The sequence below is a fragment of the Rhinoderma darwinii genome, chromosome 11 (assembly GCF_050947455.1).
Source record: "Rhinoderma darwinii isolate aRhiDar2 chromosome 11, aRhiDar2.hap1, whole genome shotgun sequence".
Classification (NCBI taxonomy): Eukaryota; Metazoa; Chordata; class Amphibia; order Anura; family Rhinodermatidae; genus Rhinoderma; species Rhinoderma darwinii.
Genome location: NC_134697.1, coordinates 53,411,903 through 53,483,991, shown reverse-complemented (window position 1 = coordinate 53,483,991; position 72,089 = coordinate 53,411,903). Strand labels below are relative to the sequence as shown.

Below are 72,089 nucleotides of genomic sequence, written 5' to 3'. Positions count from 1 at the left end.
CATGGTCGTGTGAACCCAGCCTAACATTGTTTTCTCATCACATGTTGTGCTTTATTTTAGTGGTAAAAGTAGACTGATACGATTTGCGTAAATTAATAAAAAAATATAAAAATGTATGACATTTTGTAAAAATTAACATTTTTCCCTATTTGGAACTGCAATATGTCACATATGTACATACATACTGTACATTTTTTTTCATTAAATATATATTTCCACCTCTTTACTCTATTTTGGCAGCACTTTTGAAAAAATAAAATAAATTTTTGAGCAATTTAGAAGACTTACAAATGTAATAATAATTGTATAAATTTTAAGTACATTTTGTTTTCCTGCACCAAGCCAGGTTTTCAGGGCCTCATAGGTGTCGGAATGATGGAACCCCCCCCCCCCCACAAATGACCCCATCTTGAAAACTACACCTCTTAAGGTATCTATCTAGGGGTGTAGTGAGTATTTTGACCCCACAGTTTTTTTGTAAGAATTCAAGCAAAGCAGGTGATAAAATTCCACTTTTTCCACAAATGTGTCATTGTAAAGACAGATTTCTTTATAAAGCAAGCATGAGAATCAAGAAACACACCCCAAAATCTATCACCCTGCTTCTCCTGTTTTCCAGAATACCCCCATTGTAGCCCTAATACGCTGCCTGGACACATGGCATGGTCCAAAAGGAAGGGAGCACCCGGAGGCTTTCAGGTCACATTTTGCTTAAAAATGTTTTAGGCCCCACTGCACATTTAGAGAGACTTTGAGCTGCCAGAACAATAGAAACTCCTGATAAATGACCCCATTTAGAAAACTAGACCCCTTAAGGTATTTATCTAGGGGGTGTAGTGAGTATTTTGACCCCACAGTTGTTTGCTAAATTTAATGCAAAGCAGGTGTAAAAAATAAAATTCCACTTTTTTCACAAATGTGTCATTGTAAAGACAGATTTCTTTGGAAAGCGAACATGAGAATGAAGAAACACACCCCAATATCTATTACCCTGTTTCTCTTTTGTTCAAAAACACCCCCATCGTGGCCTCGATCTGCTTACTAGGCGAGTGGCTGGACCAAAAAGAGAGGGAGCACCTTTGGCTTTTGGGGCACAAGTGAATAAATTCTAGGCCCCATACAATGCGTTTAGAGGCATTGAGCTGCCTGAACAAACAAAAAAAAACACCCAGAAATTACCCCATTTTAAATACTAGACCCCTAAAGGTATTCATCTAGTGGTGTAGTGAACATGCTGACCCAAAAAAATTTAAAGGAGGAAATAATGGGTATTATTTCAGACACTATGGTATATGTTTTCTTCAAATTCTTATTACATTTCCACATAAACTAGGGGACACATGTGGTAGAAGGTTATTTTGTTAGAAATATGCCACATTAATAAATTTGTGCGGCATACAGAAGAGAAGTGAAGTGGTGTATTCGTAATGGATGCATCTCGCTATAGACATATTTGCCTGTACTTATCACTATGTCTTGCTAAAGAAGCAATTGTCCCGCATCTGTGCCATTACGATGTCATTGTGGACAGAATTCTGTCCCAAAATAAAATCAGTCAGAGAGGAAAAAATGAACTGTACTGGAGTGACGGGAACAAAATGGAGGAAAATGTATCCAACTATGTTGCAAACTCGAGTCTGTTCACTAGATAGAAGAACACTGAAATATTTTTTTTTACATTTTTACCTACATTTACCAATGTAAAAGGAATATGGAGTCTTAAAATTGATATGATTTTCAGAATTTTGTAAACTGTTAAATATTGTTACTCCTTTTTCCTGTTATTGAGGTTTAGAGGTCTCTGTTGCAATCAGAATTTTTTGTTTCAATTTTGTAAATTTTCTAGGAAGTTCAATGAGAACACAAAATTGCACAGGGCAGTAATAACCCTACATCTTCTGCTTTCTTTCTAATGTTCCTTCATGATTTCCTTTTTGGACACTATATTCCTTAACCACTTGTATCATTGAATGCCTTCAGTCTACAGGACATTTATTGTATTTATTTTCATCACTAACCACTTCTGGATTTACCAGTGTAAGGGTTTAATGGAATAACTAGAAAATATCTACAGTTACAAAGAAGAAACTGCAGGAGAAAGATCAAAGCATTACAATCTGGTCGCAAAAAAACGTAAGTTTAATAGAAAATTGTTTTAATATAAAATAGCTAGAAATGAAAAGTAATGTTACTAAATGATTGTGTTACTTTATGTGTATATAGTAAATGTAACTGCCGGAAACTTGCCACTTTAAGGGTATGTTCACACGGCGGGGGTCCATAACGGCTGAAATTACGGGGATGTTTCAGCCTGAAAACATCCCCGTAATTTCAGCCGTACCGGCATGTGCAGGCGCTTGAACGCCGCGTCAATTACGGCCGTAATTAGCGCTGCTATTCATTGGAGTCAATGAATAGCGGCTCCAATTACGGCCAAAGAAGTGACAGGTCACTTCTTCTACGCGGGCGTCTATTTACGCGCCGTCATTTGACAGCGGCGCGTAAATATACGCCTCGTGTGAACAGACAAACGTCTGCCCATTGCTTTCAATGGGCAGATGTTTGTCAGCGCTATTGAGGCGCTATTTTCGGGCGTAATTCGGGGCAAAAACGCCCGATTTACGTCCGTAAATAGGCCGTGTGAACATACCCTAACAAATCCCGACAAGTTCCTCTACCGATTCCTCTAGGGAATCAGTAGTTTTAATTAAAAATTTTGTGGTATTATTAACTGATGATTTGCAAGATACTTTACCTCAAATTTAATTACCTGAAATGAATTGTCTCATTTTACATTGTTTTAGCCTTTAATCATTTCTAAACTATGTATACATTTTTGTGATTTTTCTTTTCTTACGTTCTGGAAACCATTTCCTCTTTTTTTTCCACTAATGTTATTTTTTATGTACAAATAACTTTTACAAATTATGCTTTTTACTATCCTTTAAAGCACATTTACATGTGCGTTTTTTTAACCTGACGTTTTTCAATGTATGTAGGATTAAATAAATAATATAAATCTCAATGTAAACTCAGCTATTTTATAAAATGTCATTAATTTCAAACAAATTGATATTAACAGAATTCATTTAGGGGTCCATTGCTTTACAAGATTCGTGTTAAAAGGTCCATAGATGTCCTGAATTTTACTGTTTTTAAATATAGAAATTCTCCAACATTTTGTAGGATTTAAGCCACTGTATAGTACAGTATGGCAGGTGGTGTTTTGTCCCATTCAATATTAAAGCAGAAAAAGCCTATTTATATGACTAATGAATGGAAAGGAATGTGTTAATTGCTAGTTTTATGGTTTTGACAAAGTACCAGTAATGTTATGACTTTTTTGGTGCCACAAGTGTACAATAGTATAAAGATCTGTAAAGTACCGCAGAACCACATTCAGGGAGTCCGATAGACACACAAAAGTGTTAGACTATTGAAGAGGAATTTTATATTTTGTTAAAATGTTTCTATTAAAAAAATATACTTGTCTGGCAAAAAACTAGCCCACATACGGCTACATGGATGGAAAAATGTAAACGTTAGGGCTCTTGCAATGCAGCGATATAAAAACTATTTTTTTCTATGCAATCTGCTATTATTGTGCATAAGTAGTAAAAAATTATCGCCCTTCTCTGTAATTGTACTGATCCATAGGTAACATGTTAATTATTCCGAATGGTATTCCGTATGGTGTTGCTGTTTAAAATGCAAACAACAAATGGCAGAATTGCTCGTTTTTGTCAACTCTCATAGCTACAGCAATGAAAAAATAAAAAAGTTATGGCTCCCGGTATGCGACAACTTAAAAAAAAAATACCTGTGGCCCCAACGGCAAAATAGGCTTAGTCCGTAAAAGGTTAAAGATTGTTCCCAGAACTGCTTCAATTGAGAACAAGTACCACGGTTGCGTTCCATGAATGGGGCAGTTTTTTCTTGCTGCATTATTCCCTATTTAACTCATTAGAGAAAGACTTCCAATATCAGGGCTAGTGCAGCATGCATAGTATCAATAGGATTTTTCTAATGTCCAATTCTGCACAATGTTTCATCTATGCACCGCTGTAATAAATCAATAATACTGCATTAAACATGTGAGCCCTGATATTGAGACTCTGGACTCTAAGGCTGGGTTCACACGAGCATGTTACGTTCGTAATGGACGGAACGTATTTTGGCCGCAAGTCCCGGACCGAACACACTGCAGGTAGCCGGGCTCCTAGCATCATAGTTATGTACGACGCTAGGAGTCCCTGCCTCTCCATGGAACTACTGTCCTGTACTGAAAACATGATTACAGAACGGGACAGTTGTCCGGCAGCGAGGCAGGGACTCCTAGCATCGTATATAACTATGATGCTAGGAGCCCGGCTCCCTGGAGTGTGTTCGGTCCGGGACTTGCGGCCAAAATACGTTCCGTCCATTACGAACGTAACATGCTTGTGTGAACCCAGCCTCAAACTCAGTGTTTCTGCTCATGAAGTTAAGATAACTTTCGGCCAAAATGCTCCTTCAGACTACAGCTATTCCTCTCGACCCCCACATACACATACACACTCCCCTCGGTTGAGCATGCATGTATTCAATGGTGATAGGGGAATAAACTGCTGCCAGGCACCTCTGGGTATGTTAAAATCCAAAATTCTCCATACTTCTTTCCCTTATACACATCAGATTGTACAGCCAAAAATCGCCAGACTATCGTCTTATGTGTATGGGCGTGTTAAGTTCTAGCGCTTGCTAAACTCTATGTTTTAGTTTTCTGATTGTGTTGTTTTGGTTTTTTTAAATACATACTTGGGGAGCTTGACCACAGGCATCTATTTTCTTCTTGATTTTCTTCTATAGCTGACTGTTTTCTTCTGTTTTAACTTTTTTTTGTGCCGGATTACATCAGATAATCAAAGTCCGACATGAATGAAGATGTATGTGATTGTTGTGAACAAAGCAAATTGGGTATGTATAAAGCTATATGTGTACATATTGATCACATTGTTCTTTCCTACTAAAAATGTACCTTGCATTTAAAGAAAACAAAAAACATGGCTGCCCATTAGCAGCTGTCAGCGATGTCATGGTTTAGCTGCTACTGTATTACTCCATTAAATATGTCACATGGCCACCATGTAATACCGGAACGCCTGGCTGGCCACATATTTGGCAATCAGTTGATTGCCACGTCAGCTCTGTTCTTAAAGGGGATGTCTCTGATTAGACAACTTCTTTAATATTCTGTAGTCAAAAAAATCTGATTTGTTCTTAAAGGGGATGTCTCTGATGAGACAACCCCTTTAATATTCTGGAGTCAAAAGATCAGATAAAGGCAATTATTGCAAGCAATTACGTTAGACAGTATCATCAACAAGGAAATAATTATTTAATACCAATCAAAGCAGTGCCTTAAACTTATCTTTAATAAAAAATCTTTACAAAAAATCTTTCATGTTTTTATTTGCATGATTTGTATCACAACTTTTATCTTATGGTATGCTTAGACTTAACTCATGCATGCTAAGAAAAAACACTTTTCTGCAGACAATTAACTTTATCTGACCTGTTGTCTTCAGAAAATATTAACATACAAGGCCTGCTTAAAGTTAAATTTACACGTAGCAATAATTTCATTTGCTTGCCTAATAAACTTGCTGTACCACCGTTTGTTCTTCCTGTGGGGGGCACCAGTGATCCCTTCTGTTGTGATGCGATACTTTGTTCTGCCTGCGGGTGGGGGGCACCAGTGATCCCTTCTGTTGTGATGCGATACTTTGTTCTGCCTGTGGGTGGGAGGGGGGCACAGGTGATCCCTTCTATAGTGATTCGATGCTTTTTTCTGACTGTGTGGGGGGGGGGCACCGGTGATCCCTTTTGTTGTGATGCGATGCTTTGCTCTGCCTGCGGGTGGGGGGCACCGGTGATCCCTTCTGTTGTTTTGCGATGCTTTGTTCTGCCTGCGGGTGGGGGGGGGGCAGCGGTGATCCCTTCCATTGTGATTTGATGCTTTTTTTCTGACTGCGGGTGTGGGGGGCACCGGTGATCCCTTCTATTGTGATGTGATGCTTTGTTCTGCCTGCGTCTGGGGGCACCAGTGATGTCTTCTGTTGTGGTGCTTTATTCTTCCTGTGGGGGTAGAAGTGATACCTTCTATTTGGAAGCAGTTATATCAGTTCTGACCATATCTTTCCATGCTTAAGTTAGGTTGTTTTTGACAATATGTTTGCTATAGCCTTTGGAGTTGCACCTGACTGACTAATCTTGACTGATAATGATGTTAGAAAGCAAAAAAAGACCATTATTGCTTTGGGCAATGACTTGGTCCATTATAGTTATTCTACCTCCGTTCCACCTAAGCTACCCAGAAGATCAATTGCTGGATAACCAAAACAGACTTAAAGGGAATGTGTTGCCAGAAAAACATGTTTTTTTTAAAAAAATTAAACATTTAGTGTGTGGGTGATTAAACATTGTTCAAATTTTTTTTATTTTTTTCGCGAGTCAGGAAATATTATACATTTTTTCTAATTTATAATACTACCCATTTTTGGTCACTAGATGGAGCTAGTTCCCAAAATTGCAGCATTGCAACATTGGGTTAAAAGCCCTCGCTCTAGTGAGCTCTCAGCATCCCCCCCTCCTTTATCCTGGCTAGTGCCGGGATAAACGAGGGGTTTGAAAGGTTTAACCTCCTACACTGTGTGTCGCCATTTTTTGAGGTAACCCACAGTGTAGTAGGTTTACATACAGTAGTAAACACACACAAACACTAACATACATTGAAATCTCTTACCTGCTCCTGCCGCCGCGGCTCCCTCCGGCCCGTCCGCTCCGTTTGCTGCCGCTGTTCCATGTGCACAAGTCCGGAAGCCGCGACCGGAAGTAGTAATATTACTGTCCGGCCGCGACTTCCGTTCCACAGGAAAATGGCGCCGGACGGCGCCAATTTCGAATAGGACTGTGTGGGAGCGGCGCATGCGCAGCTCCCACACAGACGCCGTACACGGCAGTCAATGGGACGGGAGCCGTTCGCAGTCCCTATGGGACTGGGGCTGCCGTATTCCATGTCTGTGTGTGTCGTTAATCGACACACACAGAAATGGAACAAAAAATGGCAGCCCCATAGGGAAGAAAAAGTGTAAAAATAAGAAACAGTAAAACACAAACACACAAATGAATATAAACGTTTTTATTAAAGCACTAACATCTTTAACATATAAAAAAATTATTTGTGATGACACTGTTCCTTTAAAGACATTTTAGATATTTATGCCATAAACATATCAGAGATGCGGGTCCCGGTTCTGGGACCAGCACCTGTATTGAGATTGGGGGTCACCAGCGCTGCTCGTCTGTTTCCGTAACTCTCATAGAACATAATGGGGAGAGCTGCACGCATGTGTGGCCACTTTTCCACATTGTCACCGCCTGGAATCGGTGGCAAGCGGTCGCCTCACCAAGCGAAACGGAGCTAGGGGGACCCACGTTCTTGATATAGATGCGGGTCCTTGTGCTTTGACCAGCATTTATCAGTTATTATATGGCATATCCACATATCTGAGTCTGGAATAACTCTTTAAGTTCTGGGGTCAGCAGAATACCAAGACCTATAACAAAGTCACTGGAGAAGGGAGTCCTATAGGTGAAATGTGCAGTCCAGTTTAGCGGGGTTTTCTGGGTCTTAAAGATTGATGGTCTATCTTTTCAAACCTGTCTGTCTCCACCGATTAAACATTGATGGACTAACTTAATTTCTGTATTTGTGTATAGAAAGACCCTTGTCAATCAAAGTAAGGTGGGGGAAGTCAGAGGGGAGCCATCCAGAAGACACTTCTCCCTGAGCCTGGCATGTAACGCTGGTCAGGACTTAATGTTGAGGTTATGTTTTTTCCAAACCATGACAACACTTTTGAGTTAGAAAGTTTGTTGTATCCTGGGACCTGTCATTAGGCTATACTGCCCAGAGTTAGGAGAGCATAATCTTGGTGACAGTTTCTCTTTAGCAAATACTTTGTCACTGCTGTCATATGAAGACATGAAACACCATGATTTTATAAGTATATTGCTGAATATTTCATGACTCCAAAATATAAATCACATAAAAACCTAAACATTTTAATGATTACATTGGGAATTGTTTATGTTGTTAGAATTACTGTTATTACTCTTATGTCACTATATTCTTCTCATGTTCTCACATAACAATCCAAATTCCTTTTAACAGGTGACTTGACTTTCCATCTGTTATACTGCTATGATGTCTACATCGTATCACCTCCTTGCCCGCAAAGTTCCAGACAGAAAGCAATAGATATTTTTCTAAGTGAGAGCATTGTGAAGCCTCTTGAACAGAAAGAATTTAATTGCTACTATGGATCCAGAAACATGACTGGAGGTCAAAATATTATTCAGGCTATGAGTCACCCTATTACCATAATCCCAACCACCATTGTACCAGTATTCAAAGATAAGAAGTTCTCAAGCCTACGAAATTTACTCCTGAGACCAGATTATTTGGAACGAATTGTGTTTCTGTTATTTGATACCTCAGAAATTTATCCTGATGTAGTATCAAGGAACAGCTATTCATTGTCTGTTCATGATGCTTATCTAGTACCGAAACTGATCCAAACAATTGAAAAAAATAGGAGAGAGATTACACTACTTCAAAGGAAAGAGAAGTATGAAAAGGGGCCATATCCTGGTGAGTATAAATTATGGAAATATTCTGGAAGTGTGGGTAGGAATCCCCATAAGGTTACAAGAGCAATTAAAAATATAAGCTCGAGTAGAAAATAAGTAAACATTGAACGAAGATATTCTGGTTGTAATATATCAATCTACGGGATACAGATAAACAGTAGAAGGCAGTCTTCTTGGCTTGAGAGGAATCAACGCCAGGTTAGGCACACTAGTTTTTCCCTGTTCATATTAGCTTTAAGTATACAATGTTGACTGACATAACTGATATTTTTTATGCATTCATTTCTTTAATTCTGTTGCTTAGGCTTCGTTCACATCTGCGTCACGGCTCCGTTCCGACGTTCCGTCTGAGCTTTCTGTCGGAACAAAGCCCAGAGTGACACAAACGGTGTGGAAATGGAAACCTATGGTTTCCGTTTGTGTCAGTCACTGCTCCGTTCCGACAGAGAGCTCCGACGGAACATCGGAACGGAGCCCTGATGCAGATGTGAACATAGCCTTATATACACCAAAATATTCTGAAGCGCCATTCAGAGATCATCATCAGTCACTGCCCCCCATTGGGCTCACAATTTAATTTTCGTATTTTAGACAAACAATTTGGCCAATTTCATAGGAAGCCAATAAACCAATCAGAATGCTTTTGGCGTGTGGGAGCAAACCCACAGAAATATGGGAAAAAACTCTATGCAGATGTTGGAATGAAACTTAAGACCTTTGTCTCAAAGGCAACAGTACAAAACACTGAGCCACCGCGCTCCATGGTTATCTGTCCTAAATGGGGTTGCCCCAAAACAATATTTTTTTTATTATATATATCCTTTCACGCTCTGCCAATTGTAACAGGTCATAAATGTAATATAAGGGTTGAAACCCTTTATATTGATTTCCTGATGGGAGAGGATTAGCAAAATCTGAAATGCATGGTGACAATACTGAAAATGCAACCAAGAAAAATAAGTGAGACATGCTCTCTGTTCTCGCCACCTCCAATCTTCTACATGCCCACAGATTAGATGTACCCAAGCTTTAGGCCCCATGCACACGACCGTGTTTTTGCGTCCGCAATTCCCCCGCAAATCCACGGGAGAATTGCGGACCCATTCATTTCTATGGGCCCATACACACTATCCGTGTTTTCACGGGTCTCCGCATGTCCGCAAATCCGTGCCGCAGAAACTCAGGACATGTCTTATTACGGGCCGCAAATTTGATGCGGACATGCCAATAGAAGTCAATGGGCCCGTGGAAATTGCGGATACACCTCCGTGTGTCATCCGCAGTTTTGCGGATTTGCGGAAGTGTTGCTAGGCGACGACCGGGAATGAGTTCTGTCGTCATCCTGTTTTACCTAGGCTTTTTTTTTTTCATCCGCATTTTGCGGATTACATACGGATGAACTGCGGATTACATACGGATGAACTGCGGATGACATTTCACGGAACACGGTCCTGGAATTTGCGGACCAGAAAAACACTACGGTCGTGTGCATGAGGCCTTAGTTTGAGTAGAATTACCTTATAATCATATAATGGGCTACATGGTGCAACTGCTGGGTGCACAGGAGATGTTAACAAAAATGTATGGTGCACATAAAACCTATAATCCAGATAAAGTGTGTAGGGTATAATGAAGATAGACAGGGAAATAAATCCACGCAACAAACCGGATTCAAAGTATTATACCTCACTTTCTATAAAGTATAAAGCAGACTATTAATAATAATATTAATAAATTATAAACTATAAAACATTTATAATAACATTTTTGGTTTATCATGTTCTGATTCAGCTTCTTCAGTAACCTCCATTCCATCAGAAACCAGAGAGAGTGAGTATGTTGTTACAATTTTACAATAATGTTATTAAAGTGATGCAAATAAAGAGTTTTGGGAATATAAACATGGCTGCTTTCTTCTCAAAACAGCGCCATTCTTATCCATGGGCTGTATTTGGTATTACAGCTCAGTCGTATTTAAAGCGTACCACCAATTATGAACTTAAAAATATCTTAAAATATGCACCCCAGTGTGTAAATTCAAGATTCTAATCTAGAATTAAAAAGTTAGGGCTATATGCTGTTTGCAAGCTTCATTCACTTGCGGGTTGCACTTTTATTTCAGTATATGCAGGTGACTTGAATCTTTGCAACCAATTACTTTCTCCATGGGTAGAGAGGTAGCTAGATGTATAGATAAGGAATAAGAGAAATATAGCAAAAATAACGTGAATATTTTAGGCTAAATTCACACCTGCGTTGTATAATCCGTTACTCTGATTCGTTTTTAGATCAGAATAACGGATAAAAACTTATCTGTTAAAAATCCCATTGAAATCAATGGGATTTTTAATTGCATCCAATGGCATCCGTTCGCGTTTAATATGTCAGTCATCCGTTTGTTTTTTTGAAGATACAGTACAGGACTTTTCTCTATGTTCAAAACAACGGATAGCTAACAGATGGGTTATTTTTATCATTGGTGTCAATGTAAAACAGATACAAACGGATTGTAATCCGTTTGTATCCTTTTCCATCAGTTAAAAGAAGCCCTTTTTTTGCTCTGCACATTTGCAGACCGCATTTTGCATATAAAAAATAAATAAAAATACCTTAATGTATCATCCGAAAGGATGCATCTCCTTAAAGAGTCTCTGTCACCAGATTTTGTAACCCCTATCTCCTATTGCAGCAGATCGGCGCTGCAATGTAGATAAGAGTAACGTTTTTTTTATTTTTTAAAAACGAGAATTTTTGGCCAAGTTATGACCATTTTTATATTTATGTAAATGAGGCTTTCTAAAGTACAACTGGGCGTGTTTAAAGTTAAAGTACAACTGGGCGTGTATTATGTATGTACATCTGGGCGTTTTTTCTTCTTTTACTAGCTGGGCGTTGGGAATGGGAGTGTATGATGCTGACGAATCAGCATCATCCACTTCTCTTCACAACGCCCAGCTTCTGGCAGTGCACAGACACACAGCGTGTTCTCGAGAGATCACGCTGTGACGTCACTCACTTCCTGCCCCAGGTCCTGCATCTTGTCGGACGAGCGAGGACACATCGGCACCAGAGGCTACAGTTGATTCTGCAGCAGCATCGGCGTTTGCAGGTAAGTAGCTACATCGACTTACCTGCAAACGCCGATGCTGCTGCAGAATCAACGGTAGCCTCTGGTGCCGATGTGTCCTTGCTCGTCCGACACGATGCAGGACCTGGGGCAGGAAGTGAGTGACGTCACAGCGTGATCTCTCGAGAACACGCTGTGTGTCTGTGCACTGCCAGAAGCTGGGCGTTGTGAAGAGAAGTGGATGATGCTGATTCGTCAGCATCATACACTCCCATTCCCAACGCCCAGCTAGTAAAAGAAGTAAAAACGCCCAGATGTAACAAACACAATACATGCCCAGTTGTACTTTAACTTTAAACACGCACAGTTGTACTTTAGAAAGCCTAATTTACATAAATATAAAAATGGTCATAACTTGGCCAAAAATGCTCGTTTTTAAAAAAAAAAACGTTACTCTTATCTACATTGCAGCGCCGATCTGCTGCAATAGGAGATAGGGGTTGCTAAATCTGGTGACAGAGCCTCTTTAAGTACAACTGGGCGTGTTTAAAGTTATGTCCAAGTGGGCGTGTATTGTGTGTGTACATCTGGGCGTTTTTACTTGTTTTACTAGCTGGGCGTTGTGAATGGAAGTGTATGATGCTGACGAATCAGCATCATCCACTTCTCTTCACAACGCCCAGCTTCTGGCAGTTCACAGACAAACAGCGTGTCCTCGCTCATCCGACGTGATGAAGTTCCTGTGGGAGGAAGTGAGTGACGTCACAGCGTGATCTCGCGAGGACACGCTGTGTGTCTGTGCACTGCCAGAAGCTGGGCGTTGTGAAGAGAAGTGGATGATGCTGATTCGTCAGCATCATACACTTCCATTCACAACGCCCAGCTAGTAAAACAAGTAAAAACGCCCAGATGTACATACACAATACACGCCCACTTGGACATAACTTTAAACACGCCCAGTTGTACTTAAGAAAGGCTCATTTGCATAAATATAAAAATGGTCATAACTTGGCCAAAAATGCTCGTTTTTTGAAAAAAACAAACGTTACTGTTATCTACATTGCAGCGCCGATCTGCTGCAATAGGAGATAGGGGTTTGAAAATCTGGTGACAGAAAAGGGGGGAAGGTGCAATACCAGAAACAGGCCATGGACAAGACTAGTGCTGTTTCTGAAAAAACATAGCCCTGTTTTTTTAAAATATTTTCTTGTGTTTATTCGATTTTGTTACATATTTTTCTCCCAAAATGCTTAATCAGTTTGGTCCATATTGAACAAGGACTATTTTGGTACAGTGTAGTTTAAATATATTGTATTATTTCTTAAATGACTTCATGGTGGATCTCTGAAAAACAATTGAGAAAGGATAGTAGTGCAATATCTGTTATATACATTTTATCTTCAATTTATTGCAGGGAATTCAAGTTCATCTTTCCTTGACATTTTCAGAATAGGTAATTGAGTTTTGCTGATTATTATCTATCTATTTATATCTATTACTATTACTATATTTATTTTGGTCTTTCTTACTTCAGGGTCAATACCCACAGTCTACAGTAAGTGAATTTGAGATACTCTTTTTTTTTTGTTTATGCAATAATCCAGAATAACTGGTCTCATTGATGCTGGATTAAAGGAATGTTACAAGATATCTTTAATTTATGTGCTTGTTTGTTTGTTTGTTTGTTTGTTTGTTTGTTTGTTTGTTTGTTTGTTTGTTTGTTTGTTTATTAGATCGTTTCTTTCATGGTGTAAACAGAAAGGACAGTCATGACTTTAGAAGTTTCCATGAAGAAGGTATGTTTTCTCTCTTCAAACATCCACATAAAATCTAGGGGAACGTCATTAATACATGTTAGCGTTTATGTACATTTTTGTGTGAGTACTCTGCTATTCACAATGGCAAGTAGAAATGCCTAGAAAATCATACTTGCCAAAATTTGTAACCCAAATCATGTGACGTTTTAAGTTCCGTATCAACATAACCCCACATCCAAACTCCCTCCTCATTTTATATTTACAGATTGTAGAGACACTCTTATGTATTGACAAGGAGTTTATCCTTTTACAAATAGTCTTTGCCTTACTTATTAAAACAATCTAACAGAAAAACTGGCATTGTTGCCTATAGTATCCAATCACAGCGCAGATTTAATTTTTAAGTTTAAGACAAGAAACCTAGCTTTAATTGTTTGCTATGGGCAACAAGGACAGTTTTAATAAAAGAGGCCCAATACTGAGTAATGACTATTTGGCCATAAAGTGTTTATCTCCTGATGAGTTGAATTCTCCTATTCTGATTTTATTGAATTTGCAGGATTCACACCAATGCTGGGAATGTGAGAGTGTAGGGCTTCATTCACATCTGTGTCATGGTTCCGTTCTGACGTTCCATCGGAGCTTCCCATCAGAACGGAACCCTGACTCAAACAAATGGAAACCATAGGCTTCCGTTTGCATCACCATTGATTTCAATGGTGACGGATCCGGTGCAAATGGTTTGCGTTGGTCTCAGTTGTGCAAGGGTTCCATCGTTTTGACAGAATCAATGCCAAAGTCAACTGTGCTATTCATTCCAGCAAAACAACCGAACCCTTGCGTAACCGAGACAAACGCAAACCATTTGCATCGGATCCGTCACCATTGAAATCAATGGTGATACAAATGGAAACCTATGATTTCCGTTAGTTTCAGTCAGGGTACCGTTCTGGCGGGAAGTACTGACAGAACGTCAGAATGCAACCCTGACGCAGATGTGAACGAAGCCTAATCCAGGTAATATTTTCACATCTGTCTTTCTTTGTTTATTTTGGCAGAAACACCTGAGAACATATCACCAGAAAATCAAGAATTGCAAAAATCAAGATGTTTTTCAACAGACCTTACGATGGGTTTGTAGTTATACTGTAACACATTTTAATGAATAATGAATGTGCAAATTAAGTGTGCCCCCATATGTTTTCCACCTTGGAATTTGGTGGTCTGGGTTGTAAAGTAATTTAAAAAATTTTTTTGTATTGGGTGGAAAAGGTTCAATGCATTTTTTAATTAACCAATTATTTGGTGGGGTTGAAGCACTGGGAACCCCACTGTTCTGTAGCATGTGTCTGCACTTGTAAGTGAGGGCAATTTGCAGTTTCTGTGTCTCATAAACTTTAATAGAGTGTACTCATGCCCCCCCCCCCCCCGTATTCTCAGGAATGATGGAGTTTCAAGCAGTAGGTTGGAACAATCCCCTATATAGGGCCTCACTATACCTATGTATGCCCTTGATTTTTTTTTTTTTCTACATGAATATCACTGAAAATAATGTCTTGTACCATCTGGTGCCATATTGTTTCACAGGGAGAATAGCCCCATAATACAGCATCATAAGGAGGCACCATATGGTGGCATGCAGGGTGTCTATGGCTCCATAGAACAAAGCTGCAGGTATTCTGTGTACCTCCGTACAGGCTCCGTGCAGACATTGGACAGTTAGAGCCTATGTGAGAAAAGTCTATGGGTCCTAGTGCTTTCAGACAAAATATATGATAGAAGCTTGACCGGCTGTTGTGTGACCTGTCGCATAGGGTGCATCACATGTCATTGCTGTAGAGGGATGCTGCTGGCTCTGATAGCCTGGGCATCCAAACCTTGCATCCCTAATCCCACACTTAGTGCGGAAACCTATGGAATTGGAGCTGCCCGTGATGCAACTACATTCCCTAGTTTAATGATTAGAGAGTGTTATTTAGGTACCTGTCTGGCAGTGTTATTTGGGCATCTTACGGCAATGTCATTTGTACACTGTATGATTGAAATATTTTAGTATTATATGATACACCAGATGAGGGGCGTTAATAGAAGGTACTGCTCAGAGCACCACCCAAACTGCGGCTGGCCCTGAAAAGAAGGTTGTGTCTGGAGAAATATTTGGAGTTTAGTGAATTCTAGTTGTTTTATTTTTATTAATCTTTTAAGAAATTGATTATTTTTAGTAAAATGTTCCTTTTTGTTTTTAAACAGATGATGGTTTACACCTTGAAGACCTTAAGTCTACAACATCTCCAGATGTACTCCTGAGTCATTGTCACCACTACGAAAAGAAGATCAGTCATTTTGCTGCCAGAACACTGACCAAAATAATCCAGAAGGGTATTAAACATTTTTATAGAGATTTCAGCTTGCTGAGGTTTGAAACTGAAGTCAGAATACTGCTAGAAAAGGATTACATGAAGAATGGTGAAATAAACAGCTACTATGAAAAGCTGTACTTCTGGATATTAGCCGCCATTTACATCAGGCTCTATAAATGCAACGATAGTGACTTAAAGTACCATGTTAAGGCTCTGACCCTAAAATGGTACAAAACCAGCCCAAAACCATTTCAACAACTCTACCAAAATAATTATCTCAAACTCACCATTTCCATGATTGCAAGAATCAAGACTTGGCCAAAACGATTGGAAAAAAATGACGCACATGTACAAATGCTGGAAAACTGCATATCTTTGCTGGATCAAAATGATTTTCGAGACATTAGAAAGTCGACAGGCATGAATACAGTGGTTAAATATTTAATCAATCTGCCTTGGGATATAAAGCACATCTTTGTTGTGATCATTACTGAAAAGGTAAGGCCACAAAATGTTATATGCGCTGTAAGTCATCTTGATGAAGAACCGTGTCGCATTACTGGATTGGAGAGAGCAGGAGGCAGGGACTTGCTTGGCACATCAGGGGAGAGAAGCTGCTAGCATTGCACTGCCTCATTGGGGCAGAGAGAACAGGAGGAAGAGCGTTGGCACCACGGAGCATCATAGGAAAGGAGGGAGTAGGAGGGAGGTTGTCAGAGAAGGGTGCAGCCCACGTCAAGCTGCACTGTATACTGGACTAGAAATGTGAGGGCGAGCCCTAATGGAGACATGGAATGGGAGGGGAGTAATACTGGGGACCAAGAGAGAAACCATGCTGGGGAACAAAATTTAGAGGGGTGCCATGCTGGGGATTAGGAATGACAGTATTGCCCTAATGGAGACCAGCAATAAGAGGGGAGCCATGCTGGGGAGTAAGAATGAGAGTGGAGCCCTAATGGGGACCAGCAATGAGAGGGGAGCTATGCTGGGGACCAAGAGGGGAACAAGATTTTGAGGGGTGCCATGCTGGAGACTTAGAATTAGACTAGGGACTAGGAATGAGAGGGGAGACATCCTGGGGACTAGGAATAGGATGGGAGCCATGCTGGGGACTAAGAACGTGAGGGGTATTATTTTTTGTGCTGTATATGTTTGCTGTACATGTTTGCTGACTGCATTACACACTTTAACCTGCATTCTGAGTACTTTTTTCTTAGAGAGGACCATACCCATAAAACACAATTTTTCTGTGCAATTTTGGGTGGTCATCTCAAAGAGGTTTCATTGTATAGGTATGTGGTCATTTTTATATTTTTAATGATTGTATAAAATGTAGACACATAAAAACAAACTGTACCTGACCACTTTAAGGGAAAAAAAATAGGGGTTAAAGTGGTAACACAGTTTCTGTAAGTAAAAGTTATTCTTAGTATAATAAAAAAGTAATGCAATTTTGCAATGTACCAAAGTATCCTCACAGTTTTCAAAATAATGAAAAGTTGCCCATTTACAGGATTTTCTGCATGTCCCTGAAACAGTCTTTTAGAAATCTTGCAGAGGATAAAGGTGTTACTTTTCTTCTGATCTTTTCAATCTTCAGATAGCAGATGGGTGAAGGGTAGGGCTTAACTAATGGGTTGTTCTTAAAGGCTATGGAAACCTATACTATCATTTTTTAATTATTATTTATTTTAAATGAATGTATTTTGGGCTAAACATCAATTTTCATATTTTTTTAAATTAATTTTGCATAGTCTTTGAGATGTAACTTCTGTGCATCCACTTTGCATAGAATCTGCATTTCTGCGCTTTAACATGAATCTGTCAGTCCAGCTGACTGACGGCTGGGCTCAGAGCGGATTGTGTGTGCATGTGACACACATGAGCACCCTATTAATAATTAAATCTAAGTTATTACCGTCAGAGGCTCATTTACTTTGCTGGCAATGTATTACACTGCAGATTTCTGTAGGAATATGTACGTGACAAATCTGCACATAATACACATCGTGTGCCGGGGGTCTTTGGCTGTCCAGAAGTCCGTGTCAAATCCGTTGGCGATTTTCCTGTTTATTCACTGCAGATTTCATCCTATACATTGAAAGGGTGAAATGCGTGTTGGAAATCAGTGAGATTTCCACAAAAGATTGAGCATACTTATATTTCCTTAAGGAAAAACTCCATAATGTGTGGATGGGGTTTTGAAAATCCCATACACATGTGTTGTACTGTACATTGCCGGGGATTTGTGAAATTTGAGGCAATTCTGCAATGTTTACGGGACTTAAAGCACGACAGTACAAGAATGATCTAATAATATTCTAAAAACTTTGAAGACTAATTATATGTTTGGCACATATCACATATAATTATCCTGTCATGTATAGTGTAGTAGTTCAATATGATAAATCATTGTAAAAAAAATTGTTGTCATATTAAAATAATGATTTGAACTTATTTTTTCAGATCTTTGAGAAAAATTACACAGAGTCATGCATGCTGTTTTTCTATCAAATATGTGATTCAGTCAGAGACAAGCATCAGGAAATTTATCTTGATGTAGTGGAACGGGCAACGGAGTATATTCAGGAAAATTACACCAAAGGTAAACCAAACTAAAGCAATACCCAGGAGAAAATAAACTATGGGAGTCAATCTAATTGGGGTGTCTGCCCTCAACTATCATCAATTATATACATGATCAGAAGCTTTTTCACATTTGTGAGGCCTCATGCACACGGCCGAGCCCATAATCATGACGCAGCGGCCGGCCGTGCCTGCAATCCGTGCCGTACTCCCATACAAAGTATGGGAGCACGGCCCGCAAATACAGAAAAGTAGGATATGCTCCACATTTCCCGGCACAGTTTTACTTCATGGACACCTTTCCGTAGCACTACAGAAAGGTGTCCGTGGCCAATAGAACCGGGCAGGTCCGTAATAGCGGACCATATCGCGGTCCGCAATTACAGAGTTTTTTTACGGTCATGTGCATGGGGCTTGAGTGTTGGCTCTTTAGTCTGTGCCCGTTACTCTGTGCCCGAGTAGGTCCAGAATATGCAACCAATGCTATTCTATGGAGGTTTTAACTCATCCGTATTTCTATAAAGTATTTTCACACAGGTATTATGGATGCTGTAAAAGGAGGGTTCAGATATGGTGAGGGGTACTGGGCTAGTGTCCCCCACTATTACTATTATTCCTAGCTTTCCTACTTTTTCCCTTGTACCTACACTTCCTATTGCCTCATTAACTAAGTGTGTGCGCGCGGTGATTCACAAGACAATTTTATAGTAAATAAAGCAAGGTTTATTAACCAACAGTAATAATACTAGCTATAAAACACAGTATATACACAATATGTATATAATCACGATATAGTATCAGTATACTTCAAAACATAACTTTCAATATGAATTAAGTAAATGAATACTATGCAAAATACAGTGGGGTAATTAAACTTGAGGAGGATAGGGTTAACTGTAGGAATAAAGGGTTGCTGTAGTGCAGGGTTATGGTAGTGTAGGATATGGTTAATTCAGCTAGCTGCTGAGCACTGGGAGGTGAAGGTTAGGATACTAATTGATACTTAGACGGCTAGTCTTATCCAGAAATTCCTTATTACTGTGGCCTGTAGCTCTTAGTGGCTGCAGTGGAATGGTTGGTGGTGTGTAGCTTCTGTTGGATTAGGTTTAGGCTTCCTTGGTGGTATGAAGCTTCTAATCAGGTGGGGCTGGTGTGATGCTCTCCTCAGGTGAGGGCTGGTGTAATGCATCAGCACTATTTAGACCCAGTGAGTGCACTCCTGTATGACATTACCGTGCCAAACCCATGAACATACAGGGGTGGGCAGGTGGTGGGAACAGCCTTCAGCTAACTGGTCATTTATGACCCCTCCTGCAGTGGAGGAAACAGAGGATCAAAGGAGATTCTTTGCCCCTTCTGGTTTGTCAAACAGGACAGAGCAGCTGGCAGGAAGCCAGCTGTTTCTTGTCCATTAAACATGGGGCATTTTCCCATGGCCAGGCTTGTGTTTACACAGAACTGTTTCTGACATGTACTAAACTCTTTCCAGATTCTACTTGGTTCTTGTCTATGTGTTTGTTTGTACTGTAAGAACTGTTGGTCCTCTGAGAGATCTAGTTTTTGTGTAGTGGTTTATGTGTTTCCTGGGATCACTAGTTCCACTGTGTTGTTTGCCTTTCCTGTGCATTTGGTCTGCTGCCAAGCTGTTGTCTTGCCCTGCAGTGGGATGGTATTCAGATGGGGTCAGTGAATGCTGTTGTTTCTTATTCATTGTCTATATGTCTGTTAACTGCTTGAATGGCGTTTGTCTGTAATCCACTCTCTCTTTGTGTATCGTCTCAATCTTCTACTGCCTTCAGTGTTCGGTTACACTTATCCACTGGTGAGTAACTTGTTCCTTTTATTCACTGCCAGTATTGATGCATGATTCACCCATGTGATAGCGATAGTCTGGTGTTGTGGTCGTAAGCACTACCAAGGGCATAAGAGTTTTATCTGTTTTAGAGAATACATTCTAGCATCTTGGATGCATATAAGAGAAGATACATTGGGTTGAAAATCGCAATCCAGTAGAGAGAAAAGATGAGAGGCTTTCTGTGAACAGCAGAGGTCAACTTATTTTTATAAGGTCATGCAAAGAAATAATAGTCATATGGAAAGTTGTAACAGTATGATCAGAGAACAGAGTTATTGATGATTGAGAAGTTAATGAAGTGAGTGAAGTGAATCAAGGTCAAAAGTTTGTATTCTATGTTCTTTCCAAATCCTGTGACACTTGCATTTGTATTAATACATCTATATTGTATTACACTATATGATACCATGTTCGGTTTTTAAAATTGCAAAATAATGCATATACTAACAACATGGGGAATACATCAATGACTAGATTCATACTAACGTATATATGCTCCTACCATTGTTTTTATTGTTACAAAACCGTTTATTTTAGATACATACTTTATAGTATTGCTTTTCAGTTCGTTTACATGTAATTTTCCTGTTTCAGGGGTATGTGATTCCACTATTTTACTCTTTTGACTTTGTCTTCTAAATCTATATAAATTTTACATGTATTCACTGCTGTGTGTGTTCCTGGGGGTGAAGATATACTTACACGGTCTGACACCATACAAAAAGTCAGTTTCTAGCACGACTTCTGAGTCCACCTAAAAAAAAACTAAAAAAATCAAATAAAGAAATATATAAACAAATCATACTATGTAGTAGGCTTAAAAGATTACCGAACCAAATGTAATAAAATCTTTCAAATGTTTAAGAACCTGTACATTGTCCTCCAAAGGACAAATTGTCCACTATTGATTCAATTAAAGTATACATTTTGCACAAACAGCTCCCTTGTGGACCCTCAAGGGTTACTTTCCACGTGTATTGCTAATTACTACAGGTGTTCCTGTTTAGAACTATACCGCCCCATTCATGTAGCCACACTATAAACCCAGGAGATCCCCAGCATCAGTGAATACTAGCCATGATTAAGAACACTGACAGTGTTCGAAACGCGTGGGCTTCAGCATAATCTACTCTAAAACTGCCTCGCAACTGCGTCCATTCATTTGTTCATTTTTATCTTCTTCACTATAATAATAAAAGTGGGAACATTGATTCCCTTTTAAAGCACCAAAACAGCGCTGGATCGACTTTTCCTTGTTTTTCTCAAAAGTTTGACAACTAAGGCATATGATGCTGTGTATACTTTTTGAAAACCCAAAGGAACTGGTTCTGATAAGGAGTTTAACACAATGTGAGTTGAGTTATCAGTGACTATGTTAGTCATTCATCATTATAGAGATAAAAGTAAGCCAAGAAGGTAGTTTGGAGATGACAATGTACGTTAGGAAGAAAATTACTTAACTTATTTAAAACAGTGGTGGTCAATCTGCCTTAGATGTGGCCCTTGACTCCAGGTGAGGGCTGATCACTTTAATTAATGCCCTTTGAATGCCTATTTTCCCCTGCAAGTGGCTGCAAATGTGCAGCCACTCTCCATAATACTGTGGTCTTTGCAAGCTACATAAACACCCGTGTGAGCATACTCGTTTGTTCTCGTTTATCCCTTTAACTATTATGGAGGGTGACCATGAATGTGCAGTCACCTTTTCTCTAAAACAATCTATGATACCTATCAATCAAACCTTTATTGCAGATATTGAAATACTACATACAGTGAAGGAAATAAGTATTTGATCCCTTGCTGATTTTGTAAGTTTGCCCACTGTCAAAGACATGAACAGTCTAGAATTTTTAGTCTAGGTTAATTTTACCAGTGAGAGATAGATTATATATAAAAAAAAAAAACAGAAAATCACATTGTCAAAATGATATATATTTATTTGCATTGTGCACAGAGAAATAAGTATTTGATCCCCTACCAACCATTAAGAGTTCAGCCTCCTCCAGACCAGTTACACGCTCCAAATCAACTTGGTGTCTGCAGTAAAGACAGCTGTCTTAAATCGTCACCTGTATAAAAGACTCCTGTCCACAGACTCAATTAGTCAGTCTGACTCTAACCTCTACAACATGGGCAAGACCAAAGAGCTTTCTAAGGATGTCAGGGACAAGATCATAGACCTGCACAAGGCTGGAATGGGCTACAAAACCATAAGTAAGATGCTGGGTGAGAAGGAGACAACTGTTGGTGCAATAGTAAGAAAATGGAAGACATACAAAATGACTGTCAATCGACATCGATCTGGGGCTCCATGCAAGATTTCACCTCGTGGGGTATCCTTGATCCTGAGGAAGGTGAGAGCTCAGCCGAAAACTACACGGGGGGAAGTTGTTAATGATCTCAAGGCAGCTGGTACCACAGTCACCAAGAAAACCATTGGTAACACATTACGGCGTAATGGATTAAAATCCTGCAGTGCCCGCAAGGTCCCCCTGCTCAAGAAGGCACATGTACAGGCCCGTCTGAAGTTTGCAAATGAACATCTAGATGATTCTGAGAGTGATTGGGAGAAGGTGCTGTGGTCAGATGAGACAAAAATTGAGCTCTTTGGCATTAACTCAACTCGCCGTGTTTGGAGGAAGAGAAATGCTGCCTATGACCCAAAGAACACCGTCCCCACTGTCAAGCTTGGAGGTGGAAACATTATGTTTTGGGGGTGTTTCTCTGCTAAGGGCACAGTACTACTTCACCGCATCAATGGGAGAATGGATGGAGCCATGTACCGTCAAATCCTGAGTGACAACCTCCTTCACTCCACCAGGACATTAAAAATGGCTCGTGGCTGGGTCTTCCAGCACGACAATGACCCGAAACATACAGCCAAGGCAACAAAGGAGTGGCTCAAAAAGAAGCACATTAAGGTCATGGAGTGGCCTAGCAAGTCTCCAGACCTTAATCCCATCGGAAACTTATGGAGGGAGCTGAAGATCCGAGTTGCCAAGAGACAGCCTCGAAATCTTAATGATTTACAGATGATCTGCAAAGAGGAGTGGGCCAAAATCCCATCTAACATGTGTGCAAACCTCATCATCAACTACAAAAAACGTCTGACTGCTGTGCTTGCCAACAAGGGTTTTGCCACCAAGTATTAAGTCTTGTTTGCCAAAGGGATCAAATACTTATTTCTCTGTGCAAAATGCAAATAAATATATATAATTTTGGCAATGTGATTTTCTGTTTTTTTTTAAATATAATCTATCTCTCACTGGTAAAATTAACCTAGCCTAAAAATTCTAGACTGTTCACGTCTTTGACAGTGGGCAAACTTACAAAATCAGCAAGGGATCAAATACTTATTTCCTTCACTGTATGTCTATAGTGGGTAATCCCCTTTAATAATGCTGATAATGGCCACACACACACACACACACACACACACACACACACACACACACACACACACACACACACACACACACACAAAAAGCCTCTTATGGGATCTGAAGATGGTACGTTTTAACACTCAGAGATTACAAAGCTTTGTGCACACACTGCTATACTGTGTACAAACAAGGCATTGTATGACTATTTGTGGCACAAAATAATGTATAAATGCAGGATAGCATAGCATGTGGCAAGGAAACGGAACAGTGTACATACAGTGCACAAATGGAAGAGAGTCTCTTCCATGGACTCTCTTCCATTTGTGCACTCTATGTACACTGTTCCGTTTCCTTGCCACATGCTATGCTATCCTGCATTTATACATTATTTTGTGCCACAAATAGTCATACATGGCCTGCAGGGTGTGCAACTCTTCCAACTCACACAAATATGCACTCTAAAACTGATTTTTTTTGTTCACTGATTCAATTCTTTAAATGGGGTTTCCAGTCCTAGGAAAATGAAGGCCTGTCTTCAGGATAGGCCATCAATATCTGATCGATGGGGGTCCGACTCTTAGCACCCCCACTGACCACCAGCTGTTTTGAAGGGACCGCGGTGCTTCCCCTTCATTACTGTCACTGCTCTTACTGTGAATCGTCGACACACTTGTGCGGCGATTTACAGTGTTACAACCTTCTCCTATTCACTTGAATAATAGAAGACTGTAATACTGTGAACCTCCGCTACAAGTGTGTTGGTAATTAACAGTACGAGCAGAAATAAAGGGAAAGGAGCGCTTGTATGAGCGGGCCCCTTCAAATCACCTGATCGGCGGGGGTGCCGGCGAACCCCCGCCAATTACATATTGATGGCCTATCCTGGGGATACGCCATAGATTTCTTAGATTGTAAAACCCCTTTAATTAGTATTAGTAATAATTATAAAGTAATTTATATTATTTTTATTTTCAGGTGCATTAACATTAAGTGTAAAATTACTTGGTGTCATGTGGGACTTTCTCAAAGATGTGAAAAAAAAGGATGAAAAGCTGATGACTATCCTTAAGCATTTTTTTAAAAAATTAGTTTTCCATCCTGTAGCTGAAGTCAGAAACTTTGTTACACCATTGCTATTTAGTGAGGATGTAAATGGTATTGACATCTCTCAGTTGGGTAGCTGCTGTATCGTGGCGGATGAAGACCTTTTGAAAACATGCATTCGTGAAAAGCTGTCTCTTACCTATCCAGATATGGTCCTTCATGATCAAGTACCAACAACTGCAGAAAATGTCTTATTATTTGAGGCAACAATGCCAGATGGTAACATTCTGGTGCATTTGTTTAGGCAGAAGACATTAAATGATATTCTGCAAACAAATTCTACAGATAGTGCTTATGAACAGTTTCAAGAAATATCTAGAGCAGTGACTGTCTGTCAAGGACATAGGAACATTGTAACATTGAAGAATCCTTCTTCATGTGGTGCCTTACCCTTGTTTATGGTCGAACATGGAAAACCTCTTCTACAATTTTTGCATGAGAAGGACAATCAGCTCACCTGGTTCCAAATTATCGAAATACTCACCGATATCACTTTGGCTGTCCAGCACTGCCATAAAAGCAACATTATTCTCTGTGACATCACTCCGGCTAGTTTTATAGTCACTTCCGGGCAAGATGGCTCTTGTGTTACAAAGCTATCCGGTTTCCTATACTCAAAATTCATTCCACATGGGGAGAAAGATGATCCTTGCCAGGTGTACATTGACGAGTACAATTCTATCTGTGTCGAAGGTATGATATAAAATTACTAATAAAGAGTCACTTTAAGGGATATGTAGATACAGCTGCTCTGTATAGAGAATACAAAGCAGCTGTATCTCAAAAAGTAAAAATATTTTTTAATAAAAAACTAATTATAAAATTGCTCTAATCACACTGACTGACATTTTAATTTAAAAAAAGCCTTTCAAAGGTTTACATTGCCTTTAAGTATAGAATTTATTATGCATCATTGTATTTGTGATCGGTACAGTAATAATGTAATAAAGTATAGGCCTTGAGAACAATTCAATCAAAAAGACATTGACTTACTCTGTCCATGTGGTATTATTTTGAAAGAATAGACTAGTAGGAACAAAGTACAAAAGCTCCTATTGCTATTTTGTTAAAAAAAAATGGGGATTCCAAAGTTATCCATACACATATGATAAGTAACTGCAGAAAGTTATTATTGTCAGACATTACTGCCCCAACCAATCCCTTTGCTTTCCATAGAGGAGAAAATGTAAGTGGCCGCCCCTTTGCCCCTATTACCTAAGGATGGGGCTAAAAAACGGGTATTGCAGCCTAATATCTACCCAAGATCAAATTGTCATGGGTTTCAGGTAGCCTTCTTTACACAATGGATCATCAGTGGGTCCTACTATCAGAAATCTAATATGTAGCATGGGTGGCTTAATACTTGTATACATTGCTCTTATTCTTGCATTTTTATCCATGTAGCTAATATATATATGAATCCAACTTTGGTTAGTCGTCAATATATCTAACTGGTATAGTTAAAAAGAATTTTCGTCTACTATTTTAAAATTCTTTCTTACAATAGAACTACATCTTTTCTACATTGCACTTACTTTGCCATATAAAGCAGGCTGACATATTAGGAGCATAAGTAACCATGGAGCTCGATAGAAAGACTTGTAAGGTGGCTCTAGTCTACAATGACCAGCATCAAAAAAAAGTTTGTTAAAGAAATTTAAGGGTTAAGATTAACATGGTTATTGCTCTATCCAGTGGGTCTTTTCCTCTCTTCCTTGGTCTTTCCGCTATATTCGGGCTCACCTCAATCTCTTGCATAATTTCACATTAGAGAACATCCTGGAAGAAACACGCATGTGTACGTCTCTGCTCTCGTAATATAGATTTCAGAACAGTGGAGGCCGTTGTTTTCATGTGCTACAAGAACAGATTGCCTAGGCTAGAAGGGTGCATAGATCTTTTTTTTTTTTTTTTTTTACCTGTATCCTATTTTCTGTCAGGGTCAAGCAGTCCTACACAGTGTGTAAACAGTCCTTCTCAACCCTAAAGTAGAAGTCCCAAAGATATCCTTTTGGGACTGCTTTAAAAAATATAATTTACTTAAAAAGTAGAGAAATGTCAATGCTCTGCTCCTCAAGACTTTGTGCAATTAAACTATAGAATGCATTTCATTTGTCTAATGGAACGTGAATTTGACATATAACTTTTTCATATTGTCCATTGTTCCTAAGGTGAATTTAAGCAACGACATGCAGCTTATTTCAGCGCTCCTGAAACCCTGACAGGGAACTACTTCTCGAAGTCCACAGAAGTATGGATGCTTGCTGCAACATTTTACTCCATTCTTCTTTATGGCAGACGACCATTTGAAGAGTTGTCTCATCTGAGCACCTCTTGGTTTGTAAGAGAGGTATGCTATTAATTTCATACGACAATAGAAGTAGTCTAGATTACTATGTGGCCATCTATAATATGGCTATGTGAACTTTGAAACCAATTTTTTTTATTGATGCAATACTAAAATAAAAGTAAAGCAACCTTGAAAAAAATCTTGGTTATAAAAAAATAATTATACTGCTTTGTGTGTACAGCTTTTAGTCTTCGTTCACTTCTGCGTCCGGGTTCCGTTCATAGGTTCCGTTAGACATCTCCATCAGGGGAACCCATGAATGGAAAGCCAAACGGAAACCATAGCTTTCCTTTTGCATTACCATTGATTTCAATGGTAATACTTCTGTTGCAAATGGTTTACGTTTGTCTCCGTTCTGTAAAGTTTCCTTTTTTTTTGGCGGAATCAATATCGTAGTCGACTGTTTCAATTCCTCACCAGGTAACACACACGGTCTGCAATTCTGTACAGCCTGTAGCCATCCCCGGCACCCTAATATTTGGGGACTCCTCCTCGTTTGGCACTCCAGAGAGGAATAGATGATATGGCGAGGTGGCTGAGAATTAATGTTTCTCTCTCCATTGAGGTTTTACGGGAGTTGTGAAACACAGGGCTGTTTCCATAACTCCCATTAACTATGCATGATCACTCTAACTCTCTGGATTGCTAAAATGGGGGAGTAAGGGACCCCCCTTTTCCGGATAAGTGGAAGTCCTAGAAATAGGACACCTACCAATCAGTCTTTTATGGCATATACTGTCAATACGTCCAAGATGGGAATACCCATTTTTATTGTGGCTCTCGGACTAAAAGCTTGTGCATCCCTGATTTAGAGGCGGCAAACTGGTACACACCTAGTCCAGCTCTCGACTGAGAAGTGGATACAAATGTATCTAGTCCAGGCAATACTCTGTGAGCTAAATAGCCTGGATTCGAAGCTGATACATTGTAGCAAACTACCACAGAGATTTGTGAAGCTATTGCTTTAGCACATCATTTACTGTTTAAGCTTTATTTACATAAAAATGGAAACTCTTTATTGTTTGCAAAAGTGTACACCGCTTTTAATAATTTTGTCCTTGTTTTCTTAGAGTGAGCATATTACAGAACTATCCATCATCTATTTAATATTGTGTTATGTACCTTGCAAACAATACTCAGGATGAATATGAATGTCCATATTTACAAATGTGATCCTGTTTTGAACAAATGTCAGTTTAGAATGCTGCTCTCCTCTAGGACAGTATTTTTTACTTGTAGAATGTATTTCCCAGAGTTCTGCATATTAAGTTTTTTTATTAACATTTATTTTTTATTGCACAGATTACTTCATGCCACAGACCTCATATACCTGGTTATTTTCACCTTGATTTGTGGAAAATTATAAGTGCCAACTTAAACCATACGATATGCCATCGCATGTCGATCGAATCAGTGCTGGAAGAACTAAATACATTAAAAAGTGAATTGGGTGCGTCTAATTTTCCTTCGTTTATTACATGTAAAACATATATTCATATATATATATACAAAGAAATTCTGCAACACTCCGATATTGCAAAAAATTTGGTTTATTCAATCAACAAACAGATGCAATGTTTCTGTCCAACCTTAGGACCTTTCTCAAGCATAGTGATACATTGATATATAAAGCACGGGATTCATTTACATAATGAAGAATCAATAAAGTATTGTACAAGTTTAGTATCCATAAGTGTACATAGTATAAAAGGTTCATCAATTATAACAGTGAGAATGTGTTTGTGACAAGTATACAGTGATAAAAACAGGATCAGATGTTACAATAAAGATATATATATACTTGATTATTGTTTAATCAATAATGCAATAACATGTGTCAAAGTTCGGGTTTCAGGGCCACTCACCAATCGGAGATGAAGTATGTAAATCCATAGTGGTATGTTGATAGTATCAGACCGTGCGATCGGTAATTACATGGCGTTCCTAGAGCGAGACTGCGCATGTCACACAGCTAAACCGGAAGTCTATCATTGCCATGCGACCCTATGAAGCACAGACTACTGCGCAAGCGCCGGAATCTCAATGTGCATCGCTAAGAATAACTACGCCATTATTCCAACGATAATAGATCTCTTAAATTGTTTTGTATCAAAAATCGACTGTATGGGGAAGGACAAATATCTAGAGTGACTGATCATCAATGGAAAAGGAAGACATATAAATAACTATTCTCAGAGCTCTCATTTACGTATTTTATATTAGTAAAAAGGAATTCGTAGAGCTGTTCCACACCAGGGTTCCCGATTCACCCTTCTGTGTATCATGGTAACCTGAGTCAAGGTCTGTGTGCTCCCCTGTTACATTTTCATGTACAGGGCCTGCTCCACAAAAGACCTATACATTGTGTATCAGAACAAGAACAAGGGGCCCGCTTTAATAGCGGCTGAACTTGTACATTACTCAATTGCATGAGGTAAGGATGATATCTGAATCGGTGTATGTCTTCCATTTTCCAGAGAATATACAGAATAAATAAAAAATATTTTATAAATAATAATACAATTCCCCAAGCAGTCAAGTTGGAGAAATATATGCAGAGACTGTATCATACAGTCCCCATACAGTGGATTTTTGATACAAAACAATATAAGAGATCTATTATCGTTGGAATAATGACATCGTTATTCTTAGCGATGCACATTGAGATTCTGGCGCTTGTGCTTCCACCCATATTCCACAGAACTTTGCAGAGATTGGCACTTTTTTTGGCTGGTATGGCGCAGCAGGGCACTCTTAAAAAAGGCCCCCAGCGCCCTGACACTTTCACCTGGATACAATTGAATACTAACATGGAGACAGGGAGCCTCCACTCAGGCTGTAGCACAGGCTACAGGCCGGAAATGGTCTGTAGTTTGAGCAGCTCCATTTATCGTGGGAATGACGTTAGCTGGGTATTAATATTATTACTTTTACTGTGGGGCTTACGTAAGGCGCATTATTACTATGTGGGGGCAGTGGCACTAATGGGTCACTTTTACTGTGTTGGGGCTTACTTGGAGGGCCCTATTACTGTGTGGAGGGTACTTAGGTGCCACTTTTAGTAAATAAGGGGCACTATTATAGTTTAGGGGCAGTATGGGGGCATTATTTCTGTGTAGGAACAGTAAGGGGGTACTATTACTGTTAAAAGGCACTAAGAAAGCGCTACTACTGTGTGGTGACACTAAAGGAACACTATTATGGTGAAGTGACTCTAAGGGAGCACTATTCCTTTTTGGGACACAAAGACGCGCCAATTACTTTTTAGGGAACTATTACTGTTTGGTAACTATGGGGGTAACTATAGTTTTGACACATTATTTCTGTAGAATAGTATTTGGAGGCACATTACTACAAAGTAGTTACAGTGACTCACATCCATAGTGTAACATGATAAAATTCTGAATTCCTGCCACTTCCACTAGGGAGAGCTCAGTAAACTCAATAATAAATTACAGTTTTAACCAGTTTTTTCCCCTGAACTGCTCAGATGGGGTAGGGGGAGGGGGGTCAGGGCACTAGGACACCCCCACCCTAAGTGTGCCACTGAGTTTTCTGCTGAGCCAGTGTATCTAAGCCTATCAAGTTGCCTTTATTATATATAACAACAGTGCTAACTACTGAGAGTCTCAAAATTACTACACTCCTATGGTATTTTGATATTTCAATCCTGGAATGAACATAGGTTGATAAATATTGCTATAATTATTCTTTATGTTTCATTAACTATAGCATGCTACTTTCATTTCTCTTTTTCAGGGGCAAAATGTAATGAAATTTACCATGTAAAAACAGTCTGCCCTTGTATTAATCTGGAAGACATCCAAACGGTATAGTATGACTTATGTCTGGATATTGTTAGTGTGAAATTGTGGGGCTTACAAGGATAATCTGCTACTAAAATAACAATTTATTCTTCTCATCAAGCCGATTAAGGCAACCTATCGGTTTATATAGAGAATTACTTTCATCGCAAAGGCCCTATGAAGACATACTGTAGTATGGCTAAATGTATTATATAGCTCATTGTCTGTGCATTTTGAGTGCCTATGTGACTTAAGATAATGCAATCCTATATAAAGCCATGGATATCGTATTGTAATATCAAAACGAGTTGTGCCAAATAAACTCAGCTTTGCGACATCTGTATTTTAATATACAAATATAAAGTGATTGACCGCACTATTCAATATATAGTTCTTTTCTTTCATCAATAGGTCCATTGGGAGAGTTTAGGAGTTTACTGAAAATTTACTATTGAGTTCAATGGTAGCTGTATACTGTATATATACATTTTCCGTAAACTCACCCTAGTGCTGGCTGCAGTCAGTCAGAGTTTTATCATTTAACTTTATGTCTGTGTAAAAGAAAGGAGGGGATTCGAAGCTCTATATAAAGAAAGGTAACTCTGACCCCTATAAAGATATTTTAGACCTATTTAAATAATCATAAAAAATTCAGGTACAGTTTAAATATTAGATATAATTAAATTAAAATTAAAATAAAAAATATTAGGAATAAAGAATGACTTTCCTTTACCATTCATATATGAACAATATGTGTTAATATATAAAGAATAATGACAATTTTATTTTGGTTATCATTTCTAAGGTTTGATTATTTACTATATCCTGATATTCTTTTATATCATTAAGATATTTTTTATTTTTTTTGCAGGTTTACATGGACCTGAAAGGTAAATAAAAGTCTTATTATGCGCTACAATAGTCGACATTTTGGTTTACAATAGACATTTCATTTGCCTTTAGCCACTTTCGCACGGCAGTATTTTGCTTCAGTATTTGTAAGCCAAGGAGTGGAACCTACACAGAGAAAAAGTGTAATGGAAAGATTTGCACCTCTTCTGTGTTTTGGACCCTCTCCTAGTTTTGGCTTCGAAATACTGAAGCAAAAAACTGCTATGTAAAAGCAGATAGTGATGTGAACATTTATTTTTACAGTGTGTGCATAAATGTGTATGGATTTAGCTAGGCTGTGCGCAAGGACGTAGCCCGTCTATAAGGATGCGCTCACACGTGGCGTGTAAAACGCTGCAGAACACTACAATGTATGCCTATGGGATGCAGAATATTTCCCCATAGGTATACATTGTCATTTTCACAGCATATTTTTACGCTGCAGAAATACAATGCAAGTATTCAACTTGTGAGCGCACCCTTACAGAGAGGTAGCCCAATCCTCAGTATGTCAAGATAGGGAAATTCTATGTCTATATGACATATAATCTGGTCAAAACTCAGTCAGCCCTTCATCAGTCAGCCCTTCATCAGTCAGCCCTTCATCAGTCAGCCCTTCATCAGTCAGCCCTTCATCAGTCAGCCCCTCATCAGTCAGCCCTTCATCAGTCAGACTGTACGGCAGCCCATGCATTGCCTTTCCCCTTTCCGCCTTTTCATTCAATAGATCTGACGTAATGTATGGAGAGAGGGGAAGGCAATGTACAGGCTGAGCGGCAGCTGTATCGTTTTTATGTAGCCGTAGTAATATTCAACATGTTTGGTGAGGCTATGACTTGTCAAGATATAATATAGAGAAGGTCTGTTTATTTATATATAGAAACGTTTATTTTTCAGGTGACATTATTGAAGATGGGGAAGAAGAGTCAACCAAAAAAGTATATAGAGATTACTGCAAACGGGTAAGGGTGCTGTCCTAAAAGTCAATTAGTCTGTAATTGGCAAGAAGTTTGCCTTCATTGGCCAAAAAAAAAAAAAGAGTCTGCATCAGCAGAACTTCATAATACTCACCCAACTGGTGCTGTACCCCTTTCTGAAACGAAAGATCAGTTTCATGCCAATAAATCAGTACTGCAAAAAAAAAAAAATGGCCTGGCCAGAGAAGAGAATGGGGACCAGAAAAGTCAGTAGGAACATAGTATAATTAAAGTGCTTTTGAGAATATAATAAAGATAGAGATTGGGAGTGTAACTGGAGCGAGCAGTAATCCACTCCACTGGAACATTGAATAGTGGTGTGGCACCTGTTCTGTATAAATAATGTACTATGGTGTTAGAACATGTTGACTGTACACATTACATACCTGTATAACTGAGCTTTTTGATGTCAGAAGGTGACAATTAAAATGGCATTATATATACCTTAGTGTAGAGTAGCAAGGTTAGGGTGAGGAGAGCTAAAAGAGATCTAAACACTCCTTATTTCCAAGCAATTCAGCATACACCAAATGTCTTCAAACAGAAGGTATTCACATGCTCAGTTCCGTCACATATCCACATAACAAGGCAATGAAACTTCATCTGGGATAGAGGGCGTAAACATGCAAATTGTTCCTTTTAGTCCCTTATCTGTCCCTTGTGGCCAACTGTGCATCCAGATCCGCTGGTACGGATACAGCCCAAGTACAGAGCCATTCATTCCAACTGGCAAACAACTCTTTTGAGCTTATTAGCCTTCATCAGTGCAAGATATGGAAACCATGGCTGTATGGAGATGGGGCATATAAATTCTCCATTATCTCGTGTCAGTTATATATTACAATTTAGACATTTATAAGAACTACAGCCCTGTAAGATAACTTTATTTTGCTAGCCAAATACTGCAAATAGTACACAGTACAATAATAATAAATGGTATCTTATAGAAAGATCGACTGTATGAGTTGGTGTCAGTAAGAAAGGGACAAAAAGCAAGAACAACAATAAAGACTCTGAACCACGTAAATATTTTACCTGTTGAAGTGATTACAACTGATTCTTATACAACAAGACTGGTAAGTGACTATTTTATATTTGCAGCATGGTGACCTTATATTGAACACAATATGTAGGTTTATAGGTTTAAAGGAAGTTATGCACATTTCTAATATACCATTCATTTGAATTCTCTGCTTGCTGTGAGTAAATAGAAACATGTTAGACACAATTCATATTAGAGTCTGAAAGTCTGTCCAGACCTGGTCTTACTTTCACGCTGCTGCAGTTCATTGCCATGTGTCATTTTAAGGCTGATACACAATAAAAAGCCCAACTGTGTAAAAGACACAGACAGATATTTTTCAGTTTCCTAATCCTTTCATTCATTGACAGGATGTAGAGATCTTATATAGAAAGTATAAAAAATTTACATAAGACTGGACACCCCCTTGCACCCTCCGGCAATCGCTGGTATTCGATGCTGGCCATTTAAGACTTGAGCTATCATCAGTAGTGATCGCGGCATCACAAATGAGTGGGACTCCCTTTGCCTCCTAATCGTCAGCCCCAGTGATAGAGATTTTTAGATGGACCTTCCTCGGCCCAACTAAGGCCCTTAGAGCTGTCCTGTGCTAATCCCTGTTAGGGCATACCTGAGGCACAGGCAGTAATACATATGAAGACATAGTTATTACAATGCAGTACAAGGAAAGCAAAGGTAATTAAGGTTTAATAAAATAATTTGTAAAAAACGAAGAAAAAAAAACACATTTACAAAAAATAAACCATAAAACATGCATAAATTATATATCCCTTTAATCGTTACAACACAAAATGACCAACGTAAAGGCATTAATTATCCATGTGCTTCATTGACCTCTCTCTTGTGCATCACTTTTTTTAAAGCTTTTTGCTGGGAACTATTAATCCAGAAAGATTACATTTCATTTCAGCCTACAGTTTGTTCTCAAGAGTTTGCTGGACTGTTCCATTTTCAGTAGAAAGTCCTAAACAATACTCAATACTGCATTTAGATCAATATAATCCTGACTATAGGACATCATGTTAACACACTGGTACTTACAAAAATTCCAAGTGTCCATAACAAACATTGCTGTCATTTTTCACAGCCATTTTTTGTTGCAAATGACCGAGGTTGTTAGTAACAAGCAACACTGATCTGATACCTTCCTAGTGTCCTGGATTCAGCAGGACAGGCATTGCGCCAGGCATTGTGGCTGTTACTCTTATGGAGACATTGCCAAACACTCTTGTTTTATTCTTCTTGAGCGTTACTATTCCACCAGAGTCGTAGATGGGCTTTCCTTCACCCGGGGACATAGATTTATTATAAAGCCTTAGCCCTGTATCCTAATTTCCCTGGCCAAGGCAGAGTGACTTGTTAGCACCCTCCTGATGCTCATCACCCGGGGGCACATGCCCCACCAGCCCCTCCCTTGCTATTCCCCTGCATTCTATCACACACTCTTTCAGGCTACATTTATTCAATCATCAGTTTGTTGGTTAATTTCATATATTAGATTTACTTCAACTAATGGGATTGTAATACTTTTATTTTGTAGGTGTCGTTTCCTTTTGACTCACATTCCTGCATTTTAAAAAGAAATGATTGCAATATTAGTCTGGATGAGCTTTTGTCATACTTTGAACAGATGGTCACTGCATTGCAGTATTTACATTCCCAAAATATACTGCATTGTGATTTGCGCTGCAGTTATATCTATATTGACCCCGAAAAGGTATGAATTTCTTGCTGTGCACAGTAAGATACACAATATCCGGGATGCATATATGTTTTATATATTTTATAATAAATAATTTTTAAAGTATGCTATCAAATTATTCTCTTAAAATAAAAATGTTGGTACACAACACTGACATAATTTCATTCAAATTTAGTTAAATAGACACTAACTTTTCAAACAACGTATGCTAATCTGATAGTATACCTATCTATAGTCCATAGAGAGGGGAGGAGGATGCAGAGAGGGAAAGAGACACAGAAATTTATGGTGGGAGGGGAGCAGAAGCAGAGTGAGAAAGACACAGACCTGCTGCAGCTGCTGGTAAGATTTGTATGTCACCCCAGTGCTGGATTGTCAGATACACTGCCTATTACTCCTGTGTAATCTCCCCTATGCTTCTACAGCTTTTAGATATATATGTGATAGATAGAGATAGGAGCGCTGCATTCCTCTTTTCTATGTGTGCAGTGTATAGAAAACATGATAGTCGTTAGGCCCTGCCCACTTCTCAAAGAGAACTGAGAATTAGAGATAGAGCCTGCATAGGGGAAAAGTGACTAAAAAATGCCACATACAAGTCATATAATGGCAAGAAATAGTGTCATTCTTCATGTACACACATATTATTCAACAGCTTATTCTGAAAATTCAGCTGAAGTTAGATATGCTTTAAGGTTCTTATTCTAGTCTATAGGAAAGTTAGCACTAGCATGGTAAAGATGTTCGATCTGGTTTAACTAAGTTTGTCAGACCAAAATCTAATTGGGTTAAAACTTTTCCAAATGAACAAAAACACATGGTGATGAAAGAATTCAAGGTAATATCAATGCTATTGCATGGGTGATGTAACAAACAAAGGATGTTGATCTCTCCTGTAGCAAAGACTCTTAGACTATTCTTATTACTAATTTAAATGGATACTAACCTTTAAACAACCTATGCTAATCTAATTGTATACCTGATATAGGTCGACTTTGTAATTTACTTAGTGTTAAAATTAAGTTGTTTTATCCATGCAAATTGTGTTTGAAGTTACTACCACTAGGCGAAATCCATTCCAAGTTACAGATGGTTTGCAGAAGGTGGTGGCGTCTCTCTTCACTGCCTGCCAATACAAGTCTATGGGAGAGGTGAGGGGGATGCAGGTGCAGAGAGAGACACAGACATGCTGCTCATACAAGTCTATAGATTGGGGAGGGGGAACAGGAGGAGGGAGAAGAAGGAAAATGAGAGACACAGAAATGCTGCCCATCCAAGTCTATGGAGAGAGGGGAGGGGAGAGCAGGAGCAGGGTGAGAAAGACACAGACAGACATGCTGCAGATTCCTGGTAAGTGTTCTATGTCACACCAGTGCTGGATTCTCAGCTACACTGATCATAACTGATGTATAATCTCCTCCATGCTGCTGCAGCTTCTATATATGTGATAGAGATAGGAATGTAGAATTCTCCTCTCCTATTTCTGCTGTGTATAGAAGACACTATAGCCATTATGCCCTGCCCACTAGCTCAGACACAACTGAGAATTAGAGCTAGAGCCTGCAGAGGGAAAAAATTGCAAATGTAGTGAGTTATCCAAATAAAGTATTGATATTGACCAAATAAAGATGTTAAGTTGACATGCTAAACAGGTGAGTGTGAAATCAGTTTCTAAAAATATAATTAAAACGTGACAACCAATCTGTTTGGAAACAAATTAGCCACCACTTTAATATGGCATTTTCTTTTTAAGTAATATGTGGAAATTCATCAGTTTTTGTTTGGAAACTAGAATAAATCTGAATCATCTATTCATATGCTTATGCTTTGTAATCTTAAAGGGAACTTTAAAGCTTGGGCATTTTGGAAGAGCGGTATTGCTGGAGAAGCACCAACGCTGTGTTTTGAAAATAATGCCTTCTGATGCCGCACCATGGTAAAGTATTTTTCTGGAAACTTTATTTGGTTTTGTCGATGATATAAAAGTCCATCTAAAGGATAGTTATATAATTTTAGGGTTACATAGACAAATGCTTCCATGTGGCCATATAGCCCCTAAAATCACTAAGCAAGCAATATGAAGATCAAGGAGCAGTATTGATAAGGGTTGGGTTATAAGAAAAATATCGTACACTTTGAGCATCACATGGAGCACTATTAAATCCATTACAACAAATAACAAAATGGAAAGAATATGGCAACTACAAACCTGACAAGAGAAGGCCACCCACCAAAACTCGCAGTCCGGGCATGGGGGGCATTAATCAGAGATTCAACAAAGATACCATTGATAACACTGAAGGAGCTCTAAAGACCCACAGCAGAGATGGAAGTGTCTGTCTATAGAACCACTAGAAACCATACAATCCACAGAGTGGAGCTTCATGGAAGAGTGGCCAGAGAAAAGCTAAAGCTTAAAGAAAAACATAATAAAACACATGAAAGAAGATTCTCTGGTCAGATGAGAATAAAAATTTAGAGCGTACCTAACTTTTAAGGGGACCCTCCAGAATAAGCTGTTGTACAGGGTGGGCCATTTATATGGATACACCTAAATAAAATGGGAATGGTTGGTGATATTAACTTCCTGTTTGTGGCACATTAGTATATGGGAGGGGGGGAAACTTTTCAAGCTGGGTGTTGACCATGGCGGCCATTTTGAAGTCGGCCATTTTGTATCCAACTTTAGTTTTTTTCAATGGGAAGAGGGTCATGTGACACATCAAACTTATCGAGAATTTCACAAGAAAAACAATGGTGTGCTTGGTTTTAACTTTACTTTATACTTTCATGAGTTATTTACACGTTTCTGACCACTTATAAAATGTGTTCAAAGTGCTGCCCATTGTGTTGGATTGTCAATGCAACCCTCTTCTCCCACTCTTCACACACTGATAGCAACACCGCAGAAGAAATGCCTCCCGATCTGACCCCCTTAGACTTTTATCTTTGGGGTCATCTGAAGGCAATTGTCTATGCTGTGAAGATACGAGATGTGCAGCAACTGAAACTACGGATACTGGAAGCCTGTGCTAGCATTTCTTCTGCAGTGTTGCTACCAGTGTGTGAAGAGTGGAAGAAGAGGGTTGCATTGACAATCCAACACAACGGGCAGCACTTTGAACACATTTTATAAGTGGTCAGAAACTTGTAAATAACTCATGAAAGAATAAAGTAACATTAAAACCAAGCACACCATTGTTTTTCTTGTGAAATTCTCGATAAGTTTGATGTGTCACATGACCCTCTTCCCATTGAAAAAACTAAAGTTGGATACAAAATGGCTGACTTCAAAATGGCCGCCAAGATCAACACCCAGCTTGAAAAGTTTCCCCCCTCCCATATACTAATGTGCCACAAACAGGAAGTTAATATCACCAACCATTCCCATTTTATTTAGGTTTATCCATATAAATGGCCCACCCTGTATATGAGGAATAACACTAGTTCCGGCCATTATACGACTTGTATTCTGGATTTTTCAGCAGTTTTCCCTTCTGCAGGCTCTATCTCTAATTCTCAGTTTTCTATGAGCTAGTGGGTGGAGCCTAACTTATAATGTCTATAATGTCTACACTTTACACTGCACACAAAGAAAAGAATCCGGCTCTTCTGTCCTATTTATCACGTGTGTGTGTGTGTGTGTGCGCGTGTGTGTGTGTGTGTGTGTGTATATATATATATGCTGCAGTAATGAGCAGTGTAGCTTAGAATCCAACACTGGGGTGACATATAAATCTAACCGAGAGCTGTAGCATGTCTGTGTGTGCCTCTCACTCTCTGCTCCTGCGCCCTCCTCCTGATCCCCCTCCCCTGCCCATAGACTTCTACAGAGACTTTGAAGAAACATACCCCACTTCCCGCAGTCTGTCTCCTCTGCTCTGTAACTCAAGATGGATTTTGATAGACAACAGGGGGTGGACAGCAGATTATAGGAAGGGAGACACCAAGTGGCAGTAACTTCACACAAATTTTTTTGGCCATCATGGAAAACGCTCTGTGTGGTGCAAACCCAACACTTCCCATCACCCCAAGAACACCATTCCCACAGTGAAACTAAAATAAAGAGAAACAAAAAACACGGCACAATATGGTGCCGATTACCCGAGGGTCAATTACATATAAAAAGCAGGAAAAAGAGCAATTGTGCTCAACCTTGTAGCGTTGCGCAGGCACAGGCACAACACTGGTATGAGTATAAACAATTTCCATGTATAGAAGCTGCAGCCAGGGTGCAATTTACACTGGCAATATAATATATATAATGCCACAAAGTAAAAAGGGTATGTAAAGTAGAAAAAAATGTATATCTATATAATTATATGTGTGAGCATATAAATATATACGTGACCCTAAATGGCGCTGCTAAAAACAGTGGGTAATCAAATGATAATATAGAAAAGGTTTTAATATAATAAGGCTACGCGTTTCAACGCAGGACGTGTGTCTTCATCATGCCAAATACTGTATATAATAGTATATAAGTTGTCTTGGTCACCATTGTATGTATTTGGCCTGATGAAGACGCACGTCCTGCGTTGAAACGCATAGCCCTATTATATTAAAACCTTTACTGTATTATCATTGGATTACTTACTGTTTTTAGCAGTGCCATTTAGGGTCACATATATATTTATATGCTCGCACATATAATTATATAGATATAAAAAAAAAATCTACTTTACATACCCTTTTTATTCCCACAGTGAAGAATAGTGATGGCAGCATCATGCTGTAGGGATACTTGGCGGTAAAAACAGGGCAATCTGTAAAGTACAACCGGTTTCAGTCTGCCAGAGATTTGAGCCTGGGACGGAGGTTCACCTTCCAGCAGGACAATGACCCCAAATAAACTGCTAAAGCTTCACTGGAGTGGTTTAAACGGAAACATTTAAATGCCTTGGAATGACCTGGTCAAACTACAAACTTCAATCCATTTGAGAATCTGTGCATGAATTGAAGACTGCTTTATATCCACGCAATCCATCTAACTTGAAGGAGTTGGAGCAGTTTTGCCGGGACGGGATGGGCAAATATCCCAGTGCCTAGATGTCCTAAGATAATAGAGACATACTACAAGAGACTTGTATTTGTATTTGAAGCAAAAGGTGGCTCCACAAAATATTGACTTTCAGGGGGTGAATACTTATGCACAATAAAGTTCTCTGTTTTTTTGTTTTAATAATCTTTCGTGTCACAGGAAAAAATATTTTGCACATTCAAAGTGGTAGGTATGTTCTGTGAATCAAATGGTATAGACCCCTTAAAAATCTATTTAATGCAACAGAAGAGGTAAAACACCAAGGAGATGAATACTTTAACATGGCACTGTATATGTACTAATTTTTACCAGCTTCGTTATTTTTATTCTGCCCAATGCATTTCATAAGCCATAGAGTATGGGCATTGTTCTTGGGGTTTACTTCAAAATGCTATATGTTAAAGTTTTCCCATCCTTGGATCTGACAGGTCAGCCTATGAAGTGAAAACTAATGGGATGTACTCACAAGCATCTGACATCTTTAATTTGGCTTCAGTGTTCTGGGAAGCTTTGAACACTCAGAACAAAATCCTTCCTTCATTACGAGATGGATTAAAGGTAAAGTCTTTTCTAACTACTGTAGCTTTTTAAGACATCACTCATTCGTGGCATATGTAATGCTGAAAATGGGGCTATAAATTCATATGCAAATTCAATATGTCAATGGTTTTCATTGAAATTACTTTGTACTTTATGACATGTATGCTGTTATTTCTTTGTCGTCTTTATATGCTGTAGTTTTCTCAAAAGGCTTTTACCATCAGCACCTCAAGTTTAAAGCATGCCTATCATTCCAAGTGAATTTTAACATAAGCCATCATGTGTGTGTACTTGAGTAATAACAGTATTTTTTTTACCACAATTTCACCTGCATGATGTACTTTCCAGTAGTTTTCCCTTTCTGCAGGCTCCATTTCTAATTGTCAGTTTTTCCATGAGCTCTGCTCCAGAAAGGCCGGCACTACCTGATATGATGATTTCCCCACATTCAAGAGTACTGCACCCTTTCCCTTAAGCCTCAAATCTGTGCCTACTTCTAATAAACTAGCACATGATTCTGATCAGTGTCCTGGGTGAAATTTCCATGTTATCCCAGCTTAAAAATACTCTGATCAATTACCTGTTTCTCCGTGAGACATGACAACTGACTGGCAGCCTATCCGCAGATCTACCAGTCCCACGGATACATCAGCAAAGTGTTTAGGACATTATAACTAACAGGGCCGGCTCCAGGTTTATGTGGGCCCTTGGGCGACACTGACTTAGTGGGCCCCTTTGCAGGGGATCTCAGGGCGGCAGTAAAACGGCAGAAAACAGCAGTTTGTGCCCCAAGTTTGGCCCCCAGTTTGTGTCCCATATAGAAGTAAGGCCCCCAATTTGTGCCCCCATATGTACAGTGCCCTCTGTAGATAGTACCACACCAACCCCGTGTAGATAGTGCCACACAGACCCCCTGTGAAAAGTGCCACCGAGCCTGTAAATAGTGCCACACACATCCCCTGTAGATAGTGCAACACACACCCCCTGTAAATAGTGCCACACACCCCCTGTAGATAGTGCCACACCCCCCTGTAGATAGTACCACACCCCCCCCTGTAGATAGTGCCACACACCCCCGTAGATAGCACCACTGTCACGTTAGGTTTGTTGACCCACTGGACCGTACCGCCATGGCGGTATGGCAGCTGGCCAACAGGGTTCAGGTCACAGTTCACAGTTCGTATAAGGTACCTGTGGCAGCTCGGACAGTAGCAAGGCAGGCTCGGCTGGGACTAGGCAGCAGGTAGACATCAGGCGTGGAGCAGCAGGACAGGCGTAGGTACAGCATAGCATGGCACTAGAACAGGATAGCACGGGATACAGGATGCAGGAACAGGGAACACTGGAACTGGAAAACACTAGGAGACCATTTGCGAGACAAGCTAGGATACGACAAACAACGCTCAGGCATCGAAGCAAGGGGCTGGGCCCCTCTTATAGACCAGAGCACTCATGGGCTGATTAAAACATTAAAATCCGGTGCGCGCGCTGCGCCTTTAAGAGCAGGTACGAGCATGCGTACGCACCCTACGGGACACGGCCAAGGTAAGTGGAAGTGAGCGCTGGCGTCTCCTGAGGAGGAGACTGGGGCCAGCGCTCGCCAACACATGGCTGCAGCCGTCAGGGGAAGAGTGAACCTGACGGACCGCAGCAACAGACATGACAACCACACAGCCCCCTAGTAAATAGTGCCAGACACACCCCTGTAGATAACATCACACACACCCCGTAGATGATGCCACACACACACGCACACCGCCTGTAAGTAGTGCCACTCACACCACCTGTAGATAGTACCACACAGCCCCCTAGTAGATAGTGCTATACACCCCCCGTAGATAGCATCACACACACCCCCTGTAGATGATGCCACACACACACACACACACACACACACGCACACACACACTCCATGTAGATAGTGCCACACACACCCTTTAGATAGTGCCACACACCCCCTGTAGATTGTGCCACGCACACTCCCTGTAGATAGTGTCATGCACACTCCCTGTAGATAGTGGCACACACCTTCTGTAGACCGTGCCACACCATCCATGTAGATCGTGCCAGACCTCCCCTGTAGATAGTGCCACATACAGCCCCCTGAAGAAAGTGCCATCCCCCTGTAGATAGCACCACACAGCCCCCCTAGTAGTAGTGCCGCACACACCTCCTTGTAAATAGTGCCGCACACACACCCTGTAGATAGCATCACACACCCCCTGTAGAGGATGCCACACACACACACACACACACACATACCCTGTAGATCGTGCCACAAACACAGTCCCTCTAGTATGTACTGCCACACACACACACCCTTGTAGATAGTGCCACACACCCCCTGTAGATAGCATCAAACACACCCCCTGTAGAGGATGCCACACACACACACACACACACACACACACACACACACACACACACACACACACACACACACACCCTGTAGATAGTGCCACACACACTCTTTGTACATAGTGCCACACCCCCTGTAGATGGTGCCACACACACTCCCTGTAGATAATGTCCCACACACCCCCTGTAGATGATGCCACACACACACACACACACACACACACACACACACACACACCCTGTAGATGATGCCACACACAACCTCTGTAGATGATGCCACACACACACACACACACACACACACACACACACACACACACCCTGTAGATAGTACCACACACACTCTCTGTAGATAGTGCCACACACACTCTCTGTAGATGGTGGCACACACAGCCCCCTGTAGATAATGCCACACAGACCCCCTGTACATAGTGCCACACAGCCCCTAGTAGATAGTGCCACGCACAGCCCCTGTAGATAGTGCCATACAGACCTCTGTAGATATTGCCACACCACCCCTGTAGATAGTGCCACACCCCTGTGTAGATAGTACCACACACACTCTCTGTAGATAGTGCCACACACACTCACTGTAGATGGTGCCACACACAGCCCCCTGTAGATAATGCCACACAGACACCCTCTAGATAGTGCCACACAGCCCCGTAGTAGATAGTGCCACACACACCCCCTGTAGATAATGCCATACACACACACACACACCCCTATAGATAGTGCCACATACCCAAGTAGATAGTGCCACACACTACCTGTAGATAGTGCCACACACACCCCCTGTAGAAAAAGTCACATACCCCCTATAGATAGTGCCACACACACTCCCTGTAGATAGTACCACAACCCCCTGTAGATAGTGCCACAGCCCCATGTAGATAGTACCACACACACTCTCTGTAGATAGTGCCACACACACTCTCTGTAGATGGTGCCACACACAACCCCCTGTAGACAATGCCACACAGACCCCCTGTAGATAGTGCCACACAGACCCCTAGTAGATAGTGGCACACACCCCCTGTAGATAGTGCCACACAGACCGCTGTAGACAGTGCCACACCACCCCTGTAGAGTGCCACCCCTCGTGTAGATGGTGCCACACACACTCTCTGCAAATGGTGCCACACACAGCCCCCTGTAGATAGTGCCACACAAAGCCCCCTGTAGATGATGCCATACACAGACATACACCCCCTGTAGATCGTGCCACACACACTACCTTTAGATAGAGCCACACACAGCCCTCTGAAGAAAGTGCCACCCCCTATAGATAGCACCACACAGCCCCCCTAATAGATAGTGCCACACACACACACACACCCTGTAGATAGCGTCACATGCACGCCCTGTAGAGAATGCCATACACACCCCTATAGATAGTGCCACACAGTCCCCTAGTAGATAGTGCCACACAACCCCTGTAGATAGCGTCACACACACCCCCAGTAGATGACGCCACAAACACACACCCCCTGTAGATAATGCCACACACCACCTGTATATAATGCCACACACAGCACCCTGAAGAAAATGCCACCCCCTATAGATTGCACCACACAGTCCCCCTAGTAGAAAGTGCCACACACACACACACACACACACACACACACACACCATGTAGATAGTGTCACACGCGCCCCCTGTAGATAGTGCCACACACACACTGTAGATAGTGCCACACACACAGCCCCCTAGTAGATAGTGCCACACATACCCCCTTGTACATAGTGCCAAACCCCCTTGTAGATAGCATCACACACACCCCCTGTAAAGGATGTCACACACACACACACACACACACACACACACACGCACACCCTGTAGATAGTGCCACATACACTGCCTGTAGATAGTGCCACACACACTACCTGTAGATAGTGCCACACCGCTCTGTAGATCGTACCACACCCCCTATACATAGTGCCACACCCCCACCTGTGGATGGTGCCACACACACTCCCCGTAGATGGTGTCATGCATAGTCCTCTGTAGATAATGCCACACAGCCCCCTTAGTAGATAGTGCCACACACACACCCTTGTAGAAAGAGCCATCCACACACCCTTGGAGATAGTGCCACACACACCCACTTGTAGATTGCGTCACACACACCCCCTGTACATAGCGTCACAGCCCCTGTAAAAAGTGCCACACACCCCTGTAGATAGTGCCACACACCCCCTTTAAAGGATGCCACACACATACACACACACACACACACACACACACACACACACACCCTGTAGATAGTGCCACACCGCTCTGAAGATAGTACCACACCCCCTATACATAGGGCCACACACACTCCCCGTAGATGGTGCCACACACACTCCCTGTAGATGGTGCCATGCACAGCCCTCTGTAGATAGTGCCACACAGCCCCCTTAGTAGATAGTGCCACACAGCCCCCTTAGTAGATAGTGCCACACACACACTCTTGTAGAAAGCGCCATCCACACACCCTTGTAGATAGTGCCACACACTCCCTGTATATAGTGTCACCCCCCCTGTAGTTAGTGCTAAACACCCTCCTGTAGATATCGCCATCCCCTCAGTGAGACTCAAAACTGCGACAACTCCCATGCGTCAATGTTGACTTCTTCAGTAAATGCTGTTTCTGAACAGTTACATACTGACAGTGCAAAAGCCAGGTATAGGGGGAAAGAGAAGTCTGATAAGTACAGATAGAGGCATTTTTCCTTAGCAAGATATCAAAAAGTTTATTATCTCTGCAGACAGAATTTATTCATATGTTTAATGCATAATACAACGTCTTTTCTTCAAACCAATGGTGGTCACTCTCCATGTATCTTCTATATCCAGTGTGGCTTTTATTTCATAATAGAAAGTGAAACCTAATATAATTTGACGGCTTGTATTCTCAACCTAGACCAGCCTAGTTTAATCTAGTTAACCAATAAAATGTATTACTATAGCTATGAACTTTCTACAGAATTGTAAATGTATTACCTTCAGCAATCTTTGTAAGTACTGGAAATTCCTTAAATATAATTACTGAAATAAACTTTAGCACACTATAAAACTATATATATATATATATATATATATATATATATATATATATATATACATACATATACACTACCATTCAAAAGTTTGGGGTCACCCAGACAGTTTTGTGTTTTCCATGAAAACTCACACTTATATTTATCAAATGAGTTGCAAGATGACTCGAAAATATAGTCAAGACATTGACAAGGTTAGAAATAATGATATTTATTTGAAATAATAATTTTCTCCTTCAAACTTTGCTTTCGTCAAAGAATGCTCCATTTGCAGCAATTACAGCATTGCAGACCTTTGGCATTCTAGCTGTTAATTTGCTGAGGTAATCAGGAGAAATTTCACCCCATGCTTCCAGAAGGCCCTCCCACAAGTTGGATTGGCTTGATGGGCTCTTCTTGCGTACCATACGGTCAAGCTGCTCCCACAACAGCTCTATGGGGTTGAGATCTGGTGACTGCACTGGCCATTCCATTACAGATAGAATACCAGCTGCCTGCTTCTTCCCTAAATAGTTCTTGCATAATTTGGAGGTGTGCTTTGGGACATTGTCCTGTTGTAGGATGGAATTGGCTCCAATCAAGCGCTTTCCACAGGGTATGGCATGGCGTTGCAAAATGGAGGGATAGCCTTCCTTATTCAAAATCCCTTTTACCTTGTACAAATCTCCCACTTTACCAGCACCAAAGCAACCCCAGACCATCACATTACCTCCACTATGCTTGACAGATGGCGTCAGGCACTCTTCTATCATCTTTTCAGTTGTTCTGCGTCTCTCAAATGTTCTTCTGTGTGATCCAAACACCTCAAACTTCAATTCGTCTGTCCATAACACTTTTTTCCAATCTTCCTCTGTCCAATGTCTGTGTGCTTTTGCCCATATTAATCTTTTCCTTTTCTTAGCCAGTCTCAGATATGGCTTTTTCTTTGCCACTCTGCCCTGAAGGCCAGCATCCCGGAGTTGCCTCTTCACTGTAGACGTTGACACTGGCGTTTTGCGGCTACTATTTAATGAAGCTGCCAGTTGAGGACCTGTGAGGCGTCTATTTCTCAAACTAGAGACTCTAATGTACTTGTCTTGTTGCTCAGTTCTGCAGCGGGGCCTCCCACTTCTCTTTCTACTCTGGTTAGGGCCGGTTTGTGCTGTCCTCTGAAGGGAGTAGTATACACCGTTGTAGGAAATCTTCAGTTTCTTGGCAATTTCTCGCATGGAATAGCCTTCATTTCTAAGACCAAGAATAGACTGTCGAATTTCACATGAAAGCTCTCTTTTTCTAGCCATTTTGAGAGTTTAATCGAACCCACAAATGTAATGCTCCAGATTCTCAACTAGCTCAAAGGAAGGTCAGTTTTTAGCTCCTCTAAACAGCAAAACTGTTTACAGCGGTGCTAACATAATTGCACAAGGGTTTTCAAGTGTTTTCTAATCATCCATTAGCCTTCTAACACAGTTAGCAAACACAATGTACCATTAGAACACTGGAGTGATGGTTGCTGGAAATGGGCCTCTATACACCTATTTAGATATTGCATTAAAAACCAGACGTTTGCAGCTAGAATAGTCATTTAGCACATTAACAATGTATAGAGTGTATTTCTGATTAATTTAATGTTATCTTCATTGAAAAAAACTGTGCTTTTCTTTCAAAAGTAAGGAAATTTCTAAGTGACCCTAAACTTTTGAACGGTATTGTATGTATATATATATATATGTGTGTATATGTATATATATATATATGTGTGTATATATATATATATATATATATATATATATATACAGGGCCGCCATCAGGGGGGTATTACTGGTACTCCCGTCAGGGGCCCGGCCACATGAATGAAGTAAAAGGGGCCCGCCGGGCTGCCGTCGCACCCCCCCCCCTTCGGACTGTTGCCCCCCCCCCTCGCAACGCTCACGGGCCCCCCCCTCGCAACGCTCACGGGCCCCCCTCGCAACGCCCGCGGCACCCCCTTAGCGTCACCCCCCTAGCGACACTCCCCTAGCAACACTCGCGGCAGCCCCTGCATACCTGTTGTAGCTTCACTGGAGAGGAAGATGCAGCATGTGCTGAAGCTGCGTGTGGAGATCCCGCCCCCCAGCTCCTCTACACTGCCGACCGGACCTGCAGGCTGGTGAGTATGTTCCCCTATCCATTCTGATTCCCATCCCCCTGACCCCATTTGTAGATTGTATAAAGTTGGTTAAAAAAATTGTTGGTATTTTTTCGTTTTCCTAGCGCTTTTTTGCCGCGATTTTCGTAATCGCGGCAAAAATGGCGCAGTTTTGCCGCGATTATATAAAAATCGCGGCAAAACCGCGTGATTTGTGCCGCAATTACGAAAATTGCATAAAAAAAAGATACAAAACATGAAAAGTGCTGTTAGGCTATATTCTCACAGTGCGGTCAAGTCACGTTTTTTTGCAAAAATTGTGGCAAAAAAATGGGATTTCACCGCACTGTGTAACTAGACTAAGGCCTTATTCAGACGGCCGCATTCGGTCCGTCACATACGGAGCGTGATGGAGCCGGACTCCTAGCATCATAGTTATCAGTGTTGCTGGGAGTCCCTGCCTCTCTGCGGGAATACTGTCCCATACTGTAATGATGCTTTCAGTACGGGACCGGGGACAGTATTCCCACGGGAAGGGAGGGACTATGATCATAGATAACTGTGATGCTAGAAACCCGGCTCCCTGAACTGTGGTCGGTCCGGGAAATATGGCCGATACACGGTCCTTATATCACAGACCGAACATGGACATCTGAATAAGCCACTTACTTGCCTCCTATTTTTGGTGCGGATTGTGCACTGAAAATTCACTACAAATGACAATATAAGGCCTTATTCACACGAACGTGTTATACGTCCGTGATACTTATTACGTCGCACGGACTTATGTTAGTGAATGGGGCCGTTCAGACTGTCAGTGAATTTCACGCAGCGTGTGTGCGCTGTGTAAAACTCACGACATGTCATATACTTGCCCGTGTTTCGCGCAGCACGCACCCATTGAAGTCATTGGGTGCGTGCAAATCGTGCACGGCACACGGAAGCACTTCCGGGTGACGCGCGTGATTCGCGCTACACAGGGCCGCCATCAGGGGGGTATTAGGGGTACTAGTGTAGGGGGCACGGCCAAACTTAATTGAAAGGGGGGTCCGGCAACTGCCGCGACTTGCCTTTGGTAGAAAAAAACAGGCCCCTGCAATGGGGCCTGTTCTTTTCACCAAAACAATGTCGTGAGCTGCGGGCCCCCCTCTCGTCAAACACCGCCGTGAGCTGCGGGCCCCCCTCTCATCACCGCCGCGAAACACCACTTGCGCGCGCGCGAACGACCGCAAGCTCGCGCGCGCATGACCGCAAGCGCGCGCCCACGCGCAAACGACCAGGCGCGCCGCCGAGAGGGAGGCGGTGCGCCCGCAACACAAGTCCGATCTACGGGGAAGGACAGCCACACAGGGACAGCGGCGCACAGTTTACTTACCTGCTGGCCCGCCTCCAACTCCGCCTCCTCGTCCAACTCCGCCTCCTCATCGTCCTCCTCGTCCGACTCCGCCTCGTCCTCCTTCTCCAGAGCGTAGCTGCGTAAGGAGAGGGGGAGGAGTCTAGTTGTTGCGCGGCGGCAGGAGTTCTACGATCCCCGGCATTTTCTGGAGCCTGGAGGTCAAGGACGACATCTGGACCGAAGACATCGCCTGAAGAGGACTGGAGTGGGAGCAGCTCTTCTGACACGGTGAGTAAAGTGTCTCAAAGTGCTGTTTATGTATGGCCCTGTTCACACAGAGTATTTTGCAGGCCGAAAAAATCTGCCTCAAAATTCCTTAAAGAATTTTGAGTCAGATTTTGACCTGCCCACACTATCTTGCCGCGTTTTTTGCTGCGTTTTTTGCCCGCTGCGATTGAGGACAGCAGACAAAAAACGCAGCGAAAAATGCATTTTCTGCCTCCCATTGATTTCGATGGGAGGTCAGAGGCGGAACCGCGGCAAGAAAGGACGTGCTGCTTTTCCTTTTTTCCGCGACTGGCTCCCATTGATTTCAGATTAAATCAATGGGAGGCGGTTTTGGAAGTTGTTTGGTGCTGATTCTGACGCAGTGTCCGAGTCAATATCAAGGCCCAAAAACTCTGTGAACTGGGCCTTATTGTTAGGGCTTATTCAGACGAACGTGTAATACATCCGTGCAACGCGCGTGATTTTCACGCGCCTCGCACGGACCTATGTTACTCTATGGGGCCGTGCAGACTGTCAGTGATTTTCACTCTGCTGCGACTGTAATACGCTGCGGATTTTCCACAATAAAATGTGTTGCATAAAATCTGCAGTGTTCATGCCTAGTGTGTTCCTACCCTAAGGCCGGATTTACACGAGCGTGTGCTTTTTGCGTGCGCAAAAACGTGGCGTTTTGCGCATGCAAAAGGTCCATAACAGCTCCGTGTGTCAGCAGCGTATGATGCGCGGCTGCGTGATTTTCGCGCAGCCGCCATCATTATGACACTCTGTTTGTGTGTTTGTAGCACGTGGTGCTTTTCTGTTTTCATTCATAGTTTATACTGCTGCGGAAGTGCTGGGCGTGATTTTCACGCACCCATTGACTTCAATGGGTGCGTGATGCGCGAACAATGCACAAATATAGGACATGTCGTGAGTTTTACGCAGCGGACACACGGACACACGCTGCATGAAACTCACTGACAGTCTGCCCGGCCCCATAGAGTAACATAGGTCCGTGCGAGGCGCGTGAAAATCACGCGCATTGCACGGACGTATTACACGTTCGTCTGAATAAGCCCTAACAATAAGGCCCAGTTCACAGAGTTTTTGGGCCTTGATATTGACTCGGACACTGCGTCAGAATCAGCACCAAAGAACTTCCAATACCGCCTCCCATTGATTTAATCTGAAATCAATGGGAGCCAGTCGCGGCAAAAAGAAAAAGCAGCACGTCCTTTCTTGCCGCGGTTCCGCCTCTGACCTCCCATCGAAATCAATGGGAGGCAGAAAATGCATTTTTCCCTGCGTTTTTTGTCTGCTGTCCTCAATCGCCGCGGACAAAAAACGCAGCAAGATAGTGTGGGCAGGTCAAAATCTGCCTCAAAATTCGGTGCGCGGTTCCAGGCGGTCGCAGGTGGGCATGCGCGGGAGTTTGCGGGTGCGCGCGATCGGTCACACGGGCAGCAGTGTTTGACGGCCCCCATGCTACCCAGGGCCGCCATCAGGGGGGGTATTATGGGTACTGATGTGAGAGGCCCGGCCAAACCTAATTGAAAGGGGGGCTCGCAGCTCACGACATTCTTTTGGTGAAAAAAACAAGCCCCATTGCAGGGGTTTGTTTTTCTTTTCTACCAAAGGCAAGTCGCGGCAGTTGCCAGGCCCCCCTTTCAATTAGGTTTGGCCGGGCCTCTCACATCAGTACCCATAATACCCCCGCTGATGGCGGCCCTGGGTACCATGATATGGTGCTGGACGGAGTACCGTTAACAGGCGGTGCCACGGTAGGGGGGCCCAGAAAATTTAGCTGTAGGGGGCCCTGAAATTCCTGATGGCGGCCCTGTATATATATATTGTAGCAGTGCAGCTACTGGACAGTGCAGAAATTCAGGTTTTAAGCAAACAGGGAGCATGTACAGCAGAGAGAGTTTTCTCTGCTGTTGCTTGTTTGGTGTAAAGCCTGGAATAGGGCCTGGTTTGCTGGAGTGTGAAGGAGAAGGGCGGGCTTCCACTCCATACACACAGTCCATGTCTTGGGCTGTCTGATGAGCTTAGTTAGGCATCACCTGAAACGGCTCTTTAATTCAGGTGTGTACAGTTCACACAGGGCTCTCAGTCTGGGGAAGACAGGCATGCTAGCCTGTGAGAGTCAACACCGTGTGAGGTAAAGCTGTGAAGGTTTTGAGGTGCTGGGCACAAGGCTCAGTGTCTCGTAGTGATGGACACTGAATGTGTTAGGTAGAGGCTGGACGGCCTAGGGTTTATTTTGTATGTTTATTGTTGTACCACTGATTGCTGTTGTGAAGACAAAAAAGCTAGCTGCGGCTGGTTGAAATCTTTTACTCAAGGAGTTGGAGTGAACTTTCTATGTGTGCCAACCATCTCACCTGGGAGATGGCGATCCCATGAGCTAAGTGGTTCCCAGGTTGTCACAATATATATATGTGTATATATATATATATATATATATATATATATATATATATCTTTATGGAACACAATGATGTCTGGACATAAGGAGATTTAGATATTGTTATCTATCAGTGGAGTCACTATTGCTTATGTATTGCTTATATACGTATACAGGTGGCTCATATTACAACGATACTTACAGAATTCCCCTGGCTCACCCCAACTAACTTGTTGTACATGTACAGTGACAATAAATACACTCCTATCTTTAAAGGGGAATTTCGAGTTCATGAAAAGAAAAAACGAAACACCAAAATTGCATTTGTACCGGATAATAAACATGTTACCTTTTTGCATTAAAATTATGTTTCTGCCGTTATCTGCAACCTTGTCGCGCGCCGTTTGTTTACATCGCTTCAGTTGTATGACCTGCCAGTAGTTTAAAGAGGATCTGTTACTAGTTTATTAATGCCCTATCTCCTAACTAATCTAATAGGTGCTATGATGCTGATAACTACAGCGTAAATGGTGTTCCAAAATGTTTATTATTTCCAAAGTTATGTGCATTTTTCAAAATATGAAAAAGAACCGGGGTGAAGTGGAAAACAACCGGAACCGGCAGCTCAGTTGTGGAGCGGAGCCTCCCACTTTTCTTTCTACTTTAGTTAGAGCCTGTTTGTGCTGTCCTCTGAAGGGAGTAGTACACACCGTTGTGGGAAATCTTTAGTTTCTTGGCAATTTCTCGCATGGAATAGCCTTCATTTCTAAGAACAAGAATAGACTGTCGAGTTTCACATGAAAGCTCTCTTTTCTAGCCATTTTGAGAGTTTAATCAAACCCACAAATGTAATGCTCCAGATTCTCAACTAGCTCAAAGGAAGGTCAGTTTTATAGCTCCTCTAAACAGCAAAACTGTTTACAGCGGTGCTAACATAATTGCACAAGAGTTTACAAGTGTTTTCTAATCATCCATTCGCCTTCTAACACAGTTGGCAAACAAAATGTACCACTAGAACACTGGAGCGATGGTTGCTGGAAATGGGCCTCTATACACCTATGTAGCTATTGCATTAAAGCCAGACGTTTGCAGCTAGAATAGTCATTTAGCACATTAACAATGTATAGAGTGCATTTCTGATTAATTTAATGTTATCTTCATTGAAGAAAACTGTGCTTTTCTTGCAAAAATAAGGAAATTTCTAAGTGACCCTAAACTTTTGAACGGTAGTGTGTGTATATATATATATATATATATATATATATATATATATATAAAAGAAAACCCCTACAAAGTGGTATTATCCCTTAAAACATAAGTTCAAATTCTAAAATCACAGGTACAAACTTTTAGAACCTATGCATTAACCCCTTAAGAACATGTCACGTACAGTTACGTCGTTGCAGCTAATGACTTAGCGCAACATCACGTATTTGTACCTGACAGTGATAAAGCAGACTCAGAAGCAGACCATGAGCCATCACCAGTGGGTGTCAGCTGTACATTACTGCTGACACCCTGCTGTAACGGCGAGTACTGGAGCGAGCCTCCGATCTGGCTGATTAGCCCCTTAGATAGACACGATCGCGGTGTTGTTAATAGTTTTTATGGTAACCGGTGGTCTGCAAAGTACGAAAGCCTATTAGGCCCTGCCGGAGGCAGGGCCTGATAGGCTCGCTGTCAGCGCCAAGAAGATGGCATGTGCTCAGAAGCTGAGCCTGCCTCATCAGCCGCGGGTGTCAGTTGTAAGTTACAGCTGACACTCTGCTGTAACACCAGGGACGGAGCTAGCTCTGATTCCCACCATGAACCCTTTAGATGCCGAGGTCAAAGTGACCGCGGCATCTAGGTGGTTTCTATCCGATCGCCACCGATCGCAGGGCTGCTGATTGTTGTAATGGCAGCCCGAGGCCTAACAATGGCCTCCTAGTCTGTAGATGTTGGCACACACAGCCCCCTGTAGATAGTGCCACACAAACCCCCTGTACATAGTGCCACACAGCCCCTAGTAGATAGTGCCACACAGACCACTGTAGATAGTGCCACACCAACCACTGTAGATAGTGCCACACCACCCCTGTAGATAGTGCCACACCCCGGTGTAAATAGTACCACACACACACACTCTCTGTAGACAGTGCCACACACACTCTCTGTAGATGGTGCCACACACAGCCCCCTGTAGATAATGCCATACAGACCCCCTGTAGATAGTGCCACACAGCCCCCTAGTAGATAGTGCCACACACACCCACTGTAGATAATGCCATACACACACACACACCCCTGTAGATAGTGCCACATACCCCTGTAGATAGTGCCACACACTACCTGTAGATAGTGCCACACACACCCCTGTAGAAAACATCACACACCCCTTGTTGATGATGCGACACACACACCCCCTGTAGATAGTGCCACTCACACCCTCTGTAGATAGTGCCACACACACACCCCCTGTAGATAGTGCCACAGCCCCGTGTAGATAGTACCACACACACTCTCTGTAGATGGTGCCACAAACAGCCCCCTGTAGATAATGCCACACAGACCCCCTGTAGATAGTGCCACACAGTGGGTGTCAGCTGTACATTACTGCTGACACCCCGCTGTAACGGCGAGTACTGGAGCGAGCCTCCGATCCGGCTGATTAGCCCCTTAGATAGACACGATCGCGGTGTTGTTAATGGTTTTTATGGCAACCGGGGGCCTAACAATCGCCTCCTGGTTTGACAAGTACGAAAGCCTATTAGGCCCTGCCGGAGACAGGGCCTAATAGGCTTGCTGTCAGCGCCAAGAAGATGGCATGTGCTCAGAAGCTGAGCCTGCATCATCAGCCGCGGGTGTCAGCTGTATGTTACAGCTGACACTCTGCTGTAACATCAGGGACCGGAGCTACCTTCGATTCCCACCATTAACCCTTTAGATGCCGAGGTCAAAGCGACCGCGGCATCTAGGTGGTTTCTATCCGATTGCCACCGATGCAGGGGTGCTGATTGTTGTAATGGCAGCTCGAGGCCTAACAATGGCCTCCTAGTCTGCGAAGTATGGAAGCCTACTAGGCCCTGCCGAAGGCAGGACCTAATAGGCTTGCTGTCAGAGTGATCATGACAGCTCTAATACACTGCACTATATAGGTAATGCAATATATTAGAATAGAGAATGATGCAGGCCTTCAAGTCTCCTAGTGGGACAAAAAAAGTAAAAGAAAGTAAATGGTGTACAAAAGAATAAAAATAAAAGTTTCAAGTTAAAAAAACAATAACCGCCTTTTTTGCTATAATAAGTATTTTATAATAGGATAAAATGAAAACATTCAAAAAAGTATACATATATGGGATATATAATTTGGTATCACCGTATCCGTAGCGATCCATACTATAAAATTATCATATTACTTTTCCCACATGGTGAACATCGTAAAAGAAAAAAAAAACAATGTCAGAATCTCAGTTTTTTTGGTCACCACCCCTCCCAAAACATAGAATAAAAAGTGATGAAAAAGTTGCATGCACCCCATAATAGTACCAATAAAAAGTATAATTCCATCCTGCAAAACACAAAAAATAAATGATTTAAGAAAATAGGGATTTTATTGTGCAAATGCTATAAAACATTAAAAAAAACTATATACATATGGTATCGCTGTATTCATATCAACCCGCAGAATAAAGTAAATATGTAATTTATAGCCTAAATAAAATTTATAGCCTAAATAAAACAAAATCTCAGAATTGCTAGTTTTTGTTCACCCTGCTTGCCAAAAAAAGGAATAAGAGGTGATCAAAAAGTCACATGTACACCAAGATGGTACCAATGAAAACTACAGATTGTTTTGCAAGAAATAAGCCCTGAAATAGCTTAGTTTCAGAAAAAATAAAAAAGTTCTGGCTCTCAGAATATGGCGACACAAAATGTGCAGTGTGTTCCAAAACGGGAATAAGATCGGGCACCATTTATCAGTGTGACACTGACCACATATCTCTGGATTCTTTTTTTACCTCATTGTTATACCACCTTATTATGCCCGATGTACTCCGCACAGCTTACATATGCCCCCACATTATAAACGGAAATACCAGCAAAACCCCAAACAGAAAAATCCGCACTCCAAAAGCCAAATGGTGCTCCCTCCCTTGTGAGCCCGACAGTGCGCCTAGTGTGTCTGCAGTGGCACAAACTGGGCACAACATATTGAGCACTAAAAAGGCATATCAGCGTAACATTGCAATTTTCACTTTGCACCATCCGCTGCACATTAATTTCGGATGAAAAAACACCAGTGGGGTCAGAATGCTTACTACACCCCTTAAAATGCCTTATGGGGTGTAGTTTCCCAAATGGGGGTCATTTCTTGGGGCTTTGTTTTACTACTTGACATCAGAGCCCTGCAATTGGGGGTCAATACTGCGAAAATCACCAAGATAGGCCTCAAATGCGCATTGTGCTTTTTCACTCCTAAGAATATGTTTCACTCCTGTCATATATCCAGGCAAATAATAAATGCCATAGTGTCCAAAATCGGGTCACTTCTTGGGCTTTCCACTGTACTCTGGTACCTAAGGGAGCTTGGCAAATTCAAAATCTGCACTCCAAAAGACAAATGGCGCCCCGGCTACATGCCCAAACATCAGTTTAGGGTCACATATGGGGTATTGCCATACTCAAAAGAAATTGAGTAAGAAATTGTGTGGTGCTTTGTCTCCTATTTCCCCTTGCGAAAATAAAAAATTGGGAGCTAAAACTACATATTTGTGGGGAAAAATGTCATTTTTCATTTTTCTTGCCTAATTCTATTAAAATCTAGTAAAAACCTGTGAGGTCAAAATGCTCACTAAACCCCTTAATAAATTCCTTGAGGGGTGTTGTTGCCAAAATGGTGTCTTTTTTGGGGTGTTTACACTGTTTTGGCGCCCCATGACCTCTTCAAACTTGACATGGTGCCTAAAATATATTCTAATAAAAAGGAGGCCCCAAAATCCACTAGGTGCTCCTTTGCTGTTTTGTGTGGTATTACTATCTGTCTTCAAGCTTGACAAAGGCTCTAGTGGACAGAGCTGAAACATTGCACTGAGGGCAATAAAGTACCCTATATTTTTACTTGACCTTTTTTGATTCCTGTCTTATAAGCAGATACATTTAAATATATAAAGATGCAAATTTTTGCACATTTTCTGTCAATTTTGGTGTTTTTCACAAATAAACACTGAATGTATCGACCAAACTTTACCACTAACAAAGTACGAGAAAATAATCTCAGAATTGCTTGCACAAATAAAAGAGATTTGAAAAAATGGACTGTGTCCATAAGGCCAAAACAGGCTGTGTCCTTAAGGGTTTAATACAAATATGGAACATTCATAGAACTGTTGAGATAGAACACCTACATTGCCTGCACACTTGTACCTACTATAATCGCGACAATAAACGACATGTCCAAATGAAGGTTCACGCAAAATAAAGCAACCAGGCTAGCAGGGCCAGCGTCCGCAAAACCTGGACAAATACCTTGGACCACTGGTTGATGGGGGAAGTTGCAATCCGGTAATAGTGCTCTGTGAGGTTTAAAGTGGGCCTACTGTTTCTCTGCTATCATCCAAACACCTAGAGCTGGCAATGTAGGCTAGGATTTCACTGAACTCAGCTAATGTCCTATACTGGAGCACATCAGGACTGTGTGGTATGTCACTATGTTTATCAGCTCCCACCCTGCACCTACTATGCAGTATTCATTATACTGGATGACTAGTCAGAGGTCAAGAGTAGACATGTACAGTGGAGGAAATAAGTATTTGATCCCTTGCTGATTTTGTAAGTTTGCCCACTGTCAAAGTCATGAACAGTCTAGAATTTTTAGGCTAGGTTAATTTTACCAGTGAGAGATAGATTATATAAAAAAAAAAAAAGAAAATCACATTGTCAAAATTATATATATTTATTTGCATTGTGCACAGAGAAATAAGTATTTGATCCCCTACCAACCATTAAAAGTTCAGCCTCCTCCAGACCGGTTACACACTCCAAATCAACTTGGTGCCTGCATTAAAGACAGCTGTCTTACATGGTCACCTGTATAAAAGACTCCTGTCCACAGACTCAATTAATCAGTCTGACCCTAACCTCTACAACATGGGCAAGACCAAAGAGCTTTCTAAGGATGTCAGGGACAAGATCATAGACCTGCACAAGGCTGGAATGGGCTACAAAACCATAAGTAAGACGCTGGGTGAGAAGGAGACAACTGTTGGTGCAATAGTAAGAAAATGCAAGACATACAAAATGACTGTCAATCGACATCGATCTGGAGCTCCATGCAAAATCTCACCTCGTGGGGTATCCTTGATCCTGAGGAAGGTGAGAGCTCAGCCAAAAACTACACGGGGGGAACTTGTTAATGATCTCAAGGCAGCTGGGACCACAGTCACCAAGAAAACCATTGGTAACACAGTACGCCGTAATGGATTAAAATCCTGCAGTGCCCGCAAGGTCCCCCTGCTCAAGAAGGCACATGCACAGGCCCGTCTGAAGTTTGCAAATGAACATCTGGATGATTCTGAGAGTGATTGGGAGAAGGTGCTGTGGTCAGATGAGACTAAAATTGAGCTCTTTGGCATTAACTCAACTCGCCGTGTTTGGAGGAAGAGAAATGCTGCCTATGACCCAAAGAACACCGTCCCCACTGTCAAGCATGGAGGTGGAAACATTATGTTTTGGGGGTGTTTCTCTGCTAAGGGCACAGGACTACTTCACCGCATCAATGGGAGAATGGATGGAGCCATGTACCTTCAAATCCTGAGTGACAACCTCCTTCCCTCCACCAGGACATTAATAATGGCTCGTGGCTGGGTCTTCCAGCACGACAATGACCCGAAACATACAGCCAAGGCAACAAAGGAGTGGCTCAAAAAGAAGCACATTTAGGTCATTGAGTGGCCTAGCCAGTCTCCAGACCTTAATCCCATCGAAAACTTATGTAGGGAGCTGAAGATCCGAGTTGCCAAGCGACATCCTCGAAATCTTAATGATTTACAGATGATCTGCAAAGAGGAGTGGGCCAAAATTCCATCTAACATGTGTGCAAACCTCATCATCAACTACTAAAAATGTCTGACTGCTGTGCTTGCCAACAAGGGTTTTGCCACCAAGTATTAAGTCTTGTTTGCCAAAGGGATCAAATACTTATTTCTCTGTGCACAATGCAAATAAATATATATAATTTTGACAATGTGATTTTTTTTTATTTTTTATCTCTCACTGGTAAAATTAACCTAGCCTAAAAATTCAAGACTGTTCATGTCTTTGACAGTGGGCAAACTTACAAAATCAGCAAGGGATCAAATACTTATTTCCTTCACTGTATAATGTGAAGACTCCAAGTTCATTATAACATATCATCATGCATTTCTACAAACATCAACCTAAGGCTGGCCTTGCGTTTAAGGTGCGTGATCATCAGGGCCGGATTATATTAGTTCTGTAGTCTTTATTCAATACTGGGAGGGTCTAAGGTGTTAGCTAACTCAATTTGAAACCACTTATTACCTGATGCTGCCCATCAAAAAAGTATATACAGAAGTTGTAAAACAGTAAAGACCCAGCGACCTTCTTTAAATGTTTGTAAAACAAAGTGTATATAACCTTTTTTTTAACAGCGAATGTATGAAAATCTTGTGGAACCCCCCGATTCTTGGCAGTATTGCATCAATAAGCTGATGGCCTGTATGAAGGAATGCTGGAACATTAATCCCACAAAGAGACCTACACTTGATTATATTGGTAAAGTCATCAAAGAACTGCAGCAGGAGGACCAAAGGTAATGTCAGCTTGATTGAGATATATATATATATATATATATATATATATATATATATATATATATAAAACTCTTTAAGAATTGCTAGAATCAGATAAAAGATTTTTTGTGATATTTTATTTGCTGTTGTCAGTTTTCAACTGGTGTTACCTCCAGTTGTCTCACAGCTAGAACTGCGATTAGAATCTTATCTTTCATATGCCACCAGGACCGCTGTTCTAGGTCGTCCACAGCCGGAGATATGGATATTTTAAGTGATCCCCCTTCCCTCCAGCCTCAGTCTCTCACACTGTGTGAAGCAGCTTCATGCTGATAGAACAGCGTCAGAGGCTGTAAGGAGGCTCCACCTCGAGAGAATCGCTGGTGTTGACACCTGCTTGTCCAGTATAGCCTAATTTGCATATTTAGAAAAAGCTCATAACTTTTAAAATAATTAACTTTTTGGGACACAATTTTCACTAGCATTATTGGTGTGACAGTGCTTTAGATTAGCTAGGAGATTAGGCATTACTAAACTAGTGACAGATTCCCTCTTTAAAGGGAATGTGTTGCCAGCAAAACATGTTTGTTTTTTTTTTAGATAAACAATTAGTGTGTAGGTGATTAAACATTGTTCTAATTTTTTTTATTTTTTTCACGAGTCAGGAAATATTATAAATTGGATTCAATTTATAATATTTCCCAGCACTGGTCACTAGATGGAGCAATTCCCAAAATTGCAGCATTGCATGTGGTAAAGCAACCACATTGCTTTATGCTGCAAAATTGGGAAAAAATCCCTCGCTCTAGTGAGCTCTCAGAATCCCCCCCTCCTTTATCCTGGCTAGTGCCGGGAGAAACGAGGGGTTTGAACGGTCTAACCTCCTACACTGTGTGTCGCCATTTTTTGAGCTAACACACAGTGTAGAAGGTTTACATACACTAGTAAAACACACTGAAACACGAACATACATAGAAATCACTTACCTGCTCCAGTCGCCGCCGCTCCCTCCGGTCCGTCCGCTCGGTCTGCTGCCGCTGCTCCATGTGCACAAGTCCGGAAGCCGCGACCGGAAGTAGTAATCTTACTGCCCGGCCGCGACTTCCAGTCCACAGGAAAATTGCGCGGGACGGCGCGCATTTCAAATCGGACTGTGTGGGAGCGGCGCATGCGCCGTTCACGCACACACGGCGTACACCATAGTGGATGGAACGGGCCCCGTTCGCAGTCCCTATGGGACTGGAGCTGCCGTATTCCATGTCTGTATGTGTCGTTAATCGACACATACAGAAATGGAAAAAAAAATGGCAGCCCCCATAGGGAAGAAAAAGTGTACAAATAGAAAAAAGTAACACACAAACACACAAATAAATATAAACGTTTTTAATAAAACCCTAACATAAAACTGATATAAAAAAAAAAATTTTGGTGACACTGTTCCTTTAAGGACTAAATCCTGCAGTACTGTATGTCCCCTTGCTCCTTTAATGCAATGACACCGCTTCCTCCATTGTGTTCTTGTTTATTGTTATCACAGAGGCATTGTCATCATTGTCATGGACGTCAATGTCCACATGCTAACTGGCTTATGTGTATGGTAATTTGCATCCATACAATTTCCCTAGAATATCTTGTCTTGGAGATGTACAAGTGTAGGAGCTGCTGGCCTCACATGTATAATCACTGAAGTGAGCCATTAACATGGTTTTCACATTTTACAGTAGTTCTTATTAATTTTCATCTGTCCTAAATAGATTGGAAAGATATGCTTAAAGAGGCTCTGTCACCAGATTTTGCAACCCCTATCTGCTATTGCAGCAGATAGGCGCTGCAATGTAGATTACAGTAACGTTTTTATTTTTAAAAAACGAGCATTTTTGGGCAAGTTATGACCATTTTTGTAGTTATGCAAATGAGGCTTGCAAAAGTCCAAGTGGGTGTGTTTAAAAGTACAAGTCCAAGTGGGTGTGTATTATGTGCGTACATCGGGGCGTTTTTAATACTTTCACTAGCTGGGCGCTCTGATGAGAAGTAACATCCTCTTCTCTTCAGAACGCCCAGCTTGTGACAGTGCAGATCTGTGACGTCACTCACAGGTCCTGCATCGTGACGGCCACATCGGCACCAGAGGCTACAGCTGATTCTGCAGCAGCATCAGCGTTTGCAGGTAAGATCGACTTACCTGCAAACGCTGATGCTGCTGCAGAATCAGCTGTAGCCTCTGGTGCCGATGTGGCCGTCACGATGCAGGACCTGTGAGTGACGTCACAGATCTGCACTGTCACAAGCTGGGCGTTCTGAAGAGAAGAGGATGTTACTTCTCATCAGAGCGCCCAGCTAGTGAAAGTATTAAAAACGCCCCGATGTACGCACATAATACACACCCACTTGGACTTGTACTTTTAAACACACCCACTTGGACTTTTGCAAGCCTCATTTGCATAACTACAAAAATGGTCATAACTTGCCCAAAAATGCTCGTTTTTTTAAAATAAAAACGTTACTGTAATCTACATTGCAGCGCCTATCTGCTGAAATAGCAGATAGGGGTTGCAAAATCTGGTGACAGAGCCTCTTTAATGGGTGGAAGCAGAAGTCACATTACACTTCCCCTAGACACATTTTGGGCGAGGGAACCCTTGCTTGTTTCCCTGCTCATGGCTATTCAGGAACACCCTCACAAAGCACAATCCAGCTGGCTAATTCAGTAGGTGGCATCAGTGCATTACTTAACCTCACCACTTTAACCTTTAAAAGCCCGTTTTTTCGTTTTCTGTAGTTCAAAATGCATTTGCCTCATGTCAGATGAACTTTAAAGGTGTTGTCTTACTATAGACATTAATGACATATCACTAGGCAGCGGCATAACCAGTTACAGCCAGGCCCCATGCAGGGCCCCCAAGCAGGTCCACAGATCCCCATCAGGCCCCGGGGATAGGTGATAATTTTTGGTTCTGGGAATGCCCCTTTAATAAAGATGCATGCCATTTTGGCAGCACATTACTGTTATTAATTCTACAATGTTCCATGGCATGTTTGCATTAGTACTAGTAATACCTTTGTTCAGAACTGTCAGAATGCTATTTTATCAGTGTTGGGCTTTTATATGCAGGGAAAGTTGTAAATTCTTCTGTGTGAGTAGGTGGGGTACGCAGGGCTCTCATTTTATCCATGAGTCCTAGGTGCAATCAGGATCAGGAGTACAGCGGTCATGATTAGTGGCCACACTCCAGCTCCAATGATGGAAATAAGGGAAACCTCTGATCTTGGCCTTTTAAAGAGGACCTGTCACTAGGTCATATAAGTTGAATTGGTTAACTGACCTGAAAAGCGTCTCCCTGATTCCAGTGCATTTTTTTTTCCTTCCTGGACCCCCACATTCCAGAGATATGGCCCACTGTTGTGTGGAGTCTATACTGTTTTGTTGCAGTTAGCCAACAGGGCGTGAACTACCCTCAAGTTTCCTCACGCTGATTGGTCAGCATCGGAGGCCGGGAAGCTAACTCCACCCCATTGGCTAACTACAACAAATTAACATATAGGGAGACAATAAAACAGTGGGCCATATCTCTGGAACGTGGTCTTCAGAAAAAGAACAAAAACAGTGTTGGAATCAGGGGGACAGCGCTATTCAGGTCAGTTAACCAGTTCAACTTATATGACCTACTGAGAGGTTCTCTTTAAGAGTTCTTTAAGGTTCTCTAAAAACCCATGGTCTGACTTTTTTCTGTTTTTTCAGTTGCCTAGGGTTGTCTTTTAGTATTTCCAGTTGCTGGGCATGCTTATGGGTACCCTAGCAACTGGCTGTATATTTAATTATGCACAAGGTAATATGCAAGCATATAGTTATATGGCAGTATATTAAAAATACAATGAAAAAAATGGAATAGAGAAAAGAATAATGGTTACAAAAAGGGAAAGGAAAAAAAAAATCATACATTTTTAAATAAATGTATAACTCTATTTAAGATGAATGGTGAACAGAGATTTAAAAAAAAAGGAAGGCTAAGGAATAATCTTTATTTTTGACATTTTACTCCTATTATAAATTTGTAAAAGTTCAATTATAACATGTATGTTCCCCCTAAAACTTGTCCCGCAAAAAAAACAAGATCTCACGCAGCAATTTCAGAGTAAAAAGAAAAAAAAGTTATGATGGTAAGAATTTGGGAACACAAAAAAAAAAAATGATTTGCATCCTAGAAGCCAAAATTGGTTTCTATGCCACCGCCAGATAGGGTAGGATAAAACGTAAGAGTTTTGCAATAGGTACGAGTGATAAACATTAGGAGAAGAGTTTATCTATGAAATTGTCAGATATAGAATTGGAGTCTATTGTTTGAACAATATTGTATTTTCCTTTATTTGTTGTATATAATTGAAGACAATACAAAACACACCGATAAATATCTCAGATAAGGCATCCATTCTTAAACCATAATATGTTAATATCATTTCAGGTGGTCAGATGAGAAAATCTATTCGACATCTTTGAACCATACAGAAAATGAAGGACAAACCTATGAAGATGTTACTCTTAATTCTTATAACCCGGATTCCAGTATGGATCATGCATGGAAATATGTAGTTAATGAACTAGAATCAGGAATGGTCAAAAATGCATCATTGCTCTTCGACGATTATCAAAACGTGTGGATTGACTGCAACAAAACTAGAAAAAATAGAAATATCCTCTTATAGGCATAATCTCGTAATTGTACCATTGACTAATATTACCATTATTTTATGTGCACATTTGTAAACATATTGAGAAAAGTGATACAGTGTTATGGTACATCCTTATAGGAGGGAACAAACTCTGGGAACTGTGTGTTTTGTATGGGTGGAATTTTTCACAGCCCAATTGTGAGACGGATGTCTTTATTATTTTAAAGGAATTGCATGAGAATAGAAAAAAGGGTCTGCTTTTTTTTCGCCCTGAGAAACAGCGACCCTCTTGTACATGGGCTGGGTATGGTATTACAGCTCAGCCCCATTTACTGTACTTGAATGGGGCTGAGCTGCAATCCCAGCCACGACCCATGGACAACAGTAGCGCTGTTTCTGGAAAAAAAGCTGACCATTTTTTCTAATCTCATATAACCCCTTTAACATTTTGGACACCTTATTTCACTGGAGGAATGGCTTAAAGTATGAATAGACACACAAAGTGATATGGTAAAGAACATCTTAAAGAGGCTCTGTCACCAGATTATAAGTGGCCTATCTCCTAAATAATGTGATCGGCGCTGTAATGTAGATAAAAGCAGTGATTTTTATTTTGAAAAACTATAATTTTTGAGTAAGTTATGAACAATTTTAGATTTATGCTAATTTGTTTCTTAGTGCCCAACTGGGCGTTTTTTACCTTTTTGACCAAGTGGGAGTTGTAAAGAGAAGTGTATGACGCTGACCAATCAGTGACCAATCAGCATCATACACTTCCCTTCATTCATGCCCATTTGTATTCACAGCACAGCGTGATCTCACGAGATCAAAAATTTTATTATTTGACATTATTTGGGCATTTTTATTTTCATTGCTGTTTTGTAACAAAAGGAACTTCCTATCCTGTTGTCTAGTCCTCTCCCCATAGTCTATTTCTCCCCCCACCAATATAGTCAGACCCCTATCTAAACTGACTACCCCTTTATTTTCTACATTGACCTCCCTCCTCAGCCCTAGTTTAAATACTCCGCCACCCCCAGCTAGAATTCTCTCCACCAGCACAGCGGAGCCCTTCCATTTAGGTGCAAATCATCTGCAGAATACAGTTTGTACCCCAATGAAAAGTCAGCCCAGTGCTCCAAGAACCCAAAGCCTTCTCCTCTACACCAAGACTTAAGCCTTGCTCATAACTTGCTAAAAAATTATAGTTTTTCAAAATAAAAACCACTGCTGTTATCTACAGTACAGCGCTGATCAGATTATGTAGGAGATAGGGCACGTATAATCTGGTGACAGAGCCTCTTTAATGTCCAAGTCTGCCAAATGTAATGTATGCTTTTTGGGCGTGGGGCACGCAGGACTACTTCATTGCATTTTTTATTTTCTGTGCATTCATCTGTGTACCAGAGATGGGGCACAGCATAGCTGTGGACATTGAGGCCAGGGAGGCATTATGGAACAGTCAATTATCATCAGTGTTTAGTACAAACATAGAAGTAACATCCAATGTGAAATTTAAAATGCTGTCAGAGGAGATTATTTCACTCCATAAAACATACACAAGAGTTTGGTGGAAGTTTAGGGCATCCCCTCTTCCCCTCTCTGGCTATCACGTAATTATGCTGTTTTCAGCATATGGTTTGATGCAATATTTTCAGATTCATGCTTGAATATTAAATATGCATGTTTAGGGGATTTGGTGGAAGTGTGGGGGTATTTCCTTGTTGGCCACTTATCAGGGTGGCAACCCTCCCCCCCCCCCCCCAAGATTTTGTAGAGCATGTTCATGCCTTTTTAAGTGTTTTTAATCATTTATGAGGTGTATTTACTTTGAATAAAATATATTTTTGTGGTATACATATTGATTCTATGGTATTTCTTGCCTTACATACAATACCCGTTTGTGTTTTCTGTTGCATACTGTGGTTTATAGGGTATATGACAATATTTATGCAGTGCCCGCCAGAGATAGAAATAGATAGGGCAAATATAATCTGGTGACAGAGCCTCTTTAATGCCCAAGTCTGCCAAATGTAATGTATGCTTAGCTAATTTATAGACAGACATTTACACAAAAAAAACCTGCATCTTCTATATATCATTCCAACTATATAAACTTAATAATCACTTCAGATCTTAAGATATCACTATCTGTCTCCAACTTGGTTTGGTATTTAAGTACTCAGCATAACATAGAGCTTTAACGAGGGAATGCATCATCTATATTTATTTACTAATTAAAACCAGATACTGAAACATTTTTTTTTTGTCTCTTCTTATTTTCTGATTATATATATTTTTTTATTCTATTTTTTACATGATTATGATGGCCACCATCTGGCCTGAGCTGCTGCTCTTAGCTGTGAACAGTAGTTCCAGAGATATGCTTTACAGCAGCCACATGGAGAAACCTTAGTCACAAAATTACTTTTTAAAGAGGCTCTGTCACCAGATTTTGCAACACCTATCTGCTATTGCAGATTACAGTAACGTTTTTATTTTTTAAAAACGAGAATTTTTGGCCAAGTTATGACCATTTTTGTATTTATGCAAATGAGGCTTGCAAATGTCCAAGTGGGTGTGTTTAAAGTAAAAGTTCAACTGGGCGTGTATTGTGTTCCTTACATCGGGGCGTTTTTACTACTTTTACTAGCTGGGCGTTCTGACGAGCAGTATCATCCACTTCTCTTCAGAACGCCCAGCTTCTGGCAGTGCAGACACACAGCGTGTTCTCGAGAGATCACGCTGTGACGTCACTCACTTCCTGCCCCAGGTCCTGCATCGTATTGGCCACATCGGCACCAGAGGCTACAGTTGATTCTGCAGCAGCATCGGCGTTTGCAGGTAAGTAGCTACATCGACTTACCTGCAAACGCTGATGCTGCTGCAGAATCAACTGTAGCCTCTGGTGCCGATGTGTCCTCGCTCGTCCGACACGATGCAGGACCTGTGAGTGACGACACAGCGTGATCTCTCGAGAACACGCTGTCTGCACTGCCAGAAGCTGGGCATTCTGAAGAGAAGTGGATGATACTTCTCGTCAGAACGCCCAGCTAGTAAAAGTAGTAAAAACGCCCCGATGTACGCACATAATACACGCCCAGTTGGACTTTTACTTTAAACACGCCCACTTGGACTTTTGCAAGCCTCATTTGCATAAATACAAAAATGGTCATAACTTGGCCAAAAATGCTCGTTTTTTAAAAATAAAAACGTTACTGTAATCTACATTGCAGCGCCTATCTGCTGCAATAGCAGATAGGGGTTGCAAAATCTGGTGACAGAGCCTCTTTAACTTTTATGAGAGAGTGTTGTGGGCATGCTCTGTGACATGTTCTTTGGCTATTGTTCTGCTTTTACTACCAGATACTGCAAAAGTGCAGGGGTTAATATAGGAAAATTGTCTACCAATGTTTAGCATTATTCACTGTACTTTAGTTTTCCTGTAAAACCCCATTGAGTGGAAATCCCTAATTTCTAAGTAGTAATGCCAAAAATTCCGTACATACATGGTGGATTAAAAACATACTAGTCGAACTAGTATTTCAGGATAAGACAAAAGGAAAGACTAAGATTGTCCTTTATATAGTAACAAACAATAAGCATTGTGAATCTAATATGAATAGCTGTCATTAGAACATGAAGTACTTATCTTGTGAAATTATACTGCATACTTAGCTTAGCATTGGTTAGCGGAGAATAGGAGCTAACATTTAGAGAAGCTATAGTAACTATAGTACACAACTTAGTGTACTTTTGTTGTTCCTATAATAACGTACTTTTATTAGAGAATAACAAGTATGCAAAAATACACACATATTTTATAGCACATTACAGGATGCAAAGGGGACTTTCTGTGTATACCATACTTAGCTACCTAGGTTTATAAAAAGGATCCTAAGGGCCGCACCGTCCATGAGGCAAGAGGAACATCTCGCCTCAGGCAGCGGCCTGCTGCCACTGAAACCAGCCTCCGCCAACCCCTCTTGCACTATAATTGCATAAGCAATGAATGATCGAGCGCTATTCCCGGCCATTCAGCGCCTTTCAACGACGCAGGCGGTGCGATGACTTAGTCGTGCCGCTTGCGTAGTTGAAAGGCGCTGATTGGCAGGGCAGAATGACTTGCCCTGTCAATCAACGCCTTTCGTCATTCAGACCCAGCAGACCTGCTCAGAAGGGAGCAGGTCTGTATTGCCACCAGAAGGCATGGGAATGGGATCAAGGTGAGTATGTAAAGTTTTATTTTTTTTCTAATAAAAATTTGGAGTGGCATTATCCACAGGGGGCACTATGGGATATATGAGGGATACTATATACAGTGGTGGGCTATATGAGAGATACTATATACAGGGGTGGGCTATATGAGGGACACTATATACAGGGGTGGGCTATATGAGGGACACTATATACAGGGGTGGGCTATATGTGGGATACTATATACAGGGGTGGGTTATATGACGGATACTATATACAGGGGTGGGCTATATGAGGGATACTATATACAAGGGTGGGCTATATGAAGAATACTATATATATATATATATATATAGGGGTGGCCTATATGAGGGACACTATATACAGGGGTGGGCTATATGAGGAACACTAGATACAGGGGTGGGCTATATGAGGGATACTATATACAGGGGTGGGCTATATGAGGGACACTATATACAGGGGTGGGCTATATGAGGGACACTATATACAGGGGTGGGCTATATGTGGGATACTATATACAGGGGTGGGTTATATGACGGATACTATATACAGGGGTGGGCTATATGAGGGATACTATATACAAGGGTGGGCTATATGAGGAATACTATATATATATAGGGGTGGCCTATATGAGGGACACTATATACAGGGGTGGGCTATATGAGGAACACTATATACAGGGGTGGGCTATATGAGGGATACTATATACAGGGGTGGGCTATATGAGGGACACTATATACAGGGGTGGGCTATATGAGGGATACTATATACAGGGGTGGGCTATATTAAGGATATTATATACAGGGGTGGGCTATATGAGGGATACTATATACAAGAGTGGGCTATATGAGGAATACTATATATAGGGGTGGGCTATATGAGGGACACTATATACAGGGGTGGGCTATATGAGGGACACTATATACAGGGGTAGGCTATATGAGGGATACTATATACAGGGGTGGGCTATATGAGGGATACTATATACTGGGGTGGGCTATATTAGGGATACTATATACAGGGGTGGGCTATATGTGAGGCACTATCTACAGGGGGCTGTATTTGGGGCACTATCTACAGGGGCACCTATGTGGGGCAGTATCCACAGGGAGACCTATATGGGGCACTATCTGCAGGGGGCTCTATGGGGGGCACTAACTGCTGCTAATTTCATTTGTAGAGACCTGGTGGACCTTCTTCAGTTGCCCACTACCCCTCTGGAGAGACCGTTGATGGTTGCATCGGTAAACGGACTACCTCTGGCAGACCCAGTTGTAGCTGTGACCAAGCCACGGAGGCTCAAAGTAGGGGCTCTCCACTCTGAACTTCTGTCGTTCTATGTCCTATCCAAAGCCGTTAACCCTGTGTTGCTGGGCCTGCCTTGGCTTCGACTACATGCCCCAGTCCTCGACTGGGACTCTGGAGAGGTTCTCTAGTGGGGCCCCGAGTATCACAGCTGATGCCTGGGGCAGATTCGTTCGGTTAAGCCTTCTCTGCCTCGGTCATTGGCAGGATTGCCTGGTCATTATGCTGCATTTTCGGACGTCTTCGCCAAGAGGGAGGCAGAGACATTGCCCCCACACCGGGTGTATGACTGCCCTATCGAGCTGATTCCTGGTGCATCTCTTCCCCGTGGTCGGATATATCCGCTCTCCTTGCCAGAGACTCTGTCCATGTCCACTTATGTTAAAGAGAACTTGGAGAGGGGCTTCATACAGAAGTCTTCCTCCCCGGCAGCAGCCAGATTCTTCTTCATCAAAAAGGATGGCTCCCTGCGTCCTTGTATAAACTACCGGGGTCTCAACCAAATCACGGTGAAGAATAAGTATCCATTGCCACTGATCTCTGAATTGCTCGATCGTATACGTGGTGCCAAGATTTTTTACAAACTAGACCTGCGTGGGGCTTACAATCTAATCCGGATTCGCTGGGGTGACGAATGGAAGACTGCATTTAACACCCATGATGGACACTATGAATATCTTGTAATGTCCTTCGGCCTGTGTAATGCTCCCGTGGTCTTCCAGGAGTTCGTTAATGACATTTTCTGTGACCTCCTCTATGTTTGTGTTGTGGTCTATCTTGATGACATCTTGATTTTTTCTCCAGATCATATGACGCATCAGAGACATGTCTGTCAATTTTGCTGCGCTTAAGGGAGAATAGTCTGTACGACAAGTTGGAGAAGTGTGTGCTCTACCCTTCCCGGGCTACATTGTCTCGAATAGAGGCCTCAAGATGGATCCTGAAAAGGTCAAGTCTGTCCCAGAATGGCCACACCCTCAAGGCTTGAGGGCCATACAGAGCTTTCTGGGATTCGCTAATTTTTACGGACTGTTTATTCCAAATTTCTCCTCACTGACTTCTATCTCTAATCTCAGTAAGAAGGGCATGAACGCCAATGTGTGGACTTCTGAGGCAGAGTCCGCATTCAATAGCGTGAAGAGTGCCTTCACGTCAGCCTCTATCCTCCATCATCCAGATGTTTCTCTACAGTTCTCGTTGGAGGTGGATGCATCCTCTGTCGGTGCTGGCGCACTCCTGTTCCAAAGAGGTTCCAAGGGCAAGTCAATGGTATGTGGATATTTCTCTAAGCTCTTCTCTTCCGCAGAACACAACTACTCGATTGGGGATCAGGAGTTACTGGCCATCAAATTGGCTCTGGAAGAGTGGAGACATCTACTAGAGGGCGCAGCTCATCCCATCCTGATTTTTACAGACCACAGGAACCTCACC

General features: G+C 41.4%; 1 protein-coding gene and 1 long non-coding RNA gene across 2 annotated transcripts; both read left to right on the top strand.

Moving 5' to 3' along the window:
- Nucleotides 1-2,001: 2,001 nt before the first annotated feature.
- Nucleotides 2,002-8,540, top strand: LOC142664047 (uncharacterized). Its single transcript, XR_012851180.1, has 3 exons — nucleotides 2,002-2,133; nucleotides 4,898-4,956; nucleotides 8,216-8,540. It is a non-coding gene; the product is annotated as an uncharacterized LOC142664047 (long non-coding RNA).
- A 4,601-nt stretch (nucleotides 8,541-13,141) lies between these two features.
- LOC142662955 (uncharacterized) lies at nucleotides 13,142-37,514 on the top strand. Its single transcript, XM_075841249.1, has 15 exons — nucleotides 13,142-13,214; nucleotides 13,296-13,316; nucleotides 13,495-13,557; nucleotides 14,577-14,651; nucleotides 15,769-16,376; nucleotides 18,345-18,483; nucleotides 24,678-25,499; nucleotides 26,978-27,156; nucleotides 28,459-28,606; nucleotides 30,916-30,986; nucleotides 31,834-31,852; nucleotides 32,751-32,815; nucleotides 33,778-33,906; nucleotides 35,413-35,589; nucleotides 37,416-37,514. The coding sequence occupies exons 4-15, from the start codon at nucleotides 14,648-14,650 to the stop codon at nucleotides 37,512-37,514; spliced, it is 2,460 nt and encodes an 819-aa protein (XP_075697364.1). The 5' UTR covers nucleotides 13,142-13,214; nucleotides 13,296-13,316; nucleotides 13,495-13,557; nucleotides 14,577-14,647.
- The last annotated feature ends 34,575 nt before the right edge of the window (nucleotides 37,515-72,089 follow it).

Bases quoted from the DNA above. Each gene is read 5' to 3' on its own strand.
- LOC142662955 (XM_075841249.1), top strand. The intron at 16,377-18,344 runs GTAAGGCCACAA...TTATTTTTTCAG, and splicing joins TTGTGATCATTACTGAAAAG to ATCTTTGAGAAAAATTACAC. The intron at 33,907-35,412 runs GTAAGTGACTAT...TTTATTTTGTAG, and splicing joins ATTCTTATACAACAAGACTG to GTGTCGTTTCCTTTTGACTC.